The sequence below is a fragment of the Osmerus eperlanus genome, chromosome 6, assembly GCF_963692335.1.
Source record: "Osmerus eperlanus chromosome 6, fOsmEpe2.1, whole genome shotgun sequence".
Classification (NCBI taxonomy): Eukaryota; Metazoa; Chordata; class Actinopteri; order Osmeriformes; family Osmeridae; genus Osmerus; species Osmerus eperlanus.
Genome location: NC_085023.1, coordinates 22,753,594 through 22,825,682, shown reverse-complemented (window position 1 = coordinate 22,825,682; position 72,089 = coordinate 22,753,594). Strand labels below are relative to the sequence as shown.

Genomic DNA, 72,089 nt, shown 5'->3' with positions numbered 1-72,089 from the left:
ACTTGGTCTGGTCTGCTCATCAGAGTCCCCTTTACAGGTATGTTTTGGATTGGATTTTAAGATTTTTGACTATATTAGTCTTCCCTTATTGTCCGGCCCATAACTCTGCCTAGAAAGGCCCTACATGCCCCAAACGTGGTCTGGTCTGCTCATCAGAGTCCCCTCTACGGGCGTGTTTTGGATTGTATTTAAAAAAAAATTGACCATATTTGACTTCCCTTTTTGTCCGGCCCATAACTCTGCCTAGAAAGGCCCTACATGCCCCAAACTTGGTCTGGTCTGCTCATCAGAGTCCCCTCTACGGGCGTGTTTTGGATTGGATTAAAAAAAAATTGACCATATTTGACTTCCCTTTTTGTCTGGCACATAACTCTGCCTAGAAAGGCCCTACATGCCCCAAACTTGGTCTGGTCTGCTCATCAGAGTCCCCTCTACGGGCGTGTTTTGGATTTTTTTTTTTTTTATGACTATATTTGTCTTCCCTTTTTGTCCGGCCCATAACTCTGCCTAGAAAGGCCCTACATGCCCCAAACTTGGTCTGGTCTGCTCATCAGAGTCCCCTCTACGGGCGTGTTTTGGATTTGATTTTTTTTTTAAATGACTATATTTGTCTTCCCTTTTTGTCCGGCCCATAACTCTGCCTAGAAAGGCCCTACATGCCCCAAACTTGGTCTGGTCTGCTCATCAGTCCCCTCTACGGGCATGTTTTGGATTGGATTTTAAGATTTTTGACCATATTTGTCTTCCCTTTTTGTCTGGCACATAACTCTGCCTAGAAAGGCCCTACATGCCCCAAACTTGGTCTGGTCTGCTCATCAGAGATCCCTCTACGGGCATGTTTTGGATTGGATTTTAAGATTTTTGACCATATTTGTCTTCCCTTTTTGTCTGGCACATAACTCTGCCTAGAAAGGCCCTACATGCCCCAAACTTGGTCTGGTCTGCTCATCAGAGTCCCCTCTACGGGCGTGTTTTGGATTTGATTTTTTTTTTTAAATGACTATATTTGTCTTCCCTTTTTGTCCGGCCCATAACTCTGCCTAGAAAGGCCCTACATGCCCCAAACTTGGTCTGGTCTGCTCATCAGAGTCCCCTCTACGGGCATGTTTTGGATTGGATTTTAAGATTTTTGACCATATTTGTCTTCCCTTTTTGTCTGGCCCATAACTCTGCCTAGAAAGGCCCTACATGCCCCAAACTTGGTCTGGTCTGCTCATCAGAGTCCCCTCTACGGGCGTGTTTTGGATTTTTTTTTTTTTATGACTATATTTGTCTTCCCTTATTGTCCGGCCCATAACTCTGCCTAGAAAGGCCCTACATGCCCCAAACTTGGTCTGGTCTGCTCATCAGAGTCCCCTTTACAGGTATGTTTTGGATTGGATTTTAAGATTTTTGACTATATTACTCTTCCCTTATTGTCCGGCCCATAACTCTGCCTAGAAAGGCCCTACATGCCCCAAACGTGGTCTGGTCTGCTCATCAGAGTCCCCTCTACGGGCGTGTTTTGGATTGTATTAAAAAAAAAATTGACCATATTTGACTTCCCTTTTTGTCCGGCCCATAACTCTGCCTAGAAAGGCCCTACATGCCCCAAACTTGGTCTGGTCTGCTCATCAGAGTCCCCTCTACGGGCGTGTTTTGGATTGGATTAAAAAAAAAATTGACCATATTTGACTTCCCTTTTTGTCTGGCACATAACTCTGCCTAGAAAGGCCCTACATGCCCCAAACTTGGTCTGGTCTGCTCATCAGAGTCCCCTCTACGGGCGTGTTTTGGATTTTTTTTTTTTTTATGACTATATTTGTCTTCCCTTTTTGTCCGGCCCATAACTCTGCCTAGAAAGGCCCTACATGCCCCAAACTTGGTCTGGTCTGCTCATCAGAGTCCCCTCTACGGGCGTGTTTTGGATTGGATTTTTTTTTTAAATGACTATATTTGTCTTCCCTTTTTGTCCGGCCCATAACTCTGCCTAGAAAGGCCCTACATGCCCCAAACTTTGTCTGGTCTGCTCATCAGAGTCCCCTCTACGGGCGTGTTTTGGATTGGATTTTTTTTTTAAATGACTATATTTGTCTTCCCTTTTTGTCCGGCCCATAACTCTGCCTAGAAAGGCCCTACATGCCCCAAACTTGGTCTGGTCTGCTCATCAGAGATCCCTCTACGGGCATGTTTTGGATTGGATTTTAAGATTTTTGACCATATATGTCTTCCCTTTTTGTCCGGCCCATAACTCTGCCTAGAAAGGACCTACATGCCCCAAACTTGGTCTGGTCTGCTCATCAGAGTCCCCTCTACGGGCGTGTTTTGGATTGGATTTTTTTTTTTAAATGACTATATTTGTCTTCCCTTTTTGTCCGGCCCATAACTCTGCCTAGAAAGGCCCTACATGCCCCAAACTTGGTCTGGTCTGCTCATCAGAGTCCCCTCTACAGGTATGTTTTGGATTGGATTTTAAGATTTTTGACCATATTTGTCTTCCCTTTTTGTCTGGCCCATAACTCTGCCTAGAAAGGCCCTACATGCCCCAAACTTGGTCTGGTCTGCTCATCAGAGTTCCCTCTACAGGTATGTTTTGGATTGGATTTTAAGATTTTTGACCATATTTGTCTTCCCTTTTTGTCCGGCCCATAACTCTGCCTAGAAAGGCCCTACATGCCCCAAACTTGGTCTGGTCTGCTCATCAGAGTCCCCTCTACGGGCGTGTTTTGGATTGGATTTTAAGATTTTTGATCATATTTGTCTTCCCTTTTTGTCTGGCCCATAACTCTGCCTAGAAAGGCCCTACATGCCCCAAACTTGGTCTGGTCTGCTCATCAGAGTCCCCTCTACGGGCGTGTTTTGGATTGGATTTTAAGATTTTTGACCATATTTGTCTTCCCTTTTTGTCTGGCCCATAAATCTGCCTAGAAAGGCCCTACATGCCCCAAACTTGGTCTGATCTGCTCATCAGGGTCCCCTCTACGGGCGTGTTTTGGATTGGATTTTTTTTTTTAAATGACTATATTTGTCTTCCCTTTTTGTCCGGCCCATAACTCTGCCTAGAAAGGCCCTACATGCCCCAAACTTGGTCTGGTCTGCTCATCAGAGTCCCCTTTACAGGTATGTTTTGGATTGGATTTTAAGATTTTTGACTATATTAGTCTTCCCTTATTGTCCGGCCCATAACTCTGCCTAGAAAGGCCCTACATGCCCCAAACGTGGTCTGGTCTGCTCATCAGAGTCCCCTCTACGGGCGTGTTTTGGATTGTATTTAAAAAAAAATTGACCATATTTGACTTCCCTTTTTGTCCGGCCCATAACTCTGCCTAGAAAGGCCCTACATGCCCCAAACTTGGTCTGGTCTGCTCATCAGAGTCCCCTCTACGGGCGTGTTTTGGATTGGATTAAAAAAAAAATTGACCATATTTGACTTCCCTTTTTGTCTGGCACATAACTCTGCCTAGAAAGGCCCTACATGCCCCAAACTTGGTCTGGTCTGCTCATCAGAGTCCCCTCTACGGGCGTGTTTTGGATTTTTTTTTTTTTTATGACTATATTTGTCTTCCCTTTTTGTCCGGCCCATAACTCTGCCTAGAAAGGCCCTACATGCCCCAAACTTGGTCTGGTCTGCTCATCAGAGTCCCCTCTACGGGCGTGTTTTGGATTGGATTTTTTTTTTAAATGACTATATTTGTCTTCCCTTTTTGTCCGGCCCATAACTCTGCCTAGAAAGGCCCTACATGCCCCAAACTTGGTCTGGTCTGCTCATCAGAGATCCCTCTACGGGCATGTTTTGGATTGGATTTTAAGATTTTTGACCATATTTGTCTTCCCTTTTTGTCTGGCACATAACTCTGCCTAGAAAGGCCCTACATGCCCCAAACTTGGTCTGGTCTGCTCATCAGAGATCCCTCTACGGGCATGTTTTGGATTGGATTTTAAGATTTTTGACCATATTTGTCTTCCCTTTTTGTCTGGCACATAACTCTGCCTAGAAAGGCCCTACATGCCCCAAACTTGGTCTGGTCTGCTCATCAGAGTCCCCTCTACGGGCGTGTTTTGGATTGGATTTTTTTTTTTAAATGACTATATTTGTCTTCCCTTTTTGTCCGGCCCATAACTCTGCCTAGAAAGGCCCTACATGCCCCAAACTTGGTCTGGTCTGCTCATCAGAGTCCCCTCTACGGGCATGTTTTGGATTGGATTTTAAGATTTTTGACCATATTTGTCTTCCCTTTTTGTCTGGCACATAACTCTGCCTAGAAAGGCCCTACATGCCCCAAACTTGGTCTGGTCTGCTCATCAGAGATCCCTCTACGGGCATGTTTTGGATTGGATTTTAAGATTTTTGACCATATTTGTCTTCCCTTTTTGTCTGGCACATAACTCTGCCTAGAAAGGCCCTACATGCCCCAAACTTGGTCTGGTCTGCTCATCAGAGTCCCCTCTACGGGCGTGTTTTGGATTTGATTTTTTTTTTTAAATGACTATATTTGTCTTCCCTTTTTGTCCGGCCCATAACTCTGCCTAGAAAGGCCCTACATGCCCCAAACTTGGTCTGGTCTGCTCATCAGAGTCCCCTCTACGGGCATGTTTTGGATTGGATTTTAAGATTTTTGACCATATTTGTCTTCCCTTTTTGTCTGGCACATAACTCTGCCTAGAAAGGCCCTACATGCCCCAAACTTGGTCTGGTCTGCTCATCAGAGTCCCCTCTACGGGCGTGTTTTGGATTTTTTTTTTTTTTATGACTATATTTGTCTTCCCTTTTTGTCCGGCCCATAACTCTGCCTAGAAAGGCCCTACATGCCCCAAACTTGGTCTGGTCTGCTCATCAGAGTCCCCTCTACGGGCATGTTTTGGATTGGATTTTAAGATTTTTGACCATATTTGTCTTCCCTTTTTGTCTGGCACATAACTCTGCCTAGAAAGGCCCTACATGCCCCAAACTTGGTCTGGTCTGCTCATCAGAGATCCCTCTACGGGCATGTTTTGGATTGGATTTTAAGATTTTTGACCATATTTGTCTTCCCTTTTTGTCTGGCACATAACTCTGCCTAGAAAGGCCCTACATGCCCCAAACTTGGTCTGGTCTGCTCATCAGAGTCCCCTCTACGGGCGTGTTTTGGATTTGATTTTTTTTTTTAAATGACTATATTTGTCTTCCCTTTTTGTCCGGCCCATAACTCTGCCTAGAAAGGCCCTACATGCCCCAAACTTGGTCTGGTCTGCTCATCAGAGTCCCCTCTACGGGCATGTTTTGGATTGGATTTTAAGATTTTTGACCATATTTGTCTTCCCTTTTTGTCTGGCACATAACTCTGCCTAGAAAGGCCCTACATGCCCCAAACTTGGTCTGGTCTGCTCATCAGAGTCCCCTCTACGGGCGTGTTTTGGATTTTTTTTTTATTTATGACTATATTTGTCTTCCCTTTTTGTCCGGCCCATAACTCTGCCTAGAAAGGCCCTACATGCCCCAAACTTGGTCTGGTCTGCTCATCAGAGTCCCCTCTACGGGCGTGTTTTGGATTGGATTTTTTTTTTAAATGACTATATTTGTCTTCCCTTTTTGTCCGGCCCATAACTCTGCCTAGAAAGGCCCTACATGCCCCAAACTTGGTCTGGTCTGCTCATCAGAGATCCCTCTACGGGCATGTTTTGGATTGGATTTTAAGATTTTTGACCATATATGTCTTCCCTTTTTGTCCGGCCCATAACTCTGCCTAGAAAGGACCTACATGCCCCAAACTTGGTCTGGTCTGCTCATCAGAGTCCCCTCTACGGGCGTGTTTTGGATTGGATTTTTTTTTTTAAATGACTATATTTGTCTTCCCTTTTTGTCCGGCCCATAACTCTGCCTAGAAAGGCCCTACATGCCCCAAACTTGGTCTGGTCTGCTCATCAGAGTCCCCTCTACGGGCATGTTTTGGATTGGATTTTAAGATTTTTGACCATATTTGTCTTCCCTTTTTGTCTGGCCCATAACTCTGCCTAGAAAGGCCCTACATGCCCCAAACTTGGTCTGGTCTGCTCATCAGAGTTCCCTCTACAGGTATGTTTTGGATTGGATTTTAAGATTTTTGACCATATTTGTCTTCCCTTATTGTCCGGCCCATAACTCTGCCTAGAAAGGCCCTACATGCCCCAAACTTGGTCTGGTCTGCTCATCAGAGTCCCCTCTACAGGCATGTTTTGGATTGGATTTTAAGATTTTTGACCATATTTGTCTTCCCTTTTTGTCCGGCCCATAACTCTGCCTAGAAAGGCCCTACATGCCCCAAACTTGGTCTGGTCTGCTCATCAGAGTCCCCTCTACGGGCGTGTTTTGGATTGGATTTTAAGATTTTTGATCATATTTGTCTTCCCTTTTTGTCCGGCCCATAACTCTGCCTAGAAAGGCCCTACATGCCCCAAACTTGGTCTGGTCTGCTCATCAGAGTCCCCTCTACGGGCGTGTTTTGGATTGTATTTAAAAAAAAATTGACCATATTTGACTTCCCTTTTTGTCCGGCCCATAACTCTGCCTAGAAAGGCCCTACATGCCCCAAACTTGGTCTGGTCTGCTCATCAGAGTCCCCTCTACGGGCGTGTTTTGGATTGGATAAAAAAAAAAATTGACCATATTTGACTTCCCTTTTTGTCTGGCACATAACTCTGCCTAGAAAGGCCCTACATGCCCCAAACTTGGTCTGGTCTGCTCATCAGAGTCCCCTCTACGGGCGTGTTTTGGATTTTTTTTTTTTTTATGACTATATTTGTCTTCCCTTTTTGTCCGGCCCATAACTCTGCCTAGAAAGGCCCTACATGCCCCAAACTTGGTCTGGTCTGCTCATCAGAGTCCCCTCTACGGGCGTGTTTTGGATTGGATTTTTTTTTTAAATGACTATATTTGTCTTCCCTTTTTGTCCGGCCCATAACTCTGCCTAGAAAGGCCCTACATGCCCCAAACTTGGTCTGGTCTGCTCATCAGAGATCCCTCTACGGGCATGTTTTGGATTGGATTTTAAGATTTTTGACCATATTTGTCTTCCCTTTTTGTCTGGCACATAACTCTGCCTAGAAAGGCCCTACATGCCCCAAACTTGGTCTGGTCTGCTCATCAGAGATCCCTCTACGGGCATGTTTTGGATTGGATTTTAAGATTTTTGACCATATTTGTCTTCCCTTTTTGTCTGGCACATAACTCTGCCTAGAAAGGCCCTACATGCCCCAAACTTGGTCTGGTCTGCTCATCAGAGTCCCCTCTACGGGCGTGTTTTGGATTTGATTTTTTTTTTTAAATGACTATATTTGTCTTCCCTTTTTGTCCGGCCCATAACTCTGCCTAGAAAGGCCCTACATGCCCCAAACTTGGTCTGGTCTGCTCATCAGAGTCCCCTCTACGGGCATGTTTTGGATTGGATTTTAAGATTTTTGACCATATTTGTCTTCCCTTTTTGTCTGGCACATAACTCTGCCTAGAAAGGCCCTACATGCCCCAAACTTGGTCTGGTCTGCTCATCAGAGATCCCTCTACGGGCATGTTTTGGATTGGATTTTAAGATTTTTGACCATATTTGTCTTCCCTTTTTGTCTGGCACATAACTCTGCCTAGAAAGGCCCTACATGCCCCAAACTTGGTCTGGTCTGCTCATCAGAGTCCCCTCTACGGGCGTGTTTTGGATTTGATTTTTTTTTTTAAATGACTATATTTGTCTTCCCTTTTTGTCCGGCCCATAACTCTGCCTAGAAAGGCCCTACATGCCCCAAACTTGGTCTGGTCTGCTCATCAGAGTCCCCTCTACGGGCATGTTTTGGATTGGATTTTAAGATTTTTGACCATATTTGTCTTCCCTTTTTGTCTGGCACATAACTCTGCCTAGAAAGGCCCTACATGCCCCAAACTTGGTCTGGTCTGCTCATCAGAGTCCCCTCTACGGGCGTGTTTTGGATTTTTTTTTTTTTTATGACTATATTTGTCTTCCCTTTTTGTCCGGCCCATAACTCTGCCTAGAAAGGCCCTACATGCCCCAAACTTGGTCTGGTCTGCTCATCAGAGTCCCCTCTACGGGCGTGTTTTGGATTGGATTTTTTTTTTAAATGACTATATTTGTCTTCCCTTTTTGTCCGGCCCATAACTCTGCCTAGAAAGGCCCTACATGCCCCAAACTTGGTCTGGTCTGCTCATCAGAGATCCCTCTACGGGCATGTTTTGGATTGGATTTTAAGATTTTTGACCATATATGTCTTCCCTTTTTGTCCGGCCCATAACTCTGCCTAGAAAGGACCTACATGCCCCAAACTTGGTCTGGTCTGCTCATCAGAGTCCCCTCTACGGGCGTGTTTTGGATTGGATTTTTTTTTTTTAATGACTATATTTGTCTTCCCTTTTTGTCCGGCCCATAACTCTGCCTAGAAAGGCCCTACATGCCCCAAACTTGGTCTGGTCTGCTCATCAGAGTCCCCTCTACAGGTATGTTTTGGATTGGATTTTAAGATTTTTGACCATATTTGTCTTCCCTTTTTGTCTGGCCCATAACTCTGCCTAGAAAGGCCCTACATGCCCCAAACTTGGTCTGGTCTGCTCATCAGAGTTCCCTCTACAGGTATGTTTTGGATTGGATTTTAAGATTTTTGACCATATTTGTCTTCCCTTATTGTCCGGCCCATAACTCTGCCTAGAAAGGCCCTACATGCCCCAAACTTGGTCTGGTCTGCTCATCAGAGTCCCCTCTACGGGCATGTTTTGGATTGGATTTTAAGATTTTTGACCATATTTGTCTTCCCTTTTTGTCCGGCCCATAACTCTGCCTAGAAAGGCCCTACATGCCCCAAACTTGGTCTGGTCTGCTCATCAGAGTCCCCTCTACGGGCGTGTTTTGGATTGGATTTTAAGATTTTTGATCATATTTGTCTTCCCTTTTTGTCTGGCCCATAACTCTGCCTAGAAAGGCCCTACATGCCCCAAACTTGGTCTGGTCTGCTCATCAGAGTCCCCTCTACGGGCGTGTTTTGGATTGGATTTTAAGATTTTTGACCATATTTGTCTTCCCTTTTTGTCTGGCCCATAAATCTGCCTAGAAAGGCCCTACATGCCCCAAACTTGGTCTGGTCTGCTCATCAGAGTCCCCTCTACGGGCGTGTTTTGGATTGGATTTTAAGATTTTTGACCATATTTGTCTTCCCTTTTTGTCTGGCACATAACTCTGCCTAGAAAGGCCCTACATGCCCCAAACTTGGTCTGGTCTGCTCATCAGAGTCCCCTCTACGGGCGTGTTTTGGATTTTTTTTTTTTTATGACTATATTTGTCTTCCCTTTTTGTCCGGCCCATAACTCTGCCTAGAAAGGCCCTACATGCCCCAAACTTGGTCTGGTCTGCTCATCAGAGTCCCCTCTACGGGCGTGTTTTGGATTGGATTTTTTTTTTAAATGACTATATTTGTCTTCCCTTTTTGTCCGGCCCATAACTCTGCCTAGAAAGGCCCTACATGCCCCAAACTTGGTCTGGTCTGCTCATCAGAGATCCCTCTACGGGCATGTTTTGGATTGGATTTTAAGATTTTTGACCATATTTGTCTTCCCTTTTTGTCCGGCCCATAACTCTGCCTAGAAAGGCCCTACATGCCCCAAACTTGGTCTGGTCTGCTCATCAGAGTCCCCTTTACAGGTATGTTTTGGATTGGATTTTAAGATTTTTGACCATATTTGTCTTCCCTTTTTGTCTGGCCCATAACTCTGCCTAGAAAGGCCCTACATGCCCCAAACTTGGTCTGGTCTGCTCATCAGAGTCCCCTCTACGGGCGTGTTTTGGATTGGATTTTTTATTTTTAAATGACTATATTTGTCTTCCCTTTTTGTCCGGCCCATAACTCTGCCTAGAAAGGCCCTACATGCCCCAAACTTTGTCTGGTCTGCTCATCAGAGTCCCCTCTACGGGCGTGTTTTGGATTGGATTTTTTTTTTAAATGACTATATTTGTCTTCCCTTTTTGTCCGGCCCATAACTCTGCCTAGAAAGGCCCTACATGCCCCAAACTTTGTCTGGTCTGCTCATCAGAGTCCCCTCTACGGGCGTGTTTTGGATTGGATTTTTTTTTTAAATGACTATATTTGTCTTCCCTTTTTGTCCGGCCCATAACTCTGCCTAGAAAGGCCCTACATGCCCCAAACTTGGTCTGGTCTGCTCATCAGAGATCCCTCTACGGGCATGTTTTGGATTGGATTTTAAGATTTTTGACCATATTTGTCTTCCCTTATTGTCTGGCACATAACTCTGCCTAGAAAGGCCCTATATGCCCCAAACTTGGTCTGGTCTGCTCATCAGAGTCCCCTCTACGGGCGTGTTTTGGATTGGATTTTTTTTTTTAAATGACTATATTTGTCTTCCCTTTTTGTCCGGCCCATAACTCTGCCTAGAAAGGCCCTACATGCCCCAAACTTGGTCTGGTCTGCTCATCAGAGTCCCCTCTACAGGTATGTTTTGGATTGGATTTTAAGATTTTTGACCATATTTGTCTTCCCTTTTTGTCTGGCCCATAACTCTGCCTAGAAAGGCCCTACATGCCCCAAACTTGGTCTGGTCTGCTCATCAGAGTTCCCTCTACAGGTATGTTTTGGATTGGATTTTAAGATTTTTGACCATATTTGTCTTCCCTTATTGTCCGGCCCATAACTCTGCCTAGAAAGGCCCTACATGCCCCAAACTTGGTCTGGTCTGCTCATCAGAGTCCCCTTTACAGGTATGTTTTGGATTGGATTTTAAGATTTTTGACCATATTTGTCTTCCCTTTTTGTCTGGCCCATAACTCTGCCTAGAAAGGCCCTACATGCCCCAAACTTGGTCTGGTCTGCTCATCAGAGTCCCCTCTACGGGCGTGTTTTGGATTGGATTTTTTATTTTTAAATGACTATATTTGTCTTCCCTTTTTGTCCGGCCCATAACTCTGCCTAGAAAGGCCCTACATGCCCCAAACTTTGTCTGGTCTGCTCATCAGAGTCCCCTCTACGGGCGTGTTTTGGATTGGATTTTTTTTTTAAATGACTATATTTGTCTTCCCTTTTTGTCCGGCCCATAACTCTGCCTAGAAAGGCCCTACATGCCCCAAACTTGGTCTGGTCTGCTCATCAGAGATCCCTCTACGGGCATGTTTTGGATTGGATTTTAAGATTTTTGACCATATTTGTCTTCCCTTATTGTCTGGCACATAACTCTGCCTAGAAAGGCCCTATATGCCCCAAACTTGGTCTGGTCTGCTCATCAGAGTCCCCTCTACGGGCGTGTTTTGGATTGGATTTTTTTTTTTAAATGACTATATTTGTCTTCCCTTTTTGTCTGGCACATAACTCTGCCTAGAAAGGCCCTACATGCCCCAAACTTGGTCTGGTCTGCTCATCAGAGTCCCCTCTACAGGTATGTTTTGGATTGGATTTTAAGATTTTTGACCATATTTGTCTTCCCTTTTTGTCTGGCCCATAACTCTGCCTAGAAAGGCCCTACATGCCCCAAACTTGGTCTGGTCTGCTCATCAGAGTTCCCTCTACAGGTATGTTTTGGATTGGATTTTAAGATTTTTGACCATATTTGTCTTCCCTTATTGTCCGGCCCATAACTCTGCCTAGAAAGGCCCTACATGCCCCAAACTTGGTCTGGTCTGCTCATCAGAGTCCCCTCTACGGGCATGTTTTGGATTGGATTTTAAGATTTTTGACCATATTTGTCTTCCCTTTTTGTCTGGCCCATAACTCTGCCTAGAAAGGCCCTACATGCCCCAAACTTGGTCTGGTCTGCTCATCAGAGTCCCCTCTACGGGCGTGTTTTGGATTGGATTTTAAGATTTTTGATCATATTTGTCTTCCCTTTTTGTCTGGCCCATAACTCTGCCTAGAAAGGCCCTACATGCCCCAAACTTGGTCTGGTCTGCTCATCAGAGTCCCCTCTACGGGCGTGTTTTGGATTGGATTTTAAGATTTTTGACCATATTTGTCTTCCCTTTTTGTCTGGCCCATAAATCTGCCTAGAAAGGCCCTACATGCCCCAAACTTGGTCTGATCTGCTCATCAGGGTCCCCTCTACGGGCGTGTTTTGGATTGGATTTTTTTTTTTAAATGACTATATTTGTCTTCCCTTTTTGTCCGGCCCATAACTCTGCCTAGAAAGGCCCTACATGCCCCAAACTTGGTCTGGTCTGCTCATCAGAGTCCCCTTTACAGGTATGTTTTGGATTGGATTTTAAGATTTTTGACCATATTTGTCTTCCCTTATTGTCCGGCCCATAACTCTGCCTAGAAAGGCCCTACATGCCCCAAACTTGGTCTGGTCTGCTCATCAGAGTCCCCTCTACGGGCATGTTTTGGATTGGATTTTAAGATTTTTGACCATATTTGTCTTCCCTTTTTTTCCGGCCCATAACTCTGCCTAGAAAGGCCCTACATGCCCCAAACTTGGTCTGGTCTGCTCATCAGAGTCCCCTCTACGGGCGTGTTTTGGATTGGATTTTAAGATTTTTGATCATATTTGTCTTCCCTTTTTGTCTGGCCCATAACTCTGCCTAGAAAGGCCCTACATGCCCCAAACTTGGTCTGGTCTGCTCATCAGAGTCCCCTCTACGGGCGTGTTTTGGATTGGATTTTAAGATTTTTGACCATATTTGTCTTCCCTTTTTGTCTGGCCCATAAATCTGCCTAGAAAGGCCCTACATGCCCCAAACTTGGTCTGATCTGCTCATCAGGGTCCCCTCTACGGGCGTGTTTTGGATTGGATTTTTTTTTTTAAATGACTATATTTGTCTTCCCTTTTTGTCCGGCCCATAACTCTGCCTAGAAAGGCCCTACATGCCCCAAACTTGGTCTGGTCTGCTCATCAGAGTCCCCTTTACAGGTATGTTTTGGATTGGATTTTAAGATTTTTGACCATATTTGTCTTCCCTTTTTGTCTGGCCCATAACTCTGCCTAGAAAGGCCCTACATGCCCCAAACTTGGTCTGGTCTGCTCATCAGAGTCCCCTTTACAGGTATGTTTTGGATTGGATTTTAAGATTTTTGACCATATTTGTCTTCCCTTTTTGTCTGGCACATAACTCTGCCTAGAAAGGCCCTACATGCCCCAAACTTGGTCTGGTCTGCTCATCAGAGTCCCCTCTACGGGCGTGTTTTGGATTTTTTTTTTTTTTAAGACTATATTTGTCTTCCCTTTTTGTCCGGCCCATAACTCTGCCTAGAAAGGCCCTACATGCCCCAAACTTGGTCTGGTCTGCTCATCAGAGTCCCCTCTACGGGCATGTTTTGGATTGGATTTTAAGATTTTTGACCATATTTGTCTTCCCTTTTTGTCTGGCACATAACTCTGCCTAGAAAGGCCCTACATGCCCCAAACTTGGTCTGGTCTGCTCATCAGAGTCCCCTCTACGGGCGTGTTTTGGATTTTTTTTTTTTTTATGACTATATTTGTCTTCCCTTTTTGTCCGGCCCATAACTCTGCCTAGAAAGGCCCTACATGCCCCAAACTTGGTCTGGTCTGCTCATCAGAGTCCCCTCTACGGGCGTGTTTTGGATTGGATTTTTTTTTTAAATGACTATATTTGTCTTCCCTTTTTGTCCGGCCCATAACTCTGCCTAGAAAGGCCCTACATGCCCCAAACTTGGTCTGGTCTGCTCATCAGAGATCCCTCTACGGGCATGTTTTGGATTGGATTTTAAGATTTTTGACCATATTTGTCTTCCCTTATTGTCTGGCACATAACTCTGCCTAGAAAGGCCCTATATGCCCCAAACTTGGTCTGGTCTGCTCATCAGAGTCCCCTCTACGGGCGTGTTTTGGATTGGATTTTTTTTTTAAATGACTATATTTGTCTTCCCTTTTTGTCCGGCCCATAACTCTGCCTAGAAAGGCCCTACATGCCCCAAACTTTGTCTGGTCTGCTCATCAGAGTCCCCTCTACAGGTATGTTTTGGATTGGATTTTAAGATTTTTGACCATATTTGTCTTCCCTTTTTGTCTGGCCCATAACTCTGCCTAGAAAGGCCCTACATGCCCCAAACTTGGTCTGGTCTGCTCATCAGAGATCCCTCTACGGGCATGTTTTGGATTGGATTTTAAGATTTTTGACCATATTTGTCTTCCCTTTTTGTCTGGCACATAACTCTGCCTAGAAAGGCCCTACATGCCCCAAACTTGGTCTGGTCTGCTCATCAGAGTCCCCTTTACAGGTATGTTTTGGATTGGATTTTAAGATTTTTGACCATATTTGTCTTCCCTTTTTGTCTGGCCCATAACTCTGCCTAGAAAGGCCCTACATGCCCCAAACTTGGTCTGGTCTGCTCATCAGAGTCCCCTCTACGGGCGTGTTTTGGATTGGATTTTTTATTTTTAAATGACTATATTTGTCTTCCCTTTTTGTCCGGCCCATAACTCTGCCTAGAAAGGCCCTACATGCCCCAAACTTTGTCTGGTCTGCTCATCAGAGTCCCCTCTACGGGCGTGTTTTGGATTGGATTTTTTTTTTAAATGACTATATTTGTCTTCCCTTTTTGTCCGGCCCATAACTCTGCCTAGAAAGGCCCTACATGCCCCAAACTTGGTCTGGTCTGCTCATCAGAGATCCCTCTACGGGCATGTTTTGGATTGGATTTTAAGATTTTTGACCATATTTGTCTTCCCTTATTGTCTGGCACATAACTCTGCCTAGAAAGGCCCTATATGCCCCAAACTTGGTCTGGTCTGCTCATCAGAGTCCCCTCTACGGGCGTGTTTTGGATTGGATTTTTTTTTTAAATGACTATATTTGTCTTCCCTTTTTGTCTGGCACATAACTCTGCCTAGAAAGGCCCTACATGCCCCAAACTTGGTCTGGTCTGCTCATCAGAGTCCCCTCTACAGGTATGTTTTGGATTGGATTTTAAGATTTTTGACCATATTTGTCTTCCCTTTTTGTCTGGCCCATAACTCTGCCTAGAAAGGCCCTACATGCCCCAAACTTGGTCTGGTCTGCTCATCAGAGTTCCCTCTACAGGTATGTTTTGGATTGGATTTTAAGATTTTTGACCATATTTGTCTTCCCTTATTGTCCGGCCCATAACTCTGCCTAGAAAGGCCCTACATGCCCCAAACTTGGTCTGGTCTGCTCATCAGAGTCCCCTCTACGGGCATGTTTTGGATTGGATTTTAAGATTTTTGACCATATTTGTCTTCCCTTTTTGTCTGGCCCATAACTCTGCCTAGAAAGGCCCTACATGCCCCAAACTTGGTCTGGTCTGCTCATCAGAGTCCCCTCTACGGGCGTGTTTTGGATTGGATTTTAAGATTTTTGATCATATTTGTCTTCCCTTTTTGTCTGGCCCATAACTCTGCCTAGAAAGGCCCTACATGCCCCAAACTTGGTCTGGTCTGCTCATCAGAGTCCCCTCTACGGGCGTGTTTTGGATTGGATTTTAAGATTTTTGACCATATTTGTCTTCCCTTTTTGTCTGGCCCATAAATCTGCCTAGAAAGGCCCTACATGCCCCAAACTTGGTCTGATCTGCTCATCAGGGTCCCCTCTACGGGCGTGTTTTGGATTGGATTTTTTTTTTTAAATGACTATATTTGTCTTCCCTTTTTGTCCGGCCCATAACTCTGCCTAGAAAGGCCCTACATGCCCCAAACTTGGTCTGGTCTGCTCATCAGAGTCCCCTTTACAGGTATGTTTTGGATTGGATTTTAAGATTTTTGACCATATTTGTCTTCCCTTATTGTCCGGCCCATAACTCTGCCTAGAAAGGCCCTACATGCCCCAAACTTGGTCTGGTCTGCTCATCAGAGTCCCCTCTACGGGCATGTTTTGGATTGGATTTTAAGATTTTTGACCATATTTGTCTTCCCTTTTTTTCCGGCCCATAACTCTGCCTAGAAAGGCCCTACATGCCCCAAACTTGGTCTGGTCTGCTCATCAGAGTCCCCTCTACGGGCGTGTTTTGGATTGGATTTTAAGATTTTTGATCATATTTGTCTTCCCTTTTTGTCTGGCCCATAACTCTGCCTAGAAAGGCCCTACATGCCCCAAACTTGGTCTGGTCTGCTCATCAGAGTCCCCTCTACGGGCGTGTTTTGGATTGGATTTTAAGATTTTTGACCATATTTGTCTTCCCTTTTTGTCTGGCCCATAAATCTGCCTAGAAAGGCCCTACATGCCCCAAACTTGGTCTGATCTGCTCATCAGGGTCCCCTCTACGGGCGTGTTTTGGATTGGATTTTTTTTTTTAAATGACTATATTTGTCTTCCCTTTTTGTCCGGCCCATAACTCTGCCTAGAAAGGCCCTACATGCCCCAAACTTGGTCTGGTCTGCTCATCAGAGTCCCCTTTACAGGTATGTTTTGGATTGGATTTTAAGATTTTTGACCATATTTGTCTTCCCTTTTTGTCTGGCCCATAACTCTGCCTAGAAAGGCCCTACATGCCCCAAACTTGGTCTGGTCTGCTCATCAGAGTCCCCTTTACAGGTATGTTTTGGATTGGATTTTAAGATTTTTGACCATATTTGTCTTCCCTTTTTGTCTGGCACATAACTCTGCCTAGAAAGGCCCTACATGCCCCAAACTTGGTCTGGTCTGCTCATCAGAGTCCCCTCTACGGGCGTGTTTTGGATTTTTTTTTTTTTTAAGACTATATTTGTCTTCCCTTTTTGTCCGGCCCATAACTCTGCCTAGAAAGGCCCTACATGCCCCAAACTTGGTCTGGTCTGCTCATCAGAGTCCCCTCTACGGGCATGTTTTGGATTGGATTTTAAGATTTTTGACCATATTTGTCTTCCCTTTTTGTCTGGCACATAACTCTGCCTAGAAAGGCCCTACATGCCCCAAACTTGGTCTGGTCTGCTCATCAGAGTCCCCTCTACGGGCGTGTTTTGGATTTTTTTTTTTTTTATGACTATATTTGTCTTCCCTTTTTGTCCGGCCCATAACTCTGCCTAGAAAGGCCCTACATGCCCCAAACTTGGTCTGGTCTGCTCATCAGAGTCCCCTCTACGGGCGTGTTTTGGATTGGATTTTTTTTTTAAATGACTATATTTGTCTTCCCTTTTTGTCCGGCCCATAACTCTGCCTAGAAAGGCCCTACATGCCCCAAACTTGGTCTGGTCTGCTCATCAGAGATCCCTCTACGGGCATGTTTTGGATTGGATTTTAAGATTTTTGACCATATTTGTCTTCCCTTATTGTCTGGCACATAACTCTGCCTAGAAAGGCCCTATATGCCCCAAACTTGGTCTGGTCTGCTCATCAGAGTCCCCTCTACGGGCGTGTTTTGGATTGGATTTTTTTTTTAAATGACTATATTTGTCTTCCCTTTTTGTCCGGCCCATAACTCTGCCTAGAAAGGCCCTACATGCCCCAAACTTTGTCTGGTCTGCTCATCAGAGTCCCCTCTACAGGTATGTTTTGGATTGGATTTTAAGATTTTTGACCATATTTGTCTTCCCTTTTTGTCTGGCCCATAACTCTGCCTAGAAAGGCCCTACATGCCCCAAACTTGGTCTGGTCTGCTCATCAGAGTTCCCTCTACAGGTATGTTTTGGATTGGATTTTAAGATTTTTGACCATATTTGTCTTCCCTTATTGTCCGGCCCATAACTCTGCCTAGAAAGGCCCTACATGCCCCAAACGTGGTCTGGTCTGCTCATCAGAGTCCCCTCTACAGGCGTGTTTTGGATTGTATTTAAAAAAAAATTGACCATATTTGACTTCCCTTTTTGTCCGGCCCATAACTCTGCCTAGAAAGGCCCTACATGCCCCAAACTTGGTCTGATCTGCTCATCAGGGTCCCCTCTACGGGCGTGTTTTGGATTGGATTTTTTTTTTTAAATGACTATATTTGTCTTACCTTTTTGTCCGGCCCATAACTCTGCCTAGAAAGGTCCTACATGCCCCAAACTTGGTCTGGTCTGCTCATCAGAGTCCCCTTTACAGGTATGTTTTGGATTGGATTTTAAGATTTTTGACCATATTTGTCTTCCCTTTTTGTCTGGCCCATAACTCTGCCTAGAAAGGCCCTACATGCCCCAAACTTGGTCTGGTCTGCTCATCAGAGTCCCCTCTACGGGCGTGTTTTGGATTGGATTTTTTATTTTTAAATGACTATATTTGTCTTCCCTTTTTGTCCGGCCCATAACTCTGCCTAGAAAGGCCCTACATGCCCCAAACTTTGTCTGGTCTGCTCATCAGAGTCCCCTCTACGGGCGTGTTTTGGATTGGATTTTTTTTTTAAATGACTATATTTGTCTTCCCTTTTTGTCCGGCCCATAACTCTGCCTAGAAAGGCCCTACATGCCCCAAACTTGGTCTGGTCTGCTCATCAGAGATCCCTCTACGGGCATGTTTTGGATTGGATTTTAAGATTTTTGACCATATTTGTCTTCCCTTATTGTCTGGCACATAACTCTGCCTAGAAAGGCCCTATATGCCCCAAACTTGGTCTGGTCTGCTCATCAGAGTCCCCTCTACGGGCGTGTTTTGGATTGGATTTTTTTTTTTAAATGAATATATTTGTCTTCCCTTTTTGTCCGGCCCATAACTCTGCCTAGAAAGGCCCTACATGCCCCAAACTTGGTCTGGTCTGCTCATCAGAGTCCCCTCTTCAGGTATGTTTTGGATTAGATTTTAAGATTTTTGACCATATTTGTCTTCCCTTTTTGTCTGGCCCATAACTCTGCCTAGAAAGGCCCTACATGCCCCAAACTTGGTCTGGTCTGCTCATCAGAGTCCCCTCTACGGGCATGTTTTGGATTGGATTTTAAGATTTTTGACCATATTTGTCTTCCCTTTTTGTCCGGCCCATAACTCTGCCTAGAAAGGCCCTACATGCCCCAAACTTGGTCTGGTCTGCTCATCAGAGTCCCCTCTACGGGCGTGTTTTGGATTGGATTTTAAGATTTTTGATCATATTTGTCTTCCCTTTTTGTCTGGCCCATAACTCTGCCTAGAAAGGCCCTACATGCCCCAAACTTGGTCTGGTCTGCTCATCAGAGTCCCCTCTACGGGCGTGTTTTGGATTGGATTTTAAGATTTTTGACCATATTTGTCTTCCCTTTTTGTCCGGCCCATAACTCTGCCTAGAAAGGCCCTACATGCCCCAAACTTGGTCTGGTCTGCTCATCAGAGTCCCCTCTACGGGCGTGTTTTGGATTGGATTTTAAGATTTTTGATCATATTTGTCTTCCTTTTTGTCTGGCCCATAACTCTGCCTAGAAAGGCCCTACATGGCCCAAACTTGGTCTGGTCTGCTCATCAGAGATCCCTCTACGGGCATGTTTTGGATTGGATTTTAAGATTTTTGACCATATTTGTCTTCCCTTTTTGTCTGGCACATAACTCTGCCTAGAAAGGCCCTACATGCCCCAAACTTGGTCTGGTCTGCTCATCAGAGTCCCCTCTACGGGCGTGTTTTGGATTTTTTTTATTTTTATGACTATATTTGTCTTCCCTTTTTGTCCGGCCCATAACTCTGCCTAGAAAGGCCCTACATGCCCCAAACTTGGTCTGGTCTGCTCATCAGAGTCCCCTTTACAGGTATGTTTTGGATTGGATTTTAAGATTTTTAAACATATTTGTCTTCCTTTTTTGTCTGGCCCATAACTCTGCCTAGAAAGGCCCTACATGCCCCAAACTTGGTCTGGTCTGCTCATCAGAGTCCCCTCTACGGGCGTGTTTTGGATTGGATTTTTTTTTTTAAATGACTATATTTGTCTTCCCTTTTTGTCCGGCCCATAACTCTGCCTAGAAAGGCCCTACATGCCCCGAACTTGGTCTGGTCTGCTCATCAGAGTCCCCTTTACAGGTATGTTTTGGATTGGATTTTAAGATTTTTGACCATATTTGTCTTCCCTTTTTGTCTGGCCCATAACTCTGCCTAGAAAGGCCCTACATGCCCCAAACTTGGTCTGGTCTGCTCATCAGAGTCCCCTTTACAGGTATGTTTTGGATTGGATTTTAAGATTTTTGACCATATTTGTCTTCCCTTTTTGTCTGGCCCATAACTCTGCCTAGAAAGGCCCTACATGGCCCAAACTTGGTCTGGTCTGCTCATCAGAGATCCCTCTACGGGCATGTTTTGGATTGGATTTTAAGATTTTTGACCATATTTGTCTTCCCTTTTTTTCTGGCACATAACTCTGCCTAGAAAGGCCCTACATGCCCCAAACTTGGTCTGGTCTGCTCATCAGAGTCCCCTCTACGGGCGTGTTTTGGATTTTTTTTTTTTTTAAGACTATATTTGTCTTCCCTTTTTGTCCGGCCCATAACTCTGCCTAGAAAGGCCCTACATGCCCCAAACTTGGTCTGGTCTGCTCATCAGAGTCCCCTTTACAGGTATGTTTTGGATTGGATTTTAAGATTTTTAAACATATTTGTCTTCCTTTTTTGTCTGGCCCATAACTCTGCCTAGAAAGGCCCTACATGCCCCAAACTTGGTCTGGTCTGCTCATCAGAGTCCCCTCTACGGGCATGTTTTGGATTGGATTTTAAGATTTTTGACCATATTTGTCTTCCCTTTTTGTCTGGCACATAACTCTGCCTAGAAAGGCCCTACATGCCCCAAACTTGGTCTGGTCTGCTCATCAGAGTCCCCTCTACGGGCGTGTTTTGGATTGGATTTTTTTTTTTAAATGACTATATTTGTCTTCCCTTTTTGTCCGGCCCATAACTCTGCCTAGAAAGGCCCTACATGCCCCAAACTTGGTCTGGTCTGCTCATCAGAGATCCCTCTACGGGCATGTTTTGGATTGGATTTTAAGATTTTTGACCATATTTGTCTTCCCTTTTTGTCTGGCACATAACTCTGCCTAGAAAGGCCCTACATGCCCCAAACTTGGTCTGGTCTGCTCATCAGAGTCCCCTCTACGGGCGTGTTTTGGATTGGATTTTTTTTTTTAAATGACTATATTTGTCTTCCCTTTTTGTCCGGCCCATAACTCTGCCTAGAAAGGCCCTACATGCCCCAAACTTGGTCTGGTCTGCTCATCAGAGATCCCTCTACGGGCATGTTTTGGATTGGATTTTAAGATTTTTGACCATATTTGTCTTCCCTTTTTGTCTGGCACATAACTCTGCCTAGAAAGGCCCTACATGCCCCAAACTTGGTCTGGTCTGCTCATCAGAGTCCCCTCTACGGGCGTGTTTTGGATTGGATTTTTTTTTTTAAATGACTATATTTGTCTTCCCTTTTTGTCCGGCCCATAACTCTGCCTAGAAAGGCCCTACATGCCCCAAACTTGGTCTGGTCTGCTCATCAGAGTCCCCTCTACGGGCATGTTTTGGATTGGATTTTTTTTTTAAATGACTATATTTGTCTTCCCTTTTTGTCCGGCCCATAACTCTGCCTAGAAAGGCCCTACATGCCCCAAACTTGGTCTGGTCTGCTCATCAGAGATCCCTCTACGGGCATGTTTTGGATTGGATTTTAAGATTTTTGACCATATTTGTCTTCCCTTATTGTCTGGCACATAACTCTGCCTAGAAAGGCCCTATATGCCCCAAACTTGGTCTGGTCTGCTCATCAGAGTCCCCTCTACGGGCGTGTTTTGGATTGGATTTTTTTTTTAAATGACTATATTTGTCTTCCCTTTTTGTCCGGCCCATAACTCTGCCTAGAAAGGCCCTACATGCCCCAAACTTGGTCTGGTCTGCTCATCAGAGTCCCCTCTACAGGTATGTTTTGGATTGGATTTTAAGATTTTTGACCATATTTGTCTTCCCTTTTTGTCTGGCACATAACTCTGCCTAGAAAGGCCCTACATGCCCCAAACTTGGTCTGGTCTGCTCATCAGAGTCCCCTCTACGGGCGTGTTTTGGATTGGATTTTTTTTTTTAAATGACTATATTTGTCTTCCCTTTTTGTCCGGCCCATAACTCTGCCTAGAAAGGCCCTACATGCCCCAAACTTGGTCTGGTCTGCTCATCAGAGATCCCTCTACGGGCATGTTTTGGATTGGATTTTAAGATTTTTGACCATATTTGTCTTCCCTTTTTGTCTGGCACATAACTCTGCCTAGAAAGGCCCTACATGCCCCAAACTTGGTCTGGTCTGCTCATCAGAGTCCCCTCTACGGGCGTGTTTTGGATTGGATTTTTTTTTTTAAATGACTATATTTGTCTTCCCTTTTTGTCCGGCCCATAACTCTGCCTAGAAAGGCCCTACATGCCCCAAACTTGGTCTGGTCTGCTCATCAGAGTCCCCTCTACGGGCATGTTTTGGATTGGATTTTAAGATTTTTGACCATATTTGTCTTCCCTTTTTGTCTGGCACATAACTCTGCCTAGAAAGGCCCTACATGCCCCAAACTTGGTCTGGTCTGCTCATCAGAGTCCCCTCTACGGGCGTGTTTTGGATTTTTTTATTTTTTATGACTATATTTGTCTTCCCTTTTTGTCCGGCCCATAACTCTGCCTAGAAAGGCCCTACATGCCCCAAACTTGGTCTGGTCTGCTCATCAGAGTCCCCTCTACGGGCGTGTTTTGGATTGGATTTTTTTTTTAAATGACTATATTTGTCTTCCCTTTTTGTCCGGCCCATAACTCTGCCTAGAAAGGCCCTACATGCCCCAAACTTGGTCTGGTCTGCTCATCAGAGATCCCTCTACGGGCATGTTTTGGATTGGATTTTAAGATTTTTGACCATATTTGTCTTCCCTTATTGTCTGGCACATAACTCTGCCTAGAAAGGCCCTATATGCCCCAAACTTGGTCTGGTCTGCTCATCAGAGTCCCCTCTACGGGCGTGTTTTGGATTGGATTTTTTTTTTAAATGACTATATTTGTCTTCCCTTTTTGTCCGGCCCATAACTCTGCCTAGAAAGGCCCTACATGCCCCAAACTTTGTCTGGTCTGCTCATCAGAGTCCCCTCTACAGGTATGTTTTGGATTGGATTTTAAGATTTTTGACCATATTTGTCTTCCCTTTTTGTCTGGCCCATAACTCTGCCTAGAAAGGCCCTACATGCCCCAAACTTGGTCTGGTCTGCTCATCAGAGTTCCCTCTACAGGTATGTTTTGGATTGGATTTTAAGATTTTTGACCATATTTGTCTTCCCTTATTGTCCGGCCCATAACTCTGCCTAGAAAGGCCCTACATGCCCCAAACGTGGTCTGGTCTGCTCATCAGAGTCCCCTCTACGGGCGTGTTTTGGATTGTATTTAAAAAAAAATTGACCATATTTGACTTCCCTTTTTGTCCGGCCCATAACTCTGCCTAGAAAGGCCCTACATGCCCCAAACTTGGTCTGATCTGCTCATCAGGGTCCCCTCTACGGGCGTGTTTTGGATTGGATTTTTTTTTTTTAATGACTATATTTGTCTTACCTTTTTGTCCGGCCCATAACTCTGCCTAGAAAGGTCCTACATGCCCCAAACTTGGTCTGGTCTGCTCATCAGAGTCCCCTTTACAGGTATGTTTTGGATTGGATTTTAAGATTTTTGACCATATTTGTCTTCCCTTTTTGTCTGGCCCATAACTCTGCCTAGAAAGGCCCTACATGCCCCAAACTTGGTCTGGTCTGCTCATCAGAGTCCCCTCTACGGGCGCGTTTTGGATTGGATTTTTTATTTTTAAATGACTATATTTGTCTTCCCTTTTTGTCCGGCCCATAACTCTGCCTAGAAAGGCCCTACATGCCCCAAACTTGGTCTGGTCTGCTCATCAGAGTCCCCTCTTCAGGTATGTTTTGGATTAGATTTTAAGATTTTTGACCATATTTGTCTTCCCTTTTTGTCTGGCCCATAACTCTGCCTAGAAAGGCCCTACATGCCCCAAACTTGGTCTGGTCTGCTCATCAGAGTCCCCTCTACGGGCATGTTTTGGATTGGATTTTAAGATTTTTGACCATATTTGTCTTCCCTTTTTGTCCGGCCCATAACTCTGCCTAGAAAGGCCCTACATGCCCCAAACTTGGTCTGGTCTGCTCATCAGAGTCCCCTCTACGGGCGTGTTTTGGATTGGATTTTAAGATTTTTGACCATATTTGTCTTCCCTTTTTGTCCGGCCCATGACTCTGCCTAGAAAGGCCCTACATGCCCCAAACTTGGTCTGGTCTGCTCATCAGAGTCCCCTCTACGGGCATGTTTGGGATTGGATTAAAACAAAAATTGACCATATTTGTCTTCCCTTTTTGTCCGGCCCATAACTCTGCCTAGAAAGGCCTTACATGCCCCAAACTTGGTCTGGTCTGCTCATCAGAGTCCCCTCTACAGGCGTGTTTTGGATTGGATTTTAAGATTTTTGACCATATTTGTCTTCCCTTTTTGTCCGGCCCATAACTCTGCCTAGAAAGGCCCTACATGCCCCAAACTTGGTCTGGTCTGCTCATCAGAGTCCCCTCTACGGGCGTATTTTGGATTTGATTTTTTTTTTTAAATGACTATATTTGTCTTCCCTTTTTGTCCGGCCCATAACTCTGCCTAGAAAGGCCCTACATGCCCCAAACTTGGTCTGGTCTGCTCATCAGAGTCCCCTCTACGGGCGTGTTTTGGATTGGATTTTAAGATTTTTGACCATATTTGTCTTCCCTTTTTGTCCGGCCCATAACTCTGCCTAGAAAGGCCCTACATGCCCCAAACTTGGTCTGGTCTGCTCATCAGAGTCCCCTCTACGGGCGTGTTTTGGATTGGATTTTAAGATTTTTGACCATATTTGTCTTCCCTTTTTGTCCGGCCCATAACTCTGCCTAGAAAGGCCCTACATGCCCCAAACTTGGTCTGGTCTGCTCATCAGAGTCCCCTCTACGGGCGTGTTTTGGATTGGATTTTAAGATTTTTGACCATATTTGTCTTCCCTTTTTGTCTGGCCCATAACTCTGCCTAGAAAGGCCATACATGCCCCAAACTTGGTCTGGTCTGCTCATCAAAGTCCCCTCTACGGGCGTGTTTTGGATTGGATTAAAACAAAAATTGACCATATTTGTCTTCCCTTTTTGTCCGGCCCATAACTCTGCCTAGAAAGGCCATACATGCCCCAAACTTGGTCTGGTCTGCTCATCAGAGTCCCCTCTACGGGCTTGTTTTGGATTGGATTTAAAACATTTTTTACCATATTTGTCTTCCCTTTTTGTCCGGCCCATAACTCTGCCTAGAATGGCCCTACATGCCACAAACTTGGTCTGGTCTGCTCATCAGAGTCCCCTCTATGGGCATGTTTTGGATTAGATTTTGAGATTTTTTACCATATTTGTCTTCCCTTTTTGTCCGGCCCATAACTCTGCCTAGGAAAGCCCAACATGCCCCAAACTTGGTCTGGTCTGCTCATCAGAGTCCCCTCTATGGGCATGTTTTGGATTGGATTTTGAGATTTTTTACCATATTTGTCTTCCCTTTTTGTCCGGCCCATAACTCGGCCTACAAAGGCCCTACATGCCCCAAACTTGGTTGGTCTGCTCATCAGAGTCCCCTCTACGGGTGTGTTTTGGATTGGATTTTTTTTTTTATTACCATATTTGTCTTCCCTTTTTGTCCGGCCCATAACTCTGCCTAGAAAGGCCCTACATGCCCCAAACTTGGTCTGGTTTGCTCATCAGAGTCCCCTCTACGGGCCTGTTTTGGATTGGATTTTAAGATTTTCGACCATATTTGTCTTCCCTTTTTGTCTGGCCCATAACTCTGCCTAGAAAGGCCCTACATGCCCCAAACTTGGTCTGGTCTGCTCATCAGAGTCCCCTCTACGGGCATGTTTGGGATTGGATTAAAACAAAAATTGAACATATTTGTCTTCCCTTTTTGTCCGGCCCATAACTCTGCCTAGAAAGGCCCTACATGCCCCAAACTTGGTCTGGTCTGCTCATCAGAGTCCCCTCTACGGGCGTGTTTTGGATTGGATTTTAAGATTTTTGACCATATTTGTCTTCCCTTTTTGTCCGGCCCATAACTCTGCCTAGAAAGGCCCTACATGCCCCAAACTTGGTCTGGTCTGCTCATCAGAGTCCCCTCTACGGGCATGTTTTGGATTGGATTTTTTTTTTTAAATGACTATATTTGTCTTCCCTTTTTGTCCGGCCCATAACTCTGCCTAGAAAGGCCCTACATGCCCCAAACTTGGTCTGGTCTCCTCATCAGAGTCCCCTCTACGGGCGTGTTTTGGATTGGATTTTAAGATTTTTGACCATATTTGTCTTCCCTTTTTGTCCGGCCCATAACTCTGCCTAGAAAGGCCCTACATGCCCCAAACTTGGTCTGGTCTGCTCATCAGAGTCCCCTGTACGGGCGTGTTTTGGATTGGATTTTAAGATTTTTTACCATATTTGTCTTCCCTTTTTGTCTGGCCCATAACTCTGCCTAGAAAGGCCCTACATGCCCCAAACTTGGTCTGGTCTGCTCATCAGAGTCCCCTCTATGGGCGTGTTTTGGATTTGATTTTAAGATTTTTTACCATATTTGTCTTCCCTTTTTGTCCGGCCCATAACTCTGCCTAGAAAGGCCCTACATGCCCCAAACTTGGTCTGGTCTGCTCATCAGAGTCCCCTCTATGGGCGTGTTTTGGATTGGATTTTAAGATTTTTGACCATATTTGTCTTCCCTTTTTGTCTGGCCCATAACTCTGCCTAGAAAAGCCCTACATGCCCCAAACTTGGTCTGGTCTGCTCATCAGAGTCCCCTCTACGGGCGTGTTTTGGATTGGATTTTTTATTTTTAAATGACTATATTTGTCTTCCCTTTTTGTCCGGCCCATAACTCTGCCTAGAAAGGCCCTACATGCCCCAAACTTGGTCTGGTCTGCTCATCAGAGTCCCCTCTACGGGCGTGTTTTGGATTGGATTTTTTTTTTTAAATGACTATATTTGTCTTCCCTTTTTGTCTGGCCCATAACTCTGCCTAGAAAGGCCCTACATGCCCCAAACTTGGTCTGGTCTGCTCATCAGAGTCCCCTCTACGGGCGTGTTTTGGATTGGATTTTAAGATTTTTGACCATATTTGTCTTCCCTTTTTGTCTGGCCCATAACTCTGCCTAGAAAGGCCATACATGCCCCAAACTTGGTCTGGTCTGCTCATCAAAGTCCCCTCTACGGGCGTGTTTTGGATTGGATTAAAACAAAAATTGACCATATTTGTCTTCCCTTTTTGTCCGGCCCATAACTCTGCCTAGAAAGGCCATACATGCCCCAAACTTGGTCTGGTCTGCTCATCAGAGTCCCCTCTACGGGCTTGTTTTGGATTGGATTTAAAACATTTTTTACCATATTTGTCTTCCCTTTTTGTCCGGCCCATAACTCTGCCTAGAACGGCCCTACATGCCACAAACTTGGTCTGGTCTGCTCATCAAAGTCCCCTCTACGGGCGTGTTTTGGATTGGATTAAAACAAAAATTGACCATATTTGTCTTCCCTTTTTGTCCGGCCCATAACTCTGCCTAGAAAGGCCCTACATGCCCCAAACTTGGTCTGGTCTGCTCATCAGAGTCCCCTCTATGGGCATGTTTTGGATTAGATTTTGAGATTTTTTACCATATTTGTCTTCCCTTTTTGTCCGGCCCATAACTCTGCCTAGGAAAGCCCAACATGCCCCAAACTTGGTCTGGTCTGCTCATCAGAGTCCCCTCTATGGGCATGTTTTGGATTGGATTTTGAGATTTTTTACCATATTTGTCTTCCCTTTTTGTCCGGCCCATAACTCGGCCTACAAAGGCCCTACATGCCCCAAACTTGGTTGGTCTGCTCATCAGAGTCCCCTCTACGGGTGTGTTTTGGATTGGATTTTTTTTTTTTATTACCATATTTGTCTTCCCTTTTTGTCCGGCCCATAACTCGGCCTACAAAGGCCCTACATGCCCCAAACTTGGTTGGTCTGCTCATCAGAGTCCCCTATACGGGCGTGTTTTGGATTGGATTTTTTTTTTTTATGACCATATTTGTCTTCCCTTTTTGTCCGGCCCATAACTCTGCCTAGAAAGGCCCTACATGCCACAAACTTGGTCTGGTCTGCTCATCAGAGTCTCCTCTACGGGCGTGTTTTGTATTGGATTAAAAAAAAAAAAGACCATATTTGTCTTCTCTTTTTGTCCGGCCCATAACTCTGCCTAGGAAGGCCCAACATGCCCCAAACTTGGTCTGGTCTGCTCATCAGAGTCCCCTCTACGGGCGTGTTTTGGATTGGATTTTGAGATTTTTTACCATATTTGTCTTCCCTTTTTGTCCGGCCCATAACTCTGCCTAGAAAGGCCCCACATGCCCCAAACTTGGCCTGGTCTGCTCAGAGTCTGCTCATCAGAGTCCCCTCTACGGGTTTGTTTTGGATTGGATTTAAAAAAAGAATGACCATATTTGTCTTCCCTTTTTGTCCGGCCCATAACTCTGCCTAGGAAGGCCCCACATGCCCCAAACTCCTGGGAGGCACCTGGGAAGCACCTAGGCTGTTAAGCACCTGGGAAAACCCTGGGAAGCACCTGGGAAGCACCTAGACAAGCACACCCAATGAAATGAAATATGAGTAAACGCTTAAAAATAACAGTAGAGGGGAATATTAAGTCATAATATAGTTTAGGACCATTCCTACACAGGATTGGTCGGCAGAAGTTTTACCCTCTATAAGTGGTTAACCTCATGCGGAACTTTGTCATACTATGTCTAGGCATCCACAGACGCCGATTGGGTCATATGTACACATGGTTTAAACACGTTATTTTTGATTGGACACCCGTTTAGGAAGCGCCTTCAGCTGTTTAATAAATGGCTGCAGCCGTAAATGTGCAGCTGTAGTTACATGTTGAATGCCTGCAATTGCACGCTTTCATGTCAGGTGTAACTACAAGCCTTAACTAATGCGTACATTCATGTGTAACTTTCGCCTGCACATTTACATTTACATTACATTTACATTTAGTCATTTAGCAGACGCTCTTATCCAGAGCGACTTACAGTAAGTACAGGGACATTCTCCCCGAGGCAAGTAGGGTGAAGTGCCTTGCCCAAGGACACAACGTCATTTTTTTGGCACGGCCGGGGAATCGAACTGGCAACCTTCAGATTACTAGCCCGTTTCCCTCACCGCTCAGCCACCTGACTCCCCACATTTACGGCTGCAGACGCTTATTAAACACGGCATTTAAACCACGTGTATATATGACCCAAACGGCGCTCCATATGATTAGGCTGTACTTAATATTATTTTTCCATCTCGAGTCAGCTGTGAAGAGAGATCAATTTGGCGGGTTCTCTCAACTTCAAACACTCGCGCTTTTTCTGCTGACAATCTACAAGCTTTCTGCTTTTCTGGTCTCAGTCTCATTCCATCTCACAACCGTCTCGCAGGGTGCTTCCGTAGATGTAACCCTCTTGCCTAGTTGAGTAATTGATGAAAAGAAGAGGGAGACCTTCTTGCAATAGATAAGGAGCCGCCTGCTGAGAGCATTACGGAAACCCCGAGCAAGGGTTCTGTGGAGTTACAGCAGAGTGGACAGGAGGAGGCGGAGAGGGAAGAACCATTTTTGGATGACAGAGTAGCGATAGATGCGCACGGGATGTGTTAGTGATGGGGGCACCGCTTCTTGTGGCACCTGACGCAGTGGTGTTTAAGCCCAGTAAACCTAGATTATAAAGTGGTCGTCAGTCAGAATTGTCGAGTTTATTCTACTTGTCAGATTATCCCAAGAACCATGAACATGTCGCCTCCAGACCGCAGGAAAAACGTGCGAGATTTGGCGTTGGAAATTGGCATTCGAGTTTTGCTTTTCGGAGTTTTTGTGTAAGTATAACCTACTGTGCGTGATTCTTGCATTTGGCAACTATGACATATTTTGTTGTAGTCTGTGCTGCATTCCCAAAATGTAAAGTACATATCAGGACTTGATATAATTCTGTAGATATAAGTATGCACCCTTGCTAACCTTGCAATGTATTTGTGATTTCTCCATTTGGTGACGTTATAGTGAGCTACCATTAAGGGCTCCGCGGTCTCTATATTTCACAAGCAGTCCATATTTATGAATACACGTATACTTAAGTATTTTCTCGAGGTCCTCCTAGTTTACTTTAGGCAAGTGATGGAACAACGATTATCTATCTTTAGCACATTTTACAATTGTATACCAGAATCTGTACATTTCCATTAATCATCCGTCGTTCTTATCATAAGTGTTTAACGTCTCCGTTCAAAAGCAGCTTACAGATTTTACACATGGGTCGACTGGAGCCCGCGAGATAAACAAACAGGTTGTTCGAGATGTAACCTGCAGCGTTTTTCGTAGTTTTGCAAGGCAATTATATTGGAGGCCATGCTTCTAAATGTCGTTGTTTTTGCGTGCACGAGAGACAGAGAAAGAGATAGAATGCAAATATATTTACGTTGCTTCCTCTCTCTGGGTAACATTAACACTAGTTCTCTATAACCATTAGATTGACAGATTGCATTACCAGAAATAATATTAAGCATATTTATATAACAGCAGGTTCATTCAACCACACAATCATTGTTCACTATTTCTAGATACAATCCATGGAGAGAAATAACCATACTCTCAAGCTCTCCTGCTACAATATAACCTGAATGATGATGACTTGCAACTTTGCTTCTCTTTTATGTGGTGATTTGACTCACAGGCATTTTTTCCCAGCAACTAATGCAACCATTTTACCTCTGGCTTAGTCAGCATTACCATGTCTGTCTGTGTTTACTTATGCATCACTGTCCATATCCCAGCTTGGCTCCATGCATCATGTCATCCTTAGTTCAAACTGGAGGAACGCTCCAGTCAGCCTAAGTCCAGGATAGAAGGAGATATGACATCTAGAGATATGATGATATGAGCGGAGGGTGTGTTGGCCATTATAAAGTGCACTGAGGGGGAAAAACTGATTAATATTGAAGGGTTCTTAAGAGAATCAGTGACATGAAAATGTAAGATTATATTGCAATGCAGATTAAGTATTGAATAGGGTGTGAATATGTGTGTTGGTGTAAACATTTTTGAACGTGTGTGCAGGCATGAGCTTTGTCCGTGTTTTTTTCTTGGTACATTAATGAATGACGGCAGCTTGTCAGTGCAGCCGCCAACACAGTCACAGGCGACGTATGTAATGATCCTAATAATTTGACTGCCAGTTTACAAAACCTAGGCCTAATACAGGACCCTCTGGGACCAGCTGTAGTATGTTTCTCTGCTTCACTATCGTCTTCCACAGTTTCAAGTGAATAACATTAAATTTCAGTAACCAAAGCAGCTCATCTTTGGCAACCTAATTGAGAATAACTGGGTGTTTCAAATGCACGTCAGTTACAGTACCCCCCCCCCCCCACACACACACACGCACACACGCACACACACACACACACACACACACAGACAAACCAATGATTGATTATCTCGTTTATCAGCTCCCAGCGATTAGGCATTCTAGGTCTAATGCCCTCTGTCTGATGCGTGGTTGTGGTTCAGGAAGTCACAGAAAAGCCCCCCAAACACACACTAATATTCCAGGGGGATGGATTGCACTCTCAATGTGAGTCAACAGGCGCAAAAATGGAAATAGTTGATCATTTATTTACCAGAGGCAAGCGGAAAGCTGACAAGAGCATCGCTCTCATTACATTTCACAAATAGTTGAAAGATGGAAAGAGACACTCCTGCCTTAGTTGGAACACTCAGATTGAAAGCTGTAGCGTTGACATAATCTGGAAAAGAAACAAATTAGACAGGCAGGTGTTTATCTGTGGTGCCAGGATGGAGTGTGATTTTTATCTCCCTTAAGTTGTGGTCTAATGCAATTTCTTGAAGCTGGCTGTAATTGCTGTATAGAAAAATCCAGAGAGACAGCCAGCAGATTAGGGCTTGAACACCCTGGCTTGTGGTGCAGCACTGGCTGCTGAGGAATTATGAACCGCAGGGTTAAGTCAACATAATTGGGGTCAAGAGATCCTGATTACCTTGGGGAGAGGGTAAGGGGGGTACATGTTCTTAGGGGCTGTGAAGAGCTCTCCCTGGTCAAATTTTCAAATGTGCCCCCGTTGCTGTTCTCATTCTGTTGTCTAAGTACTCCTGGTAATATTGAAACATGATGGAAATTGATCTTGCATTTCATCTTCCTCTTCTTTGGCAATTTGAGATTTTGGCTTCAGCTGCCATAACCATGTTTTCAGTTACAGAGAACCTCACTATTTCTGGAAGAATACGTCATACAAATGTCATTGTTAGACTAATACTTTTTTGTTGTCTCAGTTTCTCATTGTGTTGGTTTTTCGAGGATGGATGTTGTTGTGAGCAAATGAAGTTATCTGTCTGCTATATTGTTTAATTTGCCCTTGTGCTTCATTGAAGTAATTTGGTCAAATTCTGTCAAGGAATGCTGGATTTTTTTCATTTTATTCATATTGCTTTGTAATTCCACACCCACATTTCAATTTTGCGACCCCGAGTTTCTGTGTTTGAATGACAAATAAATAGGTTAAATGTCTCATCTTTGATTTGATACACCTTTGATCTGAATAAGAGAGATTCATTACAAGACCACACAACATGGTACTTAAATATTTGTCAGCTTTTGTTTTATTTTATTGATGATTCATGATTTGTTTTATTGATAATGTTTGCTTCCCCAACACTAAACAGAGTTAACACTTCATGCTGTAACAAACTTTTCAAAACCAGTTTGGAGGAGTATGCATTATTCATGTGTAGTGCACCCTAAAGTCTCCCTGATTGTCAAACACTAACCATTGTGTCTGTACTATTTGTGAGTGTGTTTATTGTGCTGTCTGTGGGACAGTGAGGGAGTCTAACCTGACCAGTGTGTGTGAGGTTAGGGAGACAGGCTCGGCCCAGAGCTCTCTCTGACACTGCTGCAGCTGACAGCCCTGCTGCAGCTGACAGCCCTGCTGCAGCTGACAGCCCTGCTACAGCTGACATACCTGCTACAGCTGACAGCCCTGCTACAGCTGACATACCTGCTACAGCTGACAGCCCTGCTACAGCTGACATACCTGCTACAGCTGACAGCCCTGCTACAGCTGACAGCCCTGCTACAGCTGACATACCTGCTACAGCTGACATACCTGCTACAGCTGACATACCTGCTACAGCTGACATACCCGCTGCAGCTGACAGCCCTGCTACAGCTGACAGCCCTGCTACAGCTGGTTATTATGATGGTTATTACAAGATCTTTGTAATAGTTATTTGGCAAAGAGCAGACCTGTAGGTGGGTCCAGCGGTGCTCTGAAGAGATAACAAGAACTGAATCAGAGCTGTCTCCAGTCCTGTCAAGCCCTCAGGTCTTGCTGTCAGACCAAAACCTCTTCTTGATGGCCATTAAGTGCTTCCTTGCTTCATATGCTGAAAATTGATCATTCTGTCTCATCCAGCTCCATAAAGCTTTGCCACATTAGCAGGGTTCTGTCTCTCCTGTAATTGTGATTGTTGTGTAGTCTTTCATCTAGAATGACTAATCAGAAAATTTTACAACAATATGCTGGATCAACCCACATGCTTGCTGTTCTCTTAGGGAATCCCAGTTCTGCAAACTGTTAGATTAAGTCTTCTGTTTACCAATATGTTTGTTTGTCAATGGCCATATGATAATGTATCTGTTTGACTATGTACTGCAGTGGGCTCAGCGAAAGAGTAAGAAAGTGTGTATGTCTGAGCTTGTGTGTGTGTGCATGCGTATGTGCGTGTGTTTGTGTGTGAGCATGTACGTGTTTGCGTGTGAGAGGATGCACGTGTGTGAGCTCAGATGCCAGTGAGGGTTTGCTAATGACCTTGTCCAACTCTCTGTAGGTTTGCCCAGCGGAGACGTGTGATCTGTGTGTCTGGAACCACGCAGCACTGCAGACTTTCATTCCATGTTTTATGCTGTCATTTCTGACATTTGGCACGATGAATAATGAATGTGCCAACAGTGATAAATGTCAGTTTGGGTGCCTGTGCCCCAAGATCTTATCAGCGTGAGTGATGGTGTCTGATTCTTTGGTGGTGCTCTCTGCATGTTTACCCTGCTTCTCAAAGGAGATGGCCTCTTACAACTACCTTCACCCCAGCTGTCACAACAGCTACACATACCTAGAGTACACACTTTGAAGATGACTGCAGATGCCAGATGTTTGGTCTGAAGCCTGAATATCTTTGTGTTAACAAAAGATTTAATAGTTAATTGCCCTCTAAAGGGAATGTTTTTATCCATTGATTTTTAGAAGTGTTCTACAGTTTACGCATCTGCGTAAAATACCTATTGACTTGGTCTGTGGTCATTGATGAGACAGGAAGTTCCAGGGCAGGTAAAAGACACTAGTGCGTATTGAGGATGATGGCTTGATGGAACCGATGGAGCAGTGGATAGTTACCCAGCCTCTGTGGCATCAGCTGGGGTTTATGGAGCGTGCACTCAGCCAGCTGGGAAAGTGTCTGAGCACAGTGGTCTGCCTCTGTCTTTGAGGTTCTCTAACATTCCCTCTAAAACTTGGCCCTCCACCAGCTCTTCTGCATCCCAATCCTACCCTTGGTGGTGGCTGAATGGTCTCAGCCCAGCCCTGATGTCTGTCCCAGAGGCAGGGTCCCTGATGTTTTTCCCAGAGGTAGGGCCCCCTCCGGCCTCTCAGGACACTTGTCTCAACTCTATTCACCTCAAATTTGCCCCCGTTGCTGTTCTCATTCTGTTGTCTAAGTACTCCTGGTAATATTGAAACATGATGGAAATTGATCCTGCATTTCATCTTCCTCTTCTTTGGCAATTTGAGTGACAGGCGGGGGGTGCCAGTTTTTGTCTCTTTTTCTCCCCACGTCTGTCTTGGGACAGGCGTTCTCTGGGGACGCCGCTGTGCCAAAATGTCACTCAGTGTCAGATCCAGCCCCCCGATGTGACAAGCCTGCTGCTGAGCATCATGGATGTCTGGACCCACTGTACCTCTTGCAAAGGAAGAGGGAGGGGGAGAGAGAAACTGAGACCAACATTAAAGAGGAAGACTGAGAAATGCAGACACAGTAGAAACAGACAGAGAGGGGGAGAGAGAGATTGGAAGAAGGCTCCTCGCCTGGGCAGCTCCTTCAGGACTGGCTAGAACTTGCTGTTGCCATTGGGAACCCTTTTAATGAGCCAATCAATAAAGTCTAGAGAGAGAATTACTGGGCAGGCTGGTGTTCCTTCTTCAACCAATGGCTTTAATTAACTAAGGTAGTTAATAGTGTCCTGCAGGGGGTGGATCCTCTGAGAGCAGAAGAGAAGGACAGTGTTAACTGTAAATCACTCCCATGACCATTAAGGCAGGGGGAAACTAAAGCTACCCAAGTAAAACATATAATACTTAAAGTATACTTACAAGAACCCTAAGTACAAACATGATCAGAATCAGAAAGGTTTTAATCACCATGAAAGTTCGCACAGACAAGGAATTTACTTTGGCAGGAAGGTGTATACATTCAACATGAATCTTAACTTTTGAATGAATACACCTTATTGCCAAAGTAAATTCCTTGTCTGTTATATACTGTTATATATATATAGTGTTTGTATTAGTTGTCAATAAGTAGAGACAACATCTGTATATTGTAAGTACACTTCCAATTGTGTAGAAAAAAAACAAATATAACAAAAATTTATTAAGTTCTGCTTTAATACATTTACATTTTATAAAAAGTCTTGTCTCCAGTCCTCCAATCCTCCTGTCATGCAGTCATCCAGTCCCAAAGCCCCCCAGTCCTCCAATCCTCCTGTCATCCAGTCCCCAAGCCCCCCAGTCCTCCTGTCATCCAGTCCCCAAGCCCCCCAGTCCTCCAATCCTCCTGTCATCCAGTCCCCAAGCCCCCCAATCCTCCTGTCATCCAGTCCCCAAGCCCCCCAATCCTCCTGTCATCCAGTCCCCAAGCCCCCCAGTCCTCCAATCCTCCTGTCATCCAGTCCCCAAGCCCCCCAGTCCTCCAATCCTCCCGTCATCCAGTCCCCAAGCCCCCCAATCCTCCTGTCATCCAGTCCCCAAGCCCCCCAGTCCTCCAATCCTCCCGTCATCCAGTCCCCAAGCCCCCCAGTCCTCCAATCCTCCCGTCATCCAGTCCCCAAGCCCCCCAGTCCTCCAATCCTCCAGTCATACAGTCCTCCAGTCCCCCAGTCATGTAGTCTAGGCCCTCTACTGTCAGGCTCTTTGCTGGTGCTTCTCACATGTCTATTAATTGGCTCTGGTTGCGCAAAGCCTGTAAAGCTGGAGAAATATTACTTGCTCCAGCCCTCACATCCCTGGTCTCCCCTGTCCTTCAAAATCAACAGCTCTCATATGAATACACACTGATCTCCCTCAGGACAGCCCAGGCGCTCTGGGATGCAGGTTAAATGTAGGAGGAAATAAAACAGTCTAATTAAAACAGGCACTTCTTGGCCTGCACCAGGCCCTCTCCCCCCTGACCCCATCGGATCCCTAATCTCATTGTGGCAGCTTGCATGATTGAATCAATGACACACGGCAGTCTTTATTGTGTTTCAGACACACCAGGGAATCATGGAGCTGACCTGAGTTTTACTGTTAAGGTAGAATGGCAATAGCAATAGCCAAGCAGAAGCGTTTTAGCTGCCTTCTATGGTCTTACCTAATGAAACTCATGTTTGTTGTTATGGGTGCACGCTCGTGTGTTTATTTGTGTATCTATAGACACCACCATGAAGGCATCGCTGTCAAAGATAAGATCCCAATGCAAGTTTCTTCTGTTTCTCCCCCCATATTTTGATTTATTTTCTTCTGCCCAACACTTACTTGACAAGGTTTAGTTTCCTGTCGTCTAACTCATACGTGCTCCTCTTGAGGTGTCTCCATTCTCAGTTTGTCTCAATGAGGTTAAAATCAGACTAGAGTGCCATTAATAGTCATCATGGGCCCTATCTTGCACCCAGCGCAATTGAATTTGTACACCGACGCATGTATCATTCCTATTTTGCACTCAACGCACAGCGGACTTTTCCCTTCACAGATGCACGTCGGTAAATTAGGGAATGAACTTGCGCTCCCTGGGGCGGTTCAGCGAAAAGAGGAGGCATGTTCCAAACATTCCCTGGTGCTATTTTGCAGTTTCAGAAAACAATTCCGCCACAGACCAGGAAAAACGTAGTCTAAAGTCAGTGGTGCGTTATTCAGATGCTATTTTAAGGGTGCATTCTTGGCCCGTGCGCACTGCTGGTGAGGCCAGGGTCTTCTTCCTGCGAAGCTACGTTAGATTGTTTTGATTTATTTTATGGCTGTGTTACATTTCTTTCATGTCAATGATTAAAAATATTCTCATGAGAAATCTCTATGTATGTGAACTTGATTTGTAACAATTGTGGCAATTTCCTCCCACGCCTGTTTAACCAAAGCTAATTTGGGTGGGTTTCTTCTCCCATCCCCATACAAGTGGATGAGAAGTCACTTCTCTATCTTTTACGACCCTGACGAGAACGTCGGTCTCCTCGGCTGTGAATCGCTCCTGGCGTGCGCCTGGCAAATCCGCCATTATAATAGCAATCCGCCATGGAACAAGCGCGCCTGCTCTTAAAGGGAATTGAGATGACGCTCTGATGGTTAGGGTTAGGTTTATTGCACGTTACGCCCAAACCACACCTATGAGTAATGTAGCTACTTCAGAACAACTCATTTTAGATTTGCATCGGGCGCAAGAGCCATTTATCCCGCCAGTATAATAGCAATAGCGCCGGAGTCCCGCCCACAAAGTTACTTGCGTTTTGCGTTTGATACTTGCGTTTCAGATAGTTAAAATAGGGCCCCATAGCTGCTTTAGATAAAACTCTATCTCAGAACATCATTTATGCTTCAAAAGGTCCTTTATTTAATGGATTTGGCTTGGCAGCATAACCACAAACTAGTCTATTGAAAATCACCATCCACAGGGTGCTGTTGGAGACTGATGAAGCAAGGGATTGGCTGAAGATAACAGGAAGGGTGATTTAACTTCAGGCCTGAACACCTCTGCTCCACATTGTTTTGTGAACACATCTGTGTGGCATTGGCATTGTAATATCCCAATGAGAACCCAGACATTATACTGGTCCACACTGGGTGGAGATGCATATCAGACACCTTTTGCTGCACTGCTTATTTCCTGGCTGCAACTATGACATTTTAAAGCCATCTATCTTCTTACAATCTATGTAAAGGTCAAGATTGTAGTATCTGAGGAGTGAGTGAAGTGTGCATTCTGACGGATGGTCATCATGCAGCTACTGTGGTAGATACTCCTGTCTGGTTTAACAAGGGCCCTGGGCCCTCCTACCTAGCCCACCCTGTCACACAGTGATCAATACTGATGAAATATGGTTACCCCTGTGTGGATCTGTCTGCTTTAGCCCTGGGATCCAACCACAATATTACTTTTGGTCTGGGTTTGGAAAAACAGAAACTAGCTTCCAAGATAATACATTACATTTAGTCATTTAGCAGACGCTCTTATCCAGAGCGACTTACAGTAAGTACAGGTACATTCCCCCGAGGCAAGTAGGGTGAAGAGTCTTGCCCAAGGACACAACGTCAGTTGGCATGAACGGGAATCGAACTGGCAACCTTCGGATTACTAGCCCGATTCCCTCACCGCTCAGCCAACAGACTCCACATTCATCCCAACAGAGCACTGGAGCCTTCATGGCCCGTGTCTCAGGGATACGAGGAGATGTGTGTTCCACGGTGTAGGGAAAAGTGGTGGGGCTGAAGACGAATAACTCTAGTAAATCCAGCGGTTTGAAAACACTTACACTATATTGACCATGGTTAGTACATTTATTTTCCTCACGTGTGGCATCCTTGAGGGCAGGAGTTGTTGATGGGTAACGTGGTTCCTCTCATACTGCTCTGTAAGGCATCAGTGAATCTAAATGAAAGCCATAGGACAGACTGATGAAATGTTTACTTCAGACTCTGTCAAATAAGAAATTTTAGATTATAAAATTATAATCAAATTTTATATTTAGTTTGCATTGAAGGAGTCTACCCTGAGAGTTTTATGGGACAAGGAATGTGATTCAGATAAGCAGCCTGACGTGATTATTTATTTGCATTTAAACTTTGAAGCAATTCACCAAACCTATAAATAGATTAGAACTGGGCGATAAAATAACTTTACTTTTCAAAAGTATCAGAACTCGGATTAGTTTAACTATTCAAAACAATTTATAGTCTACAATTCTTCTCACCCTCTGCACTGGAAAGCACTTCCCAATGCCCTCTGGCCCTTGACCATGTTCTGTTCCCTGTGGCCCTTGACCATGTTCTGTTCCCTGTGGCCCTTGACCATGTGCCCTCTGGCCCTTGACCATGTTCTGTTCCCTGTGGCCCTTGACCATGTGCCCTCTGGCCCTTGACCATGTTCCCTCTGGCCCATGACCATGTGCCCTCTGGCCCTTGACCATGTTCCCTCTGGCCCTTGACCATGTTCTGTTCCCTGTGGCCCTTGACCATGTGCCCTCTGGCCCTTGACCATGTGCCCTCTGGCCCATGACCATGTTCCCTCTGGCCCTTGACCATGTTCCCTCTGGCCCTTGACCATGTTCCCTCTGGCCCTTGACCATGTTCCCTCTGGCCCATGACCATGTGCCCTCTGGCCCTTGACCATATTCTGTTCCCTGTGGCCCTTGACCATGTGCCCTCTGGCCCATGACCATGTGCCCTCTGGCCCTTGACCATATTCTGTTCCCTGTGGCCCTTGACCATGTGCCCTCTGGCCCTTGACCATGTTCCCTCTGGCCCATGACCATGTGCCCTCTGGCCCTTGACCATGTTCCCTCTGGCCCTTGACCATGTTCTGTTCCCTGTGGCCCTTGACCATGTGCCCTCTGGCCCTTGACCATGTGCCCTCTGGCCCATGACCATGTTCCCTCTGGCCCTTGACCATGTTCCCTCTGGCCCTTGACCATGTTCCCTCTGGCCCATGACCATGTGCCCTCTGGCCCTTGACCATATTCTGTTCCCTGTGGCCCTTGACCATGTGCCCTCTGGCCCTTGACCATGTGCCCTCTGGCCCATGACCATGTGCCCTCTGGCCCTTGACCATGTTCTGTTCCCTCTGGCCCTTGACCATGTGCCCTCTGGCCCTTGACCATGTGCCCTCTGGCCCTTGACCATATTCTGTTCCCTGTGGCCCTTGACCAATGTTCTGGCCACTTTAGCAAAAGGTTTCTGTGAGAAACAGGGAAGCAGAGAGAAAATGAAGACAACTCAAACTGCACACCGTCCACCTGTGTTGCTGGGGCCTGTGGCTTGAATTCCCAGCTGGTCGCTACACTCATCTATCTGGACAAAGTCTGTGTCAGAAGGCCTGGGGTCCTTCTCTAGCTTTGATGAATGACTGTAACCATGGCTGTTGGCTGGAAAAACAATTAGCTGGTCGTGGTCTGTGTACAGAAAGGCTCAACGTCTCCCTCTCTCTGCTTTCTCCTCCTTTGTTCTCTGTTCCCTTCACCCTGCTTATGTCTGATCCTGTTTGGCATACAATACAGGCACTTACTTTCAGATGCTTCCATTCCTCAGGTTTTGTTGTCCTGCTCTCTCAGCACAACCTCTCGTTGATGGATATACTAAACATGCTTTCCAGCTGTCTCTGGTGTTCACCAACATCTTCAACACCTCCCTGGAGACATACCATGTGCCAGCCTGTCTCAGGTCCTCCCCCATCAACCCTGTGCCCAAAAAGCCAAGGCCAACAGGACATAATGACTACAGACCCGTCGCCCTGACCTCTGTGGTAATGAAGTCTTTCGAGCGCCTGGTGCTGGCACACCTCAAAGCCATCACGGACCCTTTCCTGGACCCCCTGCAGTTTGCCTACAGAGCCAACAGGTCTGTGGATGACGCAGTTAACATGGCCCTCCACTTCACGCTACAGCACCTGGACTCCCCAGCATCCTCCGCCAGGATCCTGTTTGTGGACTTCAGCCCTGCTTCAGGACAAGCTCTCCCAGCTGACCTTGCCCGACTCCGCCTGCAGGTGGATAACAGACTTCCTGTCTGACAGGAAGCAGTGCATTAAGCTGGGAACACAAGTCTCTGACTCTCGGTCCATCAGCACCGGATCTCCTCAGGGCTACGTCCTTTCCCCTCTGTTCTTCTCCCTGTACACCAACAGCTGCACCTCCAGTAATCCGTCTGTCAAACTGCTGAAGTTTGCGGACGACACCACCCTCATTGGGATCATCTCTGATTATAGGTTGGGAGCTGACAACCTGGGGTCTCATTTATAAAACTGTGCGTAGGATTCTTACTAAAAGTGTATGTACGCCCATAAGCCTAAAATGGCGTACGCCCCCAAAAAATCTGATTTATAAAACCGTGCGTACGCACACCTGTAAGCAATGTTCTCTTTATAAATCACAGATTACCCACAAGTGTGCGTACGTGAATCAGCATTTTACCCCGCCCTGAACACGCCCCTTTTTAACCATAAATGGTCAATGTAAAGCACCTCATGAATGCTAATCCAGTAGATTAATGGCCCTGGCATGCGATTGTTCTTGAATCATGATGTCAGGAGGGGAAAGAACGAAAAGGCGCAACTTTCAGACACTGACATTGACATACATAGGCGAGGTGGAGGAGCAAAAAAACACATTAGGCCTATTTGGTGGCCACAGCAGTGGGATCAGAGTTTGCGTGGAGGACCGCACATTCTCCCGTCAAGTTAGTTTTTTATAAATCACAACCTTTGCGTGAGAAGTGGCGTACGCACATTTTCAGCCCCGTTTTGTGCGTACGCAACGTTTATAAATGAGATCCCTGGTGCCTGGTGCAGCCAGAACAACTAGAGCTCAATGTTCTCAAGACAGTGGAGATGGTTGTGGACTTTAGAGAGAACAAAGCCCCACTCACCCCCATCACCCTGTGCGACTCCCCAGTCAACACTGTGGAGTCCTTCCGCTTCCTGGGAACTATCCTCTCCCAGGATCTCAAGTGGGAACTGAACATCAGCTCCCTCACCAAGAAAGCACAACAGAGAATGTACTTCCCAAGGCAGCGGAAGAAATTCAACCTGCCAAGGACAACGATGGTGCACTTCTACACAGCCATCATTGAGTCCATCCTCACCTCCTCCATCACCATCTGGTATGCTGCTGCCACTGCCAAGGACAAGAGCAGACTGCAGCGTATCATCCGCTGAAAAAGTGATTGGCTGCAATCTGCCTACCCTCGAGGATCTGCACACCTCGAAGACCCTGAGGCGTGTGAGGAAGATTGTGGCTCCTCCCACCCTGGACACACTCTGTTTCAGCCACTCCCCTCTGGCAGAAGGCTGCGGTCCATCAGGACCAAAACCTCGCCAAAAGCCACCAAAGTCAAAACCTCACGCCATAAGAACAGTTTCTTTCCTTCCGCAACTAGCCTTATCAACAAGGCCCCAAACTGACACTCTGTCACTTTACCACATTCAGTATTATTTGTATTCTGTATTATTTTATTCTCTATTATTTTATATTACATTATTTTATTTTATCATATGTTATATAATATTGTATAGCTCTGCCAGTATTTTGTTGTACATTTTCTACATTTTATTTTGTTCATTATGTTTACATGCCCACCAAAGTAAATTCCTTGTTTGTGACCACTTACTGATTCTTATTTCTCTCTCTGTCTTTCTTCCATCACACAAACACATACACACACAACCTATGAGCATCCCCTCCTCAGGGGTCTGAGTTGGGCACCATGCTGCGAGTCTCAGCTTCAGCTGAGCTCCTCTAATATGATTAGTGAGGAGGATCAGTGACAAACAGGCCCCCTGCCCTGACCTCTAATGAACAGGCTCATGATTGCTCTCGTATTGGCCTGTGAATTCAAATGGAGTAATGTAATTTGTTTTACAGCCTTTGGATCCTGAGTGAGTGGATGGAATCTCTGGTTCCTGATGAATTGGTTGAAGGACTGCCTCAGCTGGAGCGACACTCTGATCCTGTGTTATAATATTATGACAATTTAATATGCAAGGGAAAAATATGTGGTAGAAACTCAATAGAGACGCCAAGCCTAGGGAAATATGTTAGAGAAAGCTGTTTCTCTGCCAAAGGAAAAAATATGACCCCATGCGCTGATTAGAGATCAAAACTGGAATTATTTTCAGCTCATGAAAAAGGTAAATATTTTCACATTTCCCTATACAGTACTGACTTTGACTGAAATGTCAAAGGAGAGACTACCGCCACAGTGCATACTGGGATTTGAGTTTAGGAATGCAAGAGTAATATGAACTAGAGAGGGTACAATTTCTGGGGAAATTGTAGGGTGTGCTTGCTTGCGTCGGTTGCACAGGGGGGGTCGGTTTTTTTATGAAATGTTTACAACTGATATTTCTGATTTTATTGAAAACACTTTTTTTTGTAAGTACAGCAGATAACTAGAGAAGGTACAATTTCTGGGGAAATTGTAGGGTGTGCTTGCTTGCGTCGGTTGGACAGGGGTCCGTTTTTTAATGACATTTTTACAACTGATATTTCTATATTTTATATAAAAATGCATACTTATTATTTATAAAGATTACATAGATTTAAAAGCATTTTTTTTTTGCTGCTCATTTACAACTGAAAATACGAGTGAAGTGTAGAATGAAATGGATGTCTTCTCATTTCCCCTGCAAGAGGCAGCCTCATCGTTGAATCAAAAAGAATACATTTGGCAGACCGGTGTACAAATGGACCTAATCTCTATGACTTAAACGTCCTTTTAAGTTTTTCCCTTCTCGTGATATTTTCATGCATTTAGCCTACTCATTGCATTCATTCATTAATAAAGAACCCCCTTTGAAGATTATTCTATGACGTTACTCGGCAGTAGAAGATGGAATCGCGATTCAAACAGTACCATCTGCTAACTGAAAATATGCCCCCCAAAACGTAAATAAGCTTGACATTTATTTAGTGGAAAATCGCTCATTCATAAAAAGCTCACTGGTAGCGATCATTGTAAGGTAACAACGCAAAATGCGATATAGCCCTGTGTGGAGAAGCTGCCCCGGTAAATTCTACTACTACGGTACAGTACTAGACTACTGCTGTGTTCGTCTCGGTAGCGATTGCGTTGGTTGAATTCGATTAAACGTTCCGTTGTACGGTTTAGGCTGAAATTAATTATTTTCATGAACAGATTGACAAAGTTTATGCTGTGGCAATGAAGTTCAGGTTAGTAGTTAGATAGACTTTTGATTTAAGTAAGGGGAGTGCCGAACATGTTCTGTCGCCGTTTGACTTCCTAAACAGCTGTGTATGTTAGATGTTTTTGTTGTGTGTCTCGCGTAGGCTACAGCGTTGCAGTGAGCAACACTGGTTTGAAACCACAGGTAATGATAATTTCACCCACAAATCGTTTACTTGTAATCTAATGTCATAATTAATCCTACAACGAAAATGTATATGTGAGGAATGTTTATTTTAACGATTGAAAACAGATACATCATAGACCACTGTAGTATGTGTTGCCCGGGCAACAGAGGCTAATGTCATGCTAATGCTTCAGTGAAATACATTTACATTTTTAGTCATTTAGCAGACGCTCTTATCCAGAGCGACATACAGTAAGTACAGGGACATTCCCCCCGAGGCAAGTAGGGTGAAGTGCCTTGCCCAAGGACACAACGTCATTTGGCACAGCCAGGAATCGAACCGGTAACCTTCAGATTACTAGCCTGACTCCCTAACCGCTCAGCCACCTGACTCCACCTAAATAGTAGACTACCGTTTCCGAAAGTAGATGTGGGTCTACTTCCTTAATAATATCAGCTAATATTGTACATTACATTTCATAATAGTGTTTCACATCACAAAGTAAAATGAGTAAATAGTTATCACCCTGGCCGCTTTGCTTGTGGCGTTTCTGCAGCTGCCTTGCAGTAAAGCTATAGTTAGCCTAGCTATCCCCCAAGTTAACAGATGCGAAACGAATGTTCTGCTACAGGTAGTCACGCGTGTTTTCGTGACGGTAGTGACGTTAGTAACGTCAGTGACTGTGGCTAGCAAATTAGCCACCGTTAGCTTCACTTTTCGCCACAAAAACTTAACTGAAGCCCAAACCATGCAACGGAACGTAAATTCCAATAGAAGCAACGCAATCGCTACCAAGACGAACCTTTTGACACCGCCGTTGTGTATGTAGGCCAAATATTGACTGAGTTTTAGGGGGGCGAAAATAAACAATAATAAATATATATGTGAGAGAACAAAGGTTGTGCTCTCGCCGAAGGCTACAATCAGATATGGTGTGATGTTTGAATAGTCATGGAGGGTTGACTATGGATAACTCAGTGCTTTGTGTCTAATTTCCCCTGAGGGGATTGAAGCAGAGAGACTGGGAGGTAAAACAAGAAGGTTTATGTACATTTAGTTTAGTGTTCGCACCAATACTGACACACTCTGCTTCTCTGCTCAGGTTCACAGAGTTCCTGGAGCCATTCGAGAGGGTGATCCATCCGGAAGAGCTCTGGCTTTACAAGAACCCTCTGGTCGAGTCTGACCACATCCCCAAGAGAGTCATGTTTGTAAGTTGAAAAAAAAGATCCAGATGTCCACACTTTCTCAATCTCTGTATATCTTCTCTCGCTCTCTCTTCTGTCTTTTTCTCATGCTCTCATCTCTTTTTCTCCCTCCACATACGTTAAAACTGCATCAGTAGCTTTACTGGCTTTTAAGAAATGTGCACAATAGAATCTCATTTAGATTAATGGTTTGAACCCTCAAATTCTCCTATTGAGGACTAAATAATTTGTTGATAAATATGATCCTTGGGATCAATAGTCCTTGGATAAATATCTTGTCTCTATGGAGATTATTTCTAAGGTAGGCAAAGGGCATTGGAGGGTGATGAAGGTTATCAATAAACACACACACTTAGGTTCCCTACTGGCAAACACAGAAACCATACAGTAAGGAATCTAACTCTCAATCTATAACAGGCACTAAAGCAACAGAGATTAACGTTTGAAGAGGCGTTAACAACTAGTTACTAGTGGGTTGGTAAAACCCATAATAATGTATCTGTTAAACAGGAATTATCTGTGCCTGTTGCCTAAGGAACAGAATAGGTCTTGATTTTGATGTCAGAATGTAATAACAACCCCTCACTGTTGCTATCTCTTTATAATTATAATTAATTTACATACATAATTCCAGTGTAATTGTAGTAAATTTCCTCAGAATTGTTTGTATAAAACATGTCTGTTGCTAATTAAGTTTTCCCCAAGTGCTTAGACATAGACATTGTTCACATACTCCACTGCGTTCTTTATGTCAACATTGATTTAAAAAAGCTATGTCCACTAGAAGGCAGGTCAGCGACAAAACATTTTGTAACTAAATACGTTGACAACTCCTTCAGAATTTGTACAACAGCAGTAACCAAGGCGACATAGGAGGAGGTATTGCTAATGTATGTCTTTATGTCTAATTACGAGCCAGCTCACATATTTACTGCAGTTGTGTATTCTACTTCTTCACTGTTTTCTATTTTACTGTTCACAATTTTCTGTTGGTATTGCATCTTGCGTTTGTGTTAAGGGACAGGGAGATGTGCACAAAGTATGCACCACTACATGTACTGTGAATTATATTCGGCCTTTAGTCCATTAAACTAACATCCCCGGCCTCTATGTCCCAATAACTGTGACCTTAACCCTCTATTTCCCAATAAAGGGACAGCTGTCAGAAACTGCGTTCCTTGTACTCAATAACAGGATAGTAAAACCATACAGAGACCCTTCAGAGCAGACTACAAGCATCAGTAGAAGCTTGCAGCCACAGTAGAAGCTTTCAGCATCAGTGTCTCGATCTGAAAACGTCCTTGAGGGTAGAATTTATCTGTAAATGAAAAAAAGACGGAAATGACTTTCTCTGCTTAGATTACGTTTCGGTGCCTTTCGCCAAGGTGTAACACCAGACTCAGCTTGTATCTAAAGTACACACGAACATAAACACATACTGTCAATACACACACCCACACATACCCTCACACTAATACAGTACCGACCCAAAATATTGGAAAACTGGAAATTGTATTTATGTATGAACCCTGATATCAAAGTCACACAATTTATATTCAGATTCAGACTTCAGCTGAAATCCCTTTGGGATGGCAATGTCTCCCATCTCCTTTGAGGTACTCATTAGTAGTTCATACAAATAATAGTATTTTATAATAATAATAAGACTTTATATAGCACATTTCATACAAGAATTGCAGCTCAATGTGCTTTACATAAAATCAATAAAACCAAACAATAATAATAAAAACAATATAAATGAAAATGGAACAAAACAAAATACAAGCCGCAGTCTTTGCGGGAATCAAAAGCACATATAAGCCGCAGTCTTTGCGGTGTCTCGAGTCCGTCTTAGACTCGAGCTGCCTTTGCAGTTTCCAAAACATATAACAACCCAGACTAGCCGCAATCTATCTGCGATCTCTTGAATCCGTCTTAGACCCGAGCTGCCTTTGCAGTTTCCAAAACATATAACAAACCAGACTAGCCGCACTCTATCTGCGGTCTCTCGAATCCGTCTTGGACCCGAGCTGCCTTTGCAGTTTCCAAAACATATAACAAACCAGACTAGCCGCACTCTATCTGCGGTCTCTCAAATCCGTCTTAATTTATACTTTATTGTATTGATAGACCTAATAATTGACCATCCTTCCTTTGGGCAAAAGTGAGGTCATTTCTCCCTGGATCATCAGATTCCAGAAGATGTTATCTCCCAGTGAAACACCTTTTGTGCTTCTTCCTTGAAGACGATTCTATGACATGATATGATAAATTGAATTGAGGATGTTAGCGAGGAAAGCTCCTGCATGATTGAGAGAACAACATCCGTCCACCAGTTATCTGTAAAACTCCAGACTTCCACACCTGCAATTATGTTTCAGCCAAAGGGATGTTAATATTCACTGATTATGAATCATGTTCTTCTCATTGCCATGGATTACAAAGACACTCTTAAAAGTGTCCTGTTCGAACTGTAACAGTTCCTATTTGGAAATGACATTTTCAGAGTTGGGGTAAATGATCCAAGGATCTCTATCTCATAAGAATTTGACGACAGAGCGTATTGTTTCAAGGGGTTTGTTCATTTCAAATCAGCAGATAAGGAAAACATTTTATTGTAGATTTCATGTGCATATTTCCCATCAACAAGGAATGTCATTTTGTGACAAACCAGGCAACCCTTCATGACAAGCCTTGAAAAAGAGAAAAGATCTACTTAACCTTTGTCTTTTTCTCTCTTCTTTTCCTCACAGGCAATTTCATTCCTAACTCCCCTGGCGGTGATCTTTGTAGTGAAGATCATCAGAAGGACAGACAAGACCGAAATTAAGGAGGCGTGTCTAGGTATGTACAGGTGTGGGTGTGTACAGGTCTGGGTGTGTACAGGTGTAGGTGTGTACAGGTGTCGGTGTGTACAGGTGTGGGTGTGTACATGTGTGAGTATGTACAGAGGTGTATGTAAAATTGAAAAAAAAAAAGTTGTCTTATTAACAAATAGTGTATGCGTTTTTAAGCTTCTTTATTTAACCCCAACACTACTTCCATTTATCAACAACTCCAACGCAGATGGCTGGTGCTAGCGTCAATAAAGTTAGTTATGTTGTCATCTACTCACTCGTTTAATAAAATGACGTTTTATTCTGCGGAAAAGCAGAACCCAGTCAACATTTTCTGCAGTTACAAATAACACACTTATTTCCTTATGTAATAAATTATGCTAAGATAATGACGTAGCCTACTAACAGATCGTTGGCATAGCAACTCAGCCCTTACCGCAAGGTTTAGCCAGGGGGAGAGGTGGCTAACTTTTTGACCTCAAATTAAGTCAGTCTTACTATTTATGCAACAGACAAGCTTAAAATAGACTAGTCTAACCTGACAATTTAAGACAGTGTAAGGCTAAGACTAGTCTTAAACCAAGTTTATGCAACTGGCCCCAGGTGTAGATATGTATTACATGCATGCATATAACCCTAACCAGCAGCTCTACACATCTGCATGCACTTTCTATAGTTAAATAAATGTTTTATTTCACAGATTTTAATGTGTCTGCTCTGCTCCATGTCTAGTTGCTGCTGATTCCTGGCAGAGCAGACATGAACGCTTGCATCCATTTACATTTCATGCTATTAGTTTAACTCTGCACACGCTGTCTGGGTGTTGTGTTGGTTCTCGTTGTTCCTTCTGAGTGTGGGGTTAGGGTTAGGGCCTGCAGGGATGGAGGCAACAGAGAATTAAGCAAGAAAGTTGAACACAAACCCAATCAAACAGACAGACAGAGATATAGAAAGAATGAAGAAAAAAGACACAAAGACACTTCTGCTTATATCATTAAAGTAGAGTCTTCTATCCAGTGCAGTACTTCATCAGATGCATTACACACTACAGAGGAGCAGCAACCAGGATTAACACCACACATCAAAGGAAAGACGACCCTCCACAGTAGAGAAAGGGTCATAATTAAGACATAATTTAGCCAAGAGCGGGAGTTGGAAAATGATAGCAAGTAGCAGAGAGTGTTAGGGTTTAGAAAGTCTTCCCATCTGCCCTTCATGCAGGACTACTTAATACTTCATCAAAGCCTCAAATGTCTCACAGGACACTGTAATGATCATATAAATGAACTATTACAGCCTGCTTACATGCATTTCTCTGATAAATCAGCGCCACGAGCTTGGAGAAGATCATGTAATCCAGTATTACAGAGTCACATTAGTCAGAGACATTTACAGTCTGGGGTTCAGTTCTGTTGTTGGCCAGAGGAGACCACTCTGAGGCTGAGCTGAACGATCTGTCCTGCATAATCATATCTCAACCTCGCTCACTAAAACAATATGTACACATGAATAACAATATGAAACACACAATGTCAACACATTTTTACTGTATATACAGTTCTTTACAACATAATATACTGTATTATTGAACGATCATTACGAACATAGCTTATTTCGGAAGGATTTATTTATGGTCTTAAACAAGTTTCAGGGCAGTCATTTTCAAAGCAGAGAGAGAGAAGCACTACATTTAGTCATTTAGCAGACGCTCTTATCCAGAGCGACTTACAGCAAGTACAGGGACATTCCCCTAGTAGCACTAGTAAAGACATCTCAAATGTACCTTACAAACCAAGGCTAAAACGTATGCAAAAAAAATTAACGAGGAAAAAACTTGAATCATATCTCGGCCCCTACTCCTTGTTTGAGTCCTCACTCTTGGTACAATCCCATTTTTGAAGGAACTCACAGTATTTTGCTGGCAGCTCCAGCAGCACAAGGTGATTAAGATGAGATCACAGCACATATCAGACGATTCAGATGAGATCACAGCACCTATCAGGCGATTAAGATTAGATCATTTGTACCTATCCAGAACCTCCACCAAGCCACTTGAATCAGCTGTTAAACACATATGGACACCTCACAGCTCTCACTGTAAAAACATAAACTTTTATCTACATAAGACATGCTACACTGTCTCCAAGAGAAATATCAGTTTCCTGTTGCTCACCCTGATAAAAATGTGGTGATATTGATGCTTTTCTATTCTACAGCGGTCTCCCTGGCTTTGGCTTTGAATGGAGTCTTCACAAACACCATCAAGCTGATAGTGGGCAGGTAACGAGCGATTCAGAGGATGCAGAATGTCTGATTTTGTTTGCAGGCAAAAAATGTGTCTTCTTTGTGAGGCTTGTGATAAATTGGACAAACAGCCCTAGAACCGTATTGCTCCTTGCAGCCACTTAATTAATGTGTGTGTAGCCAGTGATCGGTTAAACTCATTTCTCAGGTATGTATCAGGCCACCCGCGCCAGCGAAGAGCTAGCTTTTCGTTGGCGTAGCTGGTAGTGGTCGTGCTTGGGATGTCAGAGGTGGCGGGTTCGATCCCAGTGAGGGGAGAATGTCGTCCGAGTGTACCTCTGATGGAGCAAGGCCACTCTATTACATTTGCAATGTGTTTTTGTTGTTGTTTGTGTTTGTGAGGATTTTTTTCCTGGCACATACAGAGTGTTATATTGTTGGTGTTAGGGATTAGTTGTCTGTATAACTGTAGTTACCCCCACCCAGACCCAGGCCGGACTATTTCCAGCGCTGCTTCCCAGACGGGCAGTTAAACGCTAAGATGCTGTGTACTGGGGAGCCGGACCTGGTGTCAGAGGGCCGCAAGAGCTTCCCTAGCAGTCACTCCTCCTGTGAGTCACAGCCATCAGCTACACACACACACACTTCCTCACACACAAATCCTCACATACACCTACTGTATCCTCCTGTGAGGTACAGCTAGAGCCAAACTCCAAGCACACACAGACACACTAATCCTTCTGTGAGTCACAGCTGGCATCCACACACTCACATAAAAGCGCACACACACACATGGACACACACGTGAACGCGTGTATGCACATACAAACACTCATCTACACTTGTGAGTGCATGCATACACGTACACACATGCATCATTGCTATGAAGACATCTGTGAAAACAATTGAATATGATAGAGGCAGTGTTGTGCACATTCATACCTCTCATGAACTAGTTCAAAGTTCAGTTCATACAAGTAAATATGAATCGTTCACGTTAATAGTTCACCATTTAAATTCTGAACTAGTTCATAGTTCAATTAATTCCTTAGTTTTAAGGTGTGTGTGTACTGTGTGTAAAAATCCTGCAAAAAATAATAAAGGTGCATCAGATCAGATGTAGTCGCTGAGTGCGTCTCAGCTTTCACGCCATTTTTATGAGACGGAGAGCTGTTGTCTTGGAATACGTTGCTTGTTTGGTCTACGTGTGTGCGAAGAATCATGGGTAACGTAGTGCGAAGTCGAGTTAGTTGGTTTAGGTTAGGCTACGTAGCGAAAATTTTACGGGCACTGAGACATGGTGCAAGCATTCGATTTAGACAGCGTCTCTCCTCAGGAGAAGGAAAACGTTCCGTAACGTTTTAGCTAGACCTTAAATAATATGAACGTGTTCACCGTTCAAATTCATTATTTGTCATTAAGTTGCGTTTAGTTCATCGTTCTCATAAAAATGAACGTGTTCAATAACGCGTTCAACAACGCGTTCATGCACAACACTGGATAGAGGTTAGGTTAAGAATTTAGAGCTTCCTCTTTATTTAGAGCACTAAAAACATCTCTTCAAACCAAACTTTCTCTTCTTCTTCACTGTCTGGCTACATTCTGTCTGTGGAATCAAGGAAGTGAAAGGTCTGTTTTAGGCCATACTGCTCTGCAAGCAATTTTATTTCCAGCAGTATGTTAAATAATTCAAAACTTTCTGTAGTGGTCAACAGCTACTGCATTTTGTTTGTCAAGGTGTGGCTGCAAAGACCCGGTTATACCTGTAAACTCTGTCTTTGTCTTGCACTGTCAAGCTTTTTGCTTTAAAGGCCATGTACTGTAGCAGTACATGCTTGCTTTTTGTCTACATTAAAATGACTGTGACCCATTTAGCATAATGACTGCACAGCAGTAAACAAGACAATTATGAAGAAAGCCCTGGAGCTGAGCAGGTCACTGTGGCTCTGTTCATAAGAACCGCTTCAGGAAAGAGAGATGAGGTGGACAGATGGCCGGGGCCAGTGGAGAGGGAGACCTATGGAGAGGAGAGATGGAGGCTCCAGCTATTCTGATGTTAGATGGAAACAGGCTTCATGGAGAGTGAACAGTACCGCTGGGATTGCAGACACTTTTATCTCTCTGAGAATGATAAATGCTGATTTTGGATAATAATCTTGTTTCATTGCCAAGCATGCAAGACCAGTGGAGCACAAGGCACTCCTCTATGAACACACTATGAAGTGATGTTAACTAACCTAACCCCCTGAACTGATCCCTAACCCTAGCCCTGACTGATCATGTTAACTAACTCTCTGGACTGATCCCTTGCCCTGACTGATCATGTTAACTAACCCTCTGGACTGATGAATTTGTTAAGGAGTTTTCGCTCCACTTTATCTTCTGGAACACACTCTACCCTAAAGTACTAAATCGTTTTCTACCAGTGCTGAAGTTAAGACTTTGACAGGCATTAAAGATGGGGCTTAAACCATATTACAATCAGGAATACTTGGTGTGTCAGAACCATTAATATCAGTGTCTGGAGAGTATGCTGCTATAATCACAAGCCAGATGGCCCTGCCTGGAAGAAATCCTGAAAGACACCTTCCCATGTTATTCTCCTTCTTCATTAACACCCAACAAGGTGTCTGCTAACGTCTATGCAACATCAGAACCTTGATGTTGCAACATGCAGAACTGATTTTTTATTTGTTGTGGTTTTGCTTGTGCTGGCTTTTTTAAATCTGCTTAGTCTTACCTTTATCCCTCATCATTGAAGGCAATATAGTTTTGATATATTTTAAACATAACTTATATGAACATAAAACCCTTAATTCAGAGCCAAGCCTTTTCATCTTCTTTTCATCCTCTTCTGTTCCCATGTTTCAGTAATTGCTTAGGGTTAGGGTCTCATTGGCGCGGCGCACAGTCAATAGAAAACTATGTAATCTGCGCAAGCGCTCCTAAGGTAGCGTGTAAAATATTAAACCTTAGCCACCTTAGATTAGAAGAGCGGGAGGGTGGTAGCAAAATATAACCAAATAAAACTGAAAAGCTTTACATTTACATCAAATTTTACATCAAAGTAAACTGCTGAGTGGAGAGACGACTAAAATGTTTGATGCATAAATGAGCCAACTTTGCCTACCCTACCCTCCCTGGAGCCTCTCTTTCTCCTTGTACCTCCATCCCCCTCCCTCCCTCCCTCTTCTGAGGGCTGCATGTGTATGCTTAGTATTCTCCTGTGGTTTTTGGGCCTGGTGACAAATGGGCAGCTGATGGAGGCTGTTTGGCCAGAGCGCTCAACTAATGACCCTGTCCTTCCGTAGCCTCTTGCAACTCCATCATACGCCTTAAATTCACACAATCAGGTGGCGATCGTTCTTATCCTCATGGCCATCAAGCTCACGGCAGACCTCCACTGGGCTGCTGGAGGGGAGGAGGGAGTGCAGACAGGGTATCTCACATCTCACCAACACAGATGGATCACCTACAGCCTGTTCATATCTCTGTTGTATCAGACATATGGTGGGCCCATGCTAACATGTTTGAGTAGTTAATAATTGTAAGAGAGTGCAGGTAAAGGAATAGGTGTGTAGACAGATATGACTCACCTGTTTTTGCCAACTGTAACATGTACTTATAAGACGTCCTTCACACATTCTTTGTATCTCTATCTGTCTCTCTCTCTGTCTCTCCATCTCTCTGTCAGTTGCGTTCTCTGGCCTCGGCTTCACCTCCTTCTACCTGGCAGGGAAGCTGCAGTGCTTCACGGTGGCGGGTCGTGGGCGCAGCTGGCGTCTGTGTGCCATGGTGCTGCCCCTCTACAGCGCCATGATGATCGCCCTGTCCCGTACCTGCGACTACAAACACCACTGGCAAGGTCCGTCTCCTGTCTCCTTAGTCCAGACAGTGCACCCTGCAGAGCTCAGATGGGGTGTGTGTGATTCACTAGATACTTCCCTACTCACAACCATTCATCAACTTCACAGGTTGTGAATGGTTCTAGTTGTGCTCAATTCTAACATGCTGTAAGTGTATAATCACCACCTAGACTCAATACAAAGGATGTGAAGAGCACCCAGCAGCCAGGCGAAACAGGCCTCATAGTGTTCCAGTGAGAGTCTGTCATGTTTTCCTCCTGTTGATGAGCATCTCTGAATCTGCATGAGTCTCCTCGAACACCGCTTCTGGTGACAGGGCTTCTCTTTTAGCATGGAACTACAACCGGGGAGAAACAATGCAATTACACTCCCCAGCTCCACTGTAAAATCAGCATAAACAGAAAGAGGGACATATAGACAGAGAGACAAAGAGAGAGACAGAGACAGACATAGAGACAGACAGACAGACAGACAGACAGACAGGCAGACAGAGAGAGAGAGAGAGAGACAGACAGAGACAGAGAGTATGTGACAGGCGACAGTACAGTTTGATGACACTGCTGTCACAAGCGTTAATTACTTTTACAGGACACCATATGTCCATGGGATTTTTCTCCATAAACTCAAGTATTATTAAACCTAATTAACATCACATTTTATTCATGAAGTCTGAAGGCCTATAAGAACTTCTGGACTGTAAAGAAACACAGATTTCCTTAACAAACACAAGGCTGTTTACATATTCCTGGTGTCCAGCCTCTGTAATAGACCTCCTCCATCCCCCTGCCTCCTAGCTGGGGGACACAGTGAAGCAACAGAGGTGTTCTGTGCTCCATTAAACTTGTGGGCCTCAATTTGGAGCTATGGTAAACGGTGTCTGTAGGTATTAGCTGAACCGGGTAGATGGGATGATACCAGTAGGCTATCAATACTCCATCATGCTGGAGGAAACTAGTCTATGGTCCTGAGGTGAAGGTATGGGGTCAGTTTCAGTTACAACCAGAACTGGAGCAACTGAAAACTTTTTAGACAATTACCAGTCAAGCTAAGCTTGTCAGAGGTGCAGCCTGTGGTGCAGATGGTGATTTTACGTCTCACAGATGGTGGTTTGTTGTGAAGCGTAGAATGCTCGCTCATAATTCAATGTATCTGCCAGGTACCTTGACAGCACCATATTTTATCCATTTACAGTGACTAGGAAATGTTTCAGGCTGTTGCTAATAGCTGAGAGGCTAATGATCATCTCTCTTGACAGAGGGACCACTCCGGGGGCTTTAGTGATTCAGGGAATGTACAGGTCGTAAATTGGTCATTATTTTTCACTGACTTCCCTGTATCAATACATGTGGATGATTATGGATATATGGACATATGCTATAGCTCTCCATCAGTCCCTACATCCACCAGAGCCCCAAAAAACTAAAGAAATGTTACATGTCATACAATACAACCACGAAGCCTTACACCCCCCTACCCCTAGCAGCCAGGCAGAAAGAATGATTCACAGTTTCTTATACCAGAATAATTGTTATGCATGTAGATATTACATTTAAATGTAATCCACAAGGATTCATCTGCTTGTACATTGTACTTTGTAAATTCCCAATACCAGTGTTTGTCTTGTGCCTGTTGCAGATGCGTTTGTCGGTGGAGTGATTGGTATCATCTTCGCCTACATTTCCTACCGGCAGCACTACCCTTCTTTCCTGCACACGGACTGCCACCTGCCGTACGCCAGTCTCACCAGCTCCACCCAGATGCCCTCTGCCCAGGACGATGCCCAGCCCAGCGACAACGCCACCTCGCTGCCCCTGGAGGGGATGACTGAGGGGCCTGTATGACTTCTGGCTAGCCGGACCCCCATCGCCCCACTCACCCAGTCCCACACCCCACTCACACAGACAGACTGATTTAACACTTATACATTCCAGTGGACAGTACTGTACTCTCTCAGTAACACCCCACCTCCCCTCTCTCTCTCTGCCTCCATCCGGGTCGTTTGTTTAGTTGTTTCTGAATCAGCACAGGAGCCTGGATGTGTACACGTGAGTGTGTCAGTGCGTGCGTCTGTGTTCCTATGGGAACATGGGACAACACTGTAGAGCAAAGAATGGTGAAAAGTATTTGAAGAACATTTTGATGAATACGATGTGAATAATGTCCCTCAGAGCAGCAGGGATGAATATATGATCACTCCTGAGTGTTCAGTAAAATAGCACACTGGAAGCAGCAAGTGAAAAATGAAGGAAAGACCTGCACACTGAAATACTGCTTGTCCTACTATAATACTTTAACCATGAACTGTACTGCACTGTATGCCTGAGAAACAGCAGCTCCTGCAGAGCAGAATGTGACCATCAACCGCAGCCTGATTCCAGTGGGCTTCTCAATTGTTCTGACTGGCTTCACATTAGCTGCTGTAGTTGATCTGATTTCATCACTAGTGTGGTTGGTGTTCAGACTGCACAGCTGTCTGAAATGTCACCGCAAAAGGCAAGCTGACATGAGATGTCACAACTCTGAATGATTCATTAGACACAAGTCACCACATCAATAAATATGGAGGGAGCTCAGACTACCATATCTAAATTGAATACAAAAACATATCAGAAACTATTTTAATTCAGAAACGTATCTATGATCCTTTCGGACAGTGGCCCTTCATTTTTCCACACCACTCTTCTTGAGAGCTGCTGGTTGTCCATGGCAACATAACTATGAATATAGATGAAACCCATTCTTTGGTAGAGGCAGAAAGGAAAACCCCCCCTCTGTCTTTTCATCCATTCCTTTAGTTCTTTATCTCTGTCTCCATACTAGTTCTTTACATTTACATTTAGTCATTTAGCAGACGCTCTTATCCAGAGCGACTTACAGTAAGTACAGGGACATTTCCCCCGAGGCAAATAGGGTGAAGTGCCTTGCCCAAGGATTAATAGCCCGACTCCCTAACCGCTCAGCCATCTGACCCCCTCTTTATCTCTGTCTCCATACTAGTTCTTTATCTCTGTCTCCATACTAGTTCTTTATCTCTGTCTCCATACTAGTTCTTTATCTCTGTCTCCATACTAGTTCTTTATCTCTGTCTCCATACTAGTTCTTTATCTCTGTCTCCATACTAGTTCTTTATCTCTGTCTCCATACTAGTTCTTTATCTCTGTCTCCATACTAGTTCTTTATCTCTGTCTCCATACTAGTTCTTTATCTGTCTCCATACTAGTTCTTTATCTGTCTCCATACTAGTTCTTTATCTCTGTCTCCATACTAGTTCTTTATCTCTGTCTCCATACTAGTTCTTTATCTCTGTCTCCATACTAGTTCTTTATCTCTGTCTCCATACTAGTTCTTTATCTCCGTCTCCATACTAGTTCTTTATCTGTCTCCATACTAGTTCTTTATCTCTGTCTCCATACTAGTTCTTTATCTCTGTCTCCATACTAGTTCTTTATCTCTGTCTCTGTACTAGTTCTTTATCTGTCTCCATACTAGTTCTTTATCTCTGTCTCCATACTAGTTCTTTATCTCTGTCTCTGTACTAGTTCTTTATCTGTCTCCATACTAGTTCTTTATCTGTCTCCATACTAGTTCTTTATCTCTGTCTCCATACTAGTTCTTTATCTCTGTCTCTGTACTAGTTCTTTATCTCTGTCTCCATACTAGTTCTTTATCTCTGTCTCTGTACTAGTTCTTTATCTGTCTCCATACTAGTTCTTTATCTCTGTCTCTGTACTAGTTCTTTATCTGTCTCCATACTAGTTCTTTATCTCTGTCTCTGTACTACTTCACCCCCTAACCCCCTAACCATGGCTATCCTGCGCTGTGACTGAAACACCTCCTGCTCCTGACTTCATCCTCCAATTTGGATTCAGATTAAAGCTCAATGTGAGCAATCAGTGGCAGGTGTAACAGGCGCAGAGGAAAACGATCATAAAGTCCAATCTGATCCAGCACTAATCATCATTATGGGATTGCGGCGGCACTGGGTTAGGGTTAGGACCTGAAAGCCTAAATAATATGAAGCTTCCCAATGATTGGCCTTGCATCTCCACCACACCTCAGCCCACACTGGCCTTCCAGACTAACTAGCAGTCTAGAAGCTGGGCTAACGAGGGAGAGCTTTAGGGTTAACTATGGGTGCCATCAGTCGTACTTGGGGCTGAATTGGAACACAGACTCAATTTGAGAAACAATTTTGCGAGTTGCAGATTGCCAAAGAATGTTTTGCAGCAACCAAGAATGCACAGTATGTAATTCTTTATTCTGATAGCGAGAGAAGCACATAAGGTCATAATAAAACACGGTCTTTCTGAAGCACAGATGTATTGTTGTGCTCTGTGGTGGCTTAACCTTGCGGTTGCTGTAACATTAGATGGATGTGCACTTTGACCTCTGTCCTCAACCATCCAAAACACGGAGGAATGTTCATGTGTATGTAGTAAACACCTGGCATGTGTTGCCTTGGCTCTGCAGACTCAGTAAATGCACCCAAGACATTCATATATTTATTAAAGCTACAGTATACTCCTGTATAGGTTGTTGGACAAGACTGTGTGCCTGTGTGTTTGGGTGTGTGTGTCTATGGGTGTGTTAGCCCCCAAGCCTTTATGGACTGTGCAATAACACAACAAACACATTGTAAATGAGCTCTTCCTGTCTTCAGTTTGGGAAGGTCTATGCATTGGTGCTAAACATCATATACTACACACTGGGGTAGCAAACCCTAAACCTGACCCTAACCCTACACACAGGGGGAGCTAACCCTAACCCTACTCTCTGGGGTCCGGAGGCTGTCCAACAGACACAGAGAGCTACCCAGCTGATGCACAAAGATCTACAAATACCTTTTTCAAATGTCAATAGCAATCCTGCCTGCTATGGAAGCAGAGTGCCAAGGCTGAAAACTCTAGTACAGGATTCAAGGCATCCTTGAAATTGAACTTTCTTGTAGTCTATTTTCCCATGTAACATACTGTTGTTGATCAGTTATTTTTGTCTGCAAAAGTCTAATTTTCTCATGCAACATACTATTGTTGATCAGTTATTTTTGTCTGCAAAAATCTTACTGTGTTTAAAAGTATAAAGTGAAAAAAGATACCAGTATCTTCTTAGAAGAGATAGTGGATGCATATTCATTCATCTGATATTCACAAGCAAAAATTGCTTTTAGTCTTGAACATATACAATACATCCTTGTATTGCATCATCTTATCAGTATTATGTCAGTATATACGATTTATATTGCACAAAATCAAATTCTCTACAGTGTTGCTCTCAAATGAAAATGTTTTCATATTGAAAAAGGCAAACAAGCTTATGTTTAGTGTGTGACCTTGAAGGAGGCAAGAAGAAAGTATAGCAGCTTGTAACCATGGCATGCCAATACCATTTGTGAAAAGAGACTATTTTGTATGGATATGCATGTCTGGCCTTGAAAACTCTTTTGGACTGTAATTTGCTATTTATTCACTTAATGTGCGACAATGAACTGCAGCTGTAATAAAAAGCTCTATGTAGACAGCATCGTGCCCTGGGGATTACTGGGAAATGGAGATTTCATCTGTGGCCAGAAAGTCTTTCTTCTACCAAACACCAGAAAATACCCTTGGAAAAAGGATGTTCATTACAATAACTATTACTGTGGGATTTGCAGAGAAATGTTATAGTATTCTACCTGATTGTATTACGTTTCATGAGCTCCTGGGTTAGTTAGCAGTTTTGTGTTTTCATAGTTTGTGTCCCAGAGGAGACAGTGTCTGAGCTTCTTGCTCTGTGTTTCCAGTGAAGATGTTCTACTTTGATCCAGCTGTTTCCAGTGAAGATGTTCTACTTTGATCCAGCTGTTTCCAGTGAAGATGTTCTACTTTGATCCAGCTGTTTCCAATAAACATGTTATGAGTAAGATAGCAGCCTCAGTGCAGAAATGTGATCAGGTGCTTGGTCTAATGTGGGTGTGCATTAGTGTTAGTAAGGTTGGTGTGGCCTGGCCTTCCTTCCCCAGGGCTGCTGGACTGTGATGATTTACCCGTAAAGGAGTTCGACTGTTCGAACTCGGATAATTTAGATTGAGATAGGCTATAGGCCTATGCCTGATGCCTAAGCATTTGAAATCACAAACTACCATATAGCCATACGTTTAACGTAGGCTATGGTGTGTTCATCTTTGTTTAATTGTTAAATTAGGCTAAATGTTGTAGCATATGCATTTAAGTTGATTTTCTATAAATGTATCCTACATATTGAACTGATGAGAATAAGAAAATGAGAATGTCGGTGGTAAATCATTGTTTTCCCGTTCGGTCAGTGTTACAGGAACGTCTGGTTAAGCAACAACATGGTCTAAGCCTGACAGTTAGCCTGCCCCGGACCAGGCTAGTTTTGAAGCATAAGTTACCATAGTAACTGAGTTTGAACTACATTAAGCTAGCTTTATTTTTTGAACTAGAAATGAGTCAGACTATCTGACATAAGTCTGGCTTATTTGGTAAACTCGCTTTACGGAACAGGCCTCTGGACTTTCTGAACTCAGATAATAGACTGGTTTGTTTATTTCCCTCTCTCTCTGTCTCACTACTTTTTTTTATTAAAAGGTAGGACAAAAAAGGAAGGGAAAAAAGTATGTAAAAAGGTAGGAAGAAAAAAAGTATGAAAAGGTAGGAAATACAACAGGTGGAAAAAAAAAGTAGGGGAAAAAAGTAGGAAAAGGTGCTAATGATGAATTGATGAAAGATGGATGTCTCCATCCATTTAATGATACAGTAAATCTGATTGCTCAAAGCAAATACAGTGTAAGTATTTCATGACTGCAACTCAGGGCTTCACTGTCTGCAGTCAACAGTACTGTTCCAGCTCAGAGGGACCTATCTCTGACCTAGATTGTACCAAATCAGTAGGATTCAACAGTGAGTGCTTTCAAGTCATCAGAGAGTCATCTGGAGATTCAGCGTTTGGTGTTTCATCAAAAGTACTTCCACTGAAAGGCCCAGACAGTTGTAAATTCACACTTTCAAAAGTCGTTATCCATATGGTTTTTAATACGTTCCTATCTATGATGTTTTATGAGATCATATTTCTTGTTTGTGCATGAATTTATGCAGGCTACAGTATCTTGTTGAATTGGTAAAGTCGGCCAGGGAAGATTTTGCATGTCTCTTCTTTTTCATCCACAAAGCTTGCCTCGGGTTTGAGAGCAGAGACACAAAGATGGTAAAAGTATAATTAAACCGACATAGTCTCTGAGTGTTATTTTCTTACTTATTTCTTTTTCCTTTCTTTCTATAGCCTCACATTGGGCACTGAGGTCTGAAATCATCTCAAATCATGTTTTTCATTAACAAAAGTAAAGGTTTTACTGGAACAAATTGTTATTGTGTTTGTGTTCTCCCTTAACATCTAGTTTGTTGGACCAGGCTGGCAGATGCGGGTGCAGGAAAAGGTTCAGGATACTTTGGAGAACACAGTTTCCAGGTGGCGGGAATGCATCAAGTTTATTTGTGTCTGCCCTCTTTCATGAAACGTAGATATATAATTCATGTCGAAACTAATTGCCTGAGTAGACTAATTGTAATGCAGTGACACACTAAAACACACACACACAAACTTATTAAAAACTCTTTGATGTGGGTATGATGTTGGAATCTGGGCCACGTAGTGACTGGAGAGTTCATACAGTCTGATGAGGGGTGCTGGTGGCTATTGGCACGGCCACCCTGCCTGGATTCTGGGAGAGCTACAGCTGGCCCACCCTGCCTGGGCTGCCCCCCCTGGAAGAGTTGCCCCCTCCCTCGAGACAGGAGCCTGGCTGTGGGTTCTGCTGGATGCAGGAGGAGCTATGAATAGCCTCCTTGGAGATCCGGGTGGAGATCAGGCAAAGAGTGCCTTCTCTGCCAGACACAGGATGTTCCCTGCCCACTCCCTCCAGCCACCCTGCCCACTCCCTCCAGCCACCCTGCCCACTCCCTCCAGCCACCCTGCCAACTCGGCTTCCTCAGGAGCCAGTGAAGCTGGATGGGGGGGGGGATTCATGTGGTTCACGCCACATGAAACAGTCTATATCTCAGGGTGATTAATTGATTAATTTGCTCCTCGTTTTAACAAGGATAAAGTTTCCTACATCTTTTTGTAATTGTGAGTTTGTTTAGCAGACACAGGAATCCAATTTTTAGAAGATAATACCTATTTATCCAATCAGATCCTCTCATGACTGGGAGCCCCTAGCCGTCTTGATGTGTGATGAGATACTGTGGTGCTGCTCTCAGTCTGTGGAGCGTCTGGTGTAACACCTGAAGTCATTCAAAGCGAGGAGTATTTGGGATCTGTTCATTTCCCTGGCACAATCCTGGTTTTACTGCTTAGGGTGCCTCTTTAAATATGCATGAATCATAACAGTGATTTACAGATGGTTTCCTGACGATTAATATTTAATGATTCTCTGGTTGCCGTCTGCCTGGTGATATACCTTCCCAGGTTTCAGATGCCCACAGCACAAACCATGCACTTCCTACTACGAGATAAATCATAATCACTCAAATGCTTGATCTCTGCAGTCCACATGCACTCACGGTAGTGATATGTTCATTCTCACTCAGAGCTCAAACACAACTCCTGTTGGCTGAGTTAGTAATACCTATAGTAGCAACACAGTAGGTACATAGGAACTGCTGTGTACTGAAATTGTAAGTTTTAGCAGTATCTGTTATTAAAAAAGTGTAAAAAGACACAGTATAGGGGAGGGGTGTGAGGGGTGAATGGATGTTGTAAAGGGTGAAGGATTCATATATCTATGTGTCTATTCCAATATGTAATGATAGTATTCAATGACACAAATCTGTGTTCTAGAAAGAGTGGTCTGGAGTCGCAGAGGTCCCATAATATCAGCTTTAATGCAGCAGTTGGAAATCAACAAGTACAGAGCTCTGGGGTTGTCTACGTTTCCCTACCCGCAACAGAGTTTGGGCTGGTTCACAAAGTCCAACTGGCTATCTGTCCCTCCCCAGCATATATTTATACAGTGCAATTGAAAAACAAGTATCAAAAAAGGGTTGAGCTTGTTCTCTCGTGCATCAGGGAGTTGTTCTTGCCTACGCGTCCCACCTGCTCGGGTGCCGTCTCCACCCGGTTTCAAGGTTGTTTCTGAAAATGAAGAGATAGAGACACAAAGAACAGCCTGCTTCCCACACTCAGTGTGAGACCCAATGTTTAAGCCTGGGCACACTTCTAAGTTCATAACTTTAATAAGCACAATGCATAACTTTAATAAGCACAATATATTCTTTAAGGGGCAGTTGAAGGTTGTGTTACCAAAACCAGGACATCCACTTACCCCTGGACAGCCCAACCTCAATCATACCAAGTTTCACTTATGGAATAACTGCTGAACTGTAATGAAGTGTAACAAAGTAGCAGTTCCAATGTGACTACAATGTAGTGGGTGGTAGTATTGGTACAAGGTAATAGTCTATAAATATTTCTATGTAGTTACATGGTAGTTCATGTAACCTTCATGAATTTAGTGTATCTAGTGTGTATCAGGAATGCCATGCAGTAGAGGGGCCCTCCCCCACTAAAGGGGAGTGGAGGCCTTCCCTGTTGTAAGAAATTTAAGTTCAAGATCACTACGTCAAATCAGAACAGGCAAGGGGTATCCCTAGGAGAGCCTTCTGGGTACTCATCATGGCTGATTATTCTTCTCTCCTCTTCCTCCTCTTCCTCCTCTTCCTTCTCCTCCTTTCACACACCGCTCCACCCTCTCCAACAGGCTCACGGTCCCCTGTAGTATCTCTGATGGATTTCCAGAGCTTACAACAGTCCAGGTGCAGAAGGAAGCAAAAATCAATTTCCCTGCTGCACTCATGTCCCAGGCCTCACCATGGAACACTAATCTTCTTATTCTGGAGCCAATCGGATTACCTGACTGTTGATATGTTAAATGAGTCTACGTTTCCTCTCTCTCTGTGTCTCTTCCTCTCCAACTCTCTCTCTTTCTCTCTCCATCCCCTTGAGTGCTTCAGTGGAAGTGTGTCCACCCGGCTGCTGTTAATAATTGTTTATCTGGTGGAGCAGAGAGAGAGCAGCGTTCAGGAATTCTATCTCATCCCCACTCTGAATATTATCAGAGGACTTTCTCTGACACATGCAGTACTCTCTACTGAGCTTTGCTTGCATAACCATTGAGAGAAACACCCTCTGCAAAAAACGATAATATTTTGAGGATTCTACAATTAAGCTTGGTTGGCATAATCTTTTGAATCAAACACACTGTTCATTTTTCTTTTAGCTTGAACAGGCATTCATAATTGAGGGGTGTGAAGGAAAATATTTATATTAGAATTTAACCTTGCCATGTAGATTGTCTGTAATAGGATTGATTTAGGCTTTCCTCCTCGCTGTGGCTGAGGTTCTCATGCTGCTCTGTCCTGGCTGCTGAGGTTCTCATGCTCGTCTATCCTGGCTGCTGAGTTTCTCATGCTCCTCTATCCTGGCTGCTGAGGTTCTCATGCTACCGCAAACGCAATTAGAAGAGGCTGCTCTGCTGAATTCTGCCTGCTGCTCATGAAGAGGGTGTCTGCTGCTCATGGCGCTGGGCCACTTCCTTAGTGATACGCCCAGAAACGTTTCATAGGGGTGACAGAGGGGGTGGGGGGAGACTGAAAATCTTGGGGTGACACACCAAAATTAAAAGCCATAACTGAATTTAAGGATTTCTATTATGCTGTTGTAGTATATAGGCTAATTGAATATCAATATGAGAGTCAAGGAATGTTTGGTTTCTGATTTTACTAATTACCTGCTGTGCATAGACTAATACTGGTACAGTTGACATTTCCATCCATCCATCCATCATCTGCCGCTTTTCCGGGGGTCGGGTCGCGGGGGCAGCAACCTAAGCAGGGAGGCCCAGACTTCCCTCTCCCCGGCCACTTCCACCAGCTCTTCCTGGGGGACCCCGAGGCGTTCCCAGGCCAGCCGAGAGACATAGTCCCTCCAGCGTGTCCTGGGTCTTCCCCGGGGCCTCTTCCCAGTGGGACGTGCCCAGAACACCTCACCAGGGAGGCGTCCAGGAGGCATCCTTATCAGATGCCCGAGCCACCTCAACTGGCCCCTCTCGACGCGGAGGAGCAGCGGTTCTACTCTGAGCCCCTCCCGGATGACCGAGCTTCTCACCCTATCTCTAAGGGAGAGCCCGGACACCCTGCGGAGAAAACTAATTTCGGCCGCTTGTATTCACGATCTCGTTCTTTCGGTCACTACCCACAGTTCGTGACCATAGGTGAGGGTAGGAACGTAGACATTTGACATTTTGAGTAATAATAAATAAATAAATCAACATTCCAGACAATATGTGGATCGGGAGGGGGGGGGGGCAGTGGGGGTGGGGCAGTGATTGTATAAGGGTGACCATGGCCCCCCTGGCGGTGCCACTGCACTTCCTTTGCAGGAAACAAGCCTGATAGCAGGACCATCCCATTTATATATGTGAAATACAGCAGTGTAGTAAAGGATGTTAATTTGTTTAACTACATGCTCTTCTGGTTCCACCCATTGGCACTTATTTGCTTTAACCCTTGTGCTGCCTTCGGGTCATATGACCCAAAGGTTCATAACGAACCATCGTTGTGTTTGCCCAATTTTACCCAATACAAAAACAAATAAAAATAATTTTCTTTTAACCTTTGCAATGTGGGGGGTCTGAGACAGCCCAACGGTTAAAATAAAATGCTTCACTTTGTTTTTGTAAGCAGTAAATTTGTCGCAATACGACGGTGGGTCACAATGACTGATGGGTCAGAATGACCCGAATATAACACAAGGGTTAACAATGTATGCTTCATGTTTTGGCTACCCGCAATGTTTTTGAGGCTATCTCGTTGTTTATGATCATTGACCAATGAATTCACAATTTGACATTTAACCTAATAGTCATGGTTCATTTTCTATCACACTGTCTCTTTCTCTCCCCTCTCTCTCTCCCTCTCTCTGTCTGTTTTTTTCTGCCCCCCTCTCTGTCTCTCTATTTCTCTCTTTGACAAGTTAATTCTTTTTCTGAAACAGCAGTTAACCCATTAAGGAGTAACGTCGCATATGTGATCGTTTGAATGCGGGTCTCACAGCGTAACATCGCACATGTGCAATTTCGAACATTCAAACTGACTATTTTCCGATAAACAAAAACTATATGACAAACGCTATAGTATGGCTTCAAAATTTACAATGAGGAGGCTAACAAGTAACACTAGCAGGTAGTAGCATTGCTACAAGTATAATGCTAGGTAGTCCTGCTAACGTTGTAAACAGTAATGGACGAGGCGCAGGCAAATGGAGTGAAGCAACATAGACGCGCGAACACCCGTGAAAGGTTGTCATTGTTGCTTTGTACTCAGCAACATTTTGGTTGGCCCCACCAAATCTCACTCCAAGGGTTTTTGTTGGCAGCCCTGTTAATATGCATAAAGAAGTAAATGTTTTGATTTCAATAGCAATGAATATGAAAAAAGGCCATTACGATAGTAATAATGCTCTTTTAATAGGCTATATATCCCTTGATATGTACAGATGTACGGTGCATAACAAAATAATAAACTAATCTAGCATAATAAATATTATAAATCATAATAAAATCTCCGCAATAATATTGGTAGTCACTCCGGCCCATATAATTTTCTGTTACAGACCGACCCGGCCCCACATTCAAGAAAGGAAAAATTATCTGTCCCTCGCAGAAAAAAGTTTGGGGACCCCTGCACTAGGCCATGTCCTCCACTGGTCCTTGCCATGGTGAAAGTGACCTCAGGGGAGGCTTCCATTAGCAACACTTAGCTGCTTCCACTACCAACACTTATCTGCTTCCGCTAGCAACACTTAGCTGCTTCCACTACCAACACTTAGCTGCATCCGCTAGCAACACTTAGCTGCTTCCGCTAGCAACACTTAGCTGCTTCCGCTACCAACACTTAGCTGCATCCGCTAGCAACACTCAGCTGGCTGCAGGTGAGGGGTGGGTGGGGTGTTACTTTCAGTATGATGGTATAAAGCTGCTCAAGGATATTGTATCTGATGTCCTCTCCAGAGTTCTCCTGACAGATTCAAGATTACATTCTACCTCCAGACCCAGGGTGTGTCATTCTACCTCCAGACCCAGGGTGTGTCATTCTACCTCCAGACCCAGGGTGTGTCATTCTACCTCCAGACCCAGGGTGTGTCATTCTACCTCCAGACCCAGGGTGTGTCATTCTACCTCCAGACCCAGGGTGTGTCATTCTACCTCCAGACCCAGGGTGTGTCATTCTACCTCCAGACCCAGGGTGTGTCATTCTACCTCCAGACCCAGGGTGTGTCATTCTACCTCCAGACCCAGGGTGTGTCATTCTCGGATGTATTTTTTTCTAGGTTTTTCCACTTTCAATTTTTCTGCTCACTTGAGTTTTTCATCAATTGCATCCATACATTTTCCCGGAATGAATACATTTGTATTCACTCGTGTTTTGAATGTGTTGGATGGGAATGAGAGAGGTTGGACAGAAACCTCTAAAGGGTCTGCCTGAGATGGAAGCTTCTTTCACTTATAGATTGCCAGCAAACCTCCCAAAAATGTCCCACTAACATAATGAAAATATTAAATGTTGCTGTCACTGCCTTCCCTAACACATTGCTTGGCTCAGCAGAAGAAATCAGACTCCTTGTATAGACCCTGTAAAGTGGCTGTAAAGCAGAACTGAAAATTAGTTTTAAATTCATCACACCACAGAAGAATGTGTTGTTAACTACCCATCCAAATTCAAACGAAAAAAACAAGTATGTTAAATTAAGCTTTGAAATCGTGAGAAAATCAGCAGTCTTCTCTGCTTGAGACTGGGGGGGCGTGTCTCCTGAAGGAGCTGAAGCTCCGCCCCCTCGAATGTATTGAATCTAGCAACAACAGCAACAACTAGCTAAATCAATTGCAGATATCAGAACAGATCTACCTGCAGTCTCTGAGTGTTTTATGTGTTAATTATTTTGTCTTTGCTGAGTAACAGAATGCAGGTTATATAAACCATCTGTGATCTGACGTAGATAGGTGGCTGTGACGTAGATAGGTTGGGTTTTGCCCCGCCTAAACAAAACTTTAGCTGAAAACGGGTGAGAAACTGTTCAACGGTCTAACTCCACATTTCAGTGCGACAAAGTTTTAGAGCTTTGCACATGCTTTCAGCAACTCATTTCACACGTATATAATGTACTGAGAAGCAAATCATGGAATTTGCTTTACAGCATCTTTAATAGAAATGGAAAATGGAACAATACAAAAATCTCGTTTGGATTCAAAATGTGTTTTTCTGTCTCTTCAGGGACAAATTTGGACAGATGGCACACTTACACACAGGGTTCCTGTTTCCAAGGTCCATTACTCATTCTTGGTAATCACCTCATCTCCCTGGCCTCCAGGGCTCCACAGCCTGAGTAGGTGTCTGTTCTGCTCTGTAGCTTTGCCTGTCTCTGCAGTCCCTCACTCTCTCCTAGTTCCTTAAAAAAAAAACTGTGTTCTCCTCTTCACTCCCGCTCTCAGGATCACTGCAGTGGAACCTGTTCTACCCTGCCACCGCAGTGTGGGTGATTGATTACCCATCAACCCCCTGACAGGTACTCACAACACTGCTCCTGCACTACCTTCTACAGCCAGGGTCTTACATCTCTCATTGGTTGTTGCTCAGATGAGGTCATAGCTGGAATGGCAACACATGACTCCTACCAATAATGGGTTTTTGGATCTTGCCCGTGTTGACCACCTACTTTATGTTGGCTCCACTGAAACACACATACTGGAACACTGAGTGGTACTGAATGTTTCAGGAGCTACAGACTGGCTTCTCTCTGTTTCTTTAAGTCACAGTTGACAGCATCTTAGATCCACAGGGAACTCACACACACACACACACAGTCACACAGTCTCACACACATGAATACGTACAGTCACACACACACACACATAGACACAGAATTGCATGCACACACACACATACACGTAGTTATCCTTAGAGAAAGGCCAGACCTGCCACTTTAGATAACATCATCAGAGAAACACAGGCTGAAACAATCCAGTATGTTTACAACACAAAAAGGTCGGAAAAACTCCATGGATCTCATACTATGAGGTGTGTAGCTGTCCCTCACCTCGTGAGGCAAGTTTTATACCTGGTTTCATAACCCCATTATCTCTCAACAATATATTACATTCAGTTATTCAGTTTAATTTAGGAACAGGTCTTACCACAAACACACACACAGATTCAGGACCTGGGGTCTTGAATCTGCATTGCCCAGCAGTCTGTCCTAACCCTAACCCAGCAGTCTCAGCTTCGGGTGCCAATATGTTAAAGCGCTATATAAATACAGTATGTTAAAGCGCTATATAAATACAGTATGTTAAATCGCTATAGAAATACAGTATGTTAAAGCGCTATATATAAATACAGTATGTTAAAGCGCTATATAAATACAGTATGTTAAATCGCTATAGAAATACAGTATGTTAAAGCGCTATATAAATACAGTATGTTAAAGCGCTATATAAATACAGTATGTTAAAGCGCTGTAGAAATACAGTATGTTAAAGCGCTATATAAATACAGTATGTTAAAGCGCTATATAAATACAGTATGATAAAGAGCTATAGAAATACAGTATGTTAAAGCGCTATAGAAATACTGTATGTTAAAGCGCTATGGAAATGCAAACCATTTACATTTCACACACCTTTGATAAATCCTTTATTTAAAATGATTTGTTGAATCACCTTCAATTCTTCTTACTTTCAGTCACATATATCATTCAGCCCAAAGCCAAGGGCTCAGATCACTCCTGTCAAGCTTTTAGCCCTAACCCTTTACAAGAGCAACATGTGTGGTAATGTAAGACTTCCAATGTTTATCCTCTGCTCTCTACTTAGTTCAACACCTACACGTAACACCTTAGGTACTTAGGTTTCAACGTATTGATTTATCTGGAGGTGCCATCAGCTAAAAGTGTTAACCTATACAGTAAGGTTAGGGCTAGGCTACCATAACCATAGTAAACTGTAGGGTTAGGGCTAGGCTACTATAACCATAGTAAACTGTAGGGTTAGGGCTAGGCTACTATAACCATAGTAAACTGTAGGGTTAGGGCTAGGCTACTATAACCATAGTAAACTGTAGGGTTAGGGCTAGGCTACTATAACCATAGTAAAATGTAGGGTTAGGGCTAGGCTACTATAACCATAGTAAACTGTAGGGTTAGGGCTAGGCTACTATAACCATAGTAAACTGTAGGGTTAGGGCTAGGCTACTATAACCATAGTAAACTGTAGGGTTAGGGCTAGGCTACTATAACCATAGTAAACTGTAGGGTTAGGGCTAGGCTACTATAACCATAGTAAACTGTAGGGTTAGGGCTAGGCTACTACAACCATAGTAAACTGTAGGGTTAGGGCTAGGCTACTATAACCATAGTAAACTGTAGGGTTAGGGCTAGGCTACCATAACCATAGTAAACTGTAGGGTTAGGGCTAGGCTACTATAACCATAGTAAACTGTAGGGTTAGGGCTAGGCTACTATAACCATAGTAAACTGTAGGGTTAGGGCTAGGCTACTATAACCATAGTAAACTGTAGGGTTAGGGCTAGGCTACTATAACCATAGTAAACTGTAGGGTTAGGGCTAGGCTACTATAACCATAGTAACTGTAGGCCCACCCTGTCTTTCCTAGTCCATCACTTGCTCCGGCAGCAGACCAGTGAGTTTCTCCTGAAGATGGAGTGTGTCTGGAGACAATAAGAGACTGAGGCCGAGGCTGAGGCCGAGGCTGAGGCCGAATCCCAATACTCTGTCTCTGACTCCATGCATGTCTACAGTTTTAATTAAACTCCATTAGCAGCGAATTTCAAACTAATTTTGTTTGATATCAGTGCATAACACTAGTTGCTTTGGAGACATCGATATACATAACCGTAACCAAGTGGTGTGTCATTTCATAGGGCTATGTAGCCCTTACCCCTCAGTTTCGAGACACAAGGGCTAGGGGTAAACTAAGTGCTAGGGGTAAGGGGTATGGGTAAGATAGAGTATTGGGATTCGGCCTTAGAGTGGCCTAATAACAGACATTAAGGGGCTAAGAAGGTGATTAAGCCCACCCTTTTGTCTCTACACACAAACACACACCCACAAACACATGCAATCACATGCCCACGCACACAGACACAAATGACCACTGGTTAATTACTATTGAACTGTCATGTATCCTTGCATCTGAAAAGAGGTATCCTATGGTCCAATATAGAACTAAATAGCACATAGCTTGTACCTGGACATTTTCTCCACACTATACATATTACATACATGCGTACACACACACTGAAAGCTGTAAATTCTCAATGGACAAAGAACACAAACACGATTTAAAAAGGATATATGAGCTGTGGAGGCATAATGACAATGAAAAGGGTTAGGGTTATTTAGGTTAGGGTCTGCAAAGCAATCTTAATAAATGAACCAGATACTTCTCATGCAATAGATAGCTGTACTGAATAAGAAGTATCTGCTATATATAGCTGTTCGACCATTCAATTTAACTATTTGCATTAATATGTCAATTCTGCAACACTGAACTTTAGATTGCCTTTCAATTCAGTCATCTGTATCCTAGATGCACACCTGTCTGTCAAAGTAATTAATTGGGTATTCACACTGTGTTTCTCATTCACCCATATGAAGGTGTCTGCTATCTCGTTCATCATAATACAGGACTGTCTTTCAAGGG

At 44.0% G+C, this 72,089-nt stretch overlaps 1 protein-coding gene across 1 annotated transcript; it reads left to right on the top strand.

Moving 5' to 3' along the window:
- Window positions 1-29,062: 29,062 nt before the first annotated feature.
- Window positions 29,063-57,140, top strand: plpp4 (phospholipid phosphatase 4). The gene is made up of 7 exons (XM_062464462.1): window positions 29,063-29,645; window positions 45,267-45,375; window positions 48,126-48,216; window positions 50,426-50,489; window positions 50,940-51,064; window positions 54,148-54,318; window positions 55,955-57,140. The coding sequence occupies exons 1-7, from the start codon at window positions 29,557-29,559 to the stop codon at window positions 56,158-56,160; spliced, it is 855 nt and encodes a 284-aa protein (XP_062320446.1). The 5' UTR covers window positions 29,063-29,556; the 3' UTR covers window positions 56,161-57,140.
- Window positions 57,141-72,089: the final 14,949 nt, after the last annotated feature.

What these genes read in the sequence shown, in the direction of transcription:
- plpp4 (XM_062464462.1), top strand. Translation starts at nt 29,557, where the DNA reads ATGAACATGTCGCCTCCAGACCGCAGGAAAAACGTGCGAGATTTGGCG. An exon ending in ATCAAGCTGATAGTGGGCAG is followed by an intron (nt 50,490 to 50,939) that starts GTAACGAGCGAT and finishes ACCCCCACCCAG; the next exon opens with ACCCAGGCCGGACTATTTCC. An exon ending in CCCTAGCAGTCACTCCTCCT is followed by an intron (nt 51,065 to 54,147) that starts GTGAGTCACAGC and finishes TCTCTCTGTCAG; the next exon opens with TTGCGTTCTCTGGCCTCGGC.